The 72,089-nt window shown below is 42.3% G+C and overlaps 2 protein-coding genes across 2 annotated transcripts; one reads left to right on the top strand and one right to left on the bottom strand.

Moving 5' to 3' along the window:
• Positions 1-34,093: 34,093 nt before the first annotated feature.
• On the top strand, positions 34,094-52,606 carry RAB4A (RAB4A, member RAS oncogene family). Its single transcript, XM_083856980.1, has 8 exons — positions 34,094-34,213; positions 42,109-42,189; positions 43,338-43,452; positions 44,628-44,690; positions 46,264-46,418; positions 47,389-47,484; positions 49,016-49,176; positions 50,474-52,606. The coding sequence occupies exons 1-7, from the start codon at positions 34,183-34,185 to the stop codon at positions 49,129-49,131; spliced, it is 657 nt and encodes a 218-aa protein (XP_083713106.1). The 5' UTR covers positions 34,094-34,182; the 3' UTR covers positions 49,132-49,176; positions 50,474-52,606.
• A 282-nt stretch (positions 52,607-52,888) lies between these two features.
• CCSAP (centriole, cilia and spindle associated protein) lies at positions 52,889-67,977 on the bottom strand. Its single transcript, XM_083856979.1, has 3 exons — positions 67,645-67,977; positions 59,276-59,565; positions 52,889-57,483 (listed from the first exon to the last, which is right to left on the bottom strand). Exons 1-3 carry the CDS (start codon positions 67,934-67,936, stop codon positions 57,310-57,312), a joined length of 756 nt encoding a protein of 251 aa, XP_083713105.1. The 5' UTR covers positions 67,937-67,977; the 3' UTR covers positions 52,889-57,309.
• Positions 67,978-72,089: the final 4,112 nt, after the last annotated feature.

Below are 72,089 nucleotides of genomic sequence, written 5' to 3'. Positions count from 1 at the left end.
GATTCTGCACATAATTTATCTTTTTCTGTGAATAAATTTGTCAAGCCTGAGGAGGTGGAGTCCCATATGGTCCCACAATCAGAGGGCATGATATGCAGCTGTGAGATGTGTTAATATGCAGTAGAGATACAGCACAATTACATCAAGTCTTCTCAGAAGGGTTGCAAATCCAGTAAGAATGGTAAACTTCAGTCTTTTGTTAACTTAGCTTTGGTTACTGATTTCTCTGGCATTTTAAACGGAAGGGGAGAACCAGGAGCAGTGTGTGATAGAAAGCTCATTCATTCAAAACTGAATTTAACCACAAAATCCTACTGATGTTGGTGAGTTTGGAGTACAGCTCAAATGGAGGAAATTCCCAGCACCCACAAAATCAGGCTTTGGGGTGAAAACTGTAGAGCTGAAAAAAAGCAAGACAATACTTGCACTTACTCATAGGAACCTATGATCTGCCATAACTGCTACAATATTTGGGCTGTTTTTCACCACAAGTTTTGCAGGGTACAGGGACTCCAGACAAAAGTCTGTGACCTGTACCTGACCTACCCTCACATTATCCTCAGCATGCATAGAGAGCAAGTGACCTTCTCTGCTGCTCCAGTGCAAATTGTTAAAGATTATTGTTGTCTCTTGGGAAGTCTTCAGGCATGCTTTGCTATTCCTAGTGAAATATGCTGTGGCTTTACCATTGATCACCAGAGGGCAAAAAGGAAAATTTCATCCCTCTGGAAAGAACTGCTCTCCTACAATTTTCTTTTTGTATTTATAGGTGTGTGTTCTTTCATCTAATTTACTGAAATAATTCTGGTTTTCTTTGTGAAATGCTTTTATTCAATAAAATTCAGTCCTCTTTCAGCCCCTTTTCTGTTTGCTTGGCCTTGATTTTATTGCTGTGCCGGCTGGCAGCAAGGTCTGAACTCCCTTTGCAGTGAAACACTCAAATATACACTTTGAGGTATTGTGGCACAATGCTGCTTGAGCTTGACAAGGACATCCTGTGCCGAGCTGAGAGGCTGGATCAGGTATCTGTTGGATTCAGTAAGGTTACTGCACCAAAAGCATTACAGGAAAAGGAGACATCTCCTAGCTGAGCTAAGCATGGAAAGTAAATATGCTCTGAAGAGTATGAAAAATTTTAAATTTTCATTTAAAACTCTGGTTTTAAATACCAGAGCAGAGAAGAGAAGAGCAGAGCACAGAAGTCCTGGGCCAAGGCAGAGGCACAGCCAGCCCCATATCCTGGCCATGAGCTGTCCAAGTGCAGGCACCTTGGGGAGATGTGAAAGATTCACTCAATCCATGCAGGCAACATCTCCAGACTACAGTCACAGTGACTGTGGGATTTACTGTGCTGGTGGTTACATCCAAGTCATTGCACATCCAGGCCAGCTGTTGCATCCAGGCCAGCATTCTCCCAGAAAAAAATGGATGCTCATGGCTTGAAAGGGTGCACATGTTGCTGGGTAGAACTTGGTTCAATGGCTGGGCCCAGAGAGTGGTGTTGAATTTAAATCCAGCTGGTGGCTGGTCACCAGTGGTGTCCCCAGGGCTCAGTTTTGGAGCCAGGCCTTCAAAACAGAGAAAGTTCATGTCAGGCTCCTGTGTTTAAAAAAGCCTCGTGACTGAATTACATGGGAAAAAAAAATATTCAGTCACAGTAGGAAGTTGAGTTAACTTAAAAGAGAATCTGTCACATTTAAAGATGTAGAGAGTTGCAAGATAAGATTTGGCATCAGAAACCACACTATGAGGAGTGGCTGAGGGAGCTGAAGGTGTTGGAGCTGGAGAAAAGGAAAATCATAGTGGACCTTAATACTGTCTATAGCTCCTGAAAGCAGGGTGTAACCAGGTGAGGGTGATTTTCTTCTCCTAAGTTACAAATGGTAGGACAAGAGGAAATAGCCTCAAGTCACATCAGGGAGTTTTAGCCTGGGTATTAGGAAAAATTTACTCATTGAAAGATTTCTTCATTCATGTTCAAGAATTGGAACAAACTGCCCAGGGAAGCAGCAGAATCACCATCCCTGAAACTGTTTGAAAGGCTTGTGGATGTGGTTTAATGGTGGACATGCTTAATGGCTAGGCTAGGTAATCTTGAATATCTATTCCAGCCTAAATGATTCTATGATTCTCTACTTAATAAGCACAGCCTGAACATTAATCATGTTGCCCTGTTTCAGTCAGGGTGCTACATGTGGCCCTCTCACAGTTAATCTTCTTGTGCTGCTATAGGAAAGGGAACACGTGCTTGACACCAACAGTGCAGCCCTTGGGTGCAATTAAACATCAGGAACTACTCAAACGTTTGTAAGGTTTCCTTTTCATGCACATCTGTTTGTTGACCTTTGGGAGCGAGACCCTTTCGTGGCCAGTTTTCAGTGATAAGAAGCTGCTATCACAAAAAGCCACTGTCACAGCTGGCACAACACCAAAGACAGAGCAGGGACACTGAATTGTTGCTGGAAGAGGTTTGTCCCAGCCTGCATGGGGCAGTGCAGGGAAGTTTGCTCTCCCGTCACCCTTGTTTTATCTGTTCAGTCAGTAAATAAAGGGCTTCAGTCTCTGCAGCTGCAAGCTCAGCAGCTTTCTCTACCACACATCATTCACTCAAAGATAAAAACAGTTCTGGAGAGCCCCAGATCTCTAGTGCAAGCTGTTGTTTGATTTATTTATTGGCACTAGGTTCTAAAACACGGTAGGTGCTTTTCTGCAGATAGGAGGAGACACAATTCCCAGGCTTTGAAGGGCTGACAGGAAAGATGCAGCATCCATAAAGTACACTAGTACAGAAACTGAGAGACAGAAAGAAAATTTGCAACATTAGATTAAGTGATTGTTTATGGTTGTTACACAAGTTTTATTTGTTTAGACACAGAGTTGCATAGGCACACATATTCCTTATGCATGTTCCCATTTACTGAATATGCCATACATATAAACAATGAAATCAAGACTCACAGATTTATCCAAGGGAAATTAGGGAAAAACATCCAGCATTTCCTGGCCAAGGTACCAGATGTAATCATGTCTCTAAACAATTACAATGCTCAAAATACTAAAAATTACTATACTATAAATGCTGCAATACAGTCTCTGTAGAAAGTAATTGGGGTGCAAGGGACTGAACAGCTATTGCTCTAAATAACAAGAATGTCTTCCATTCTCCCATGAGCAGTGTCTGCAAGTGAAAGAGTAGACCACTGCCCAGGGAGCAGACTCATGTGCAGGGAAGGTGTGGAAAGCACCAGCTGACTGCAGTCACTGCTTGCTGAGTTACTTCTGATGAAGCTTCTGCTCTGTAGACAGTCCCTTTTTGCAGCAATGACTTTACCATGACTGGCTCATCTGCATGATCTCAACCATCTCCTCTACTAAGTCTGGTTATGGCTTCAGTGCATTGGCTGCCTAATTTTAATCCCTGCCCAGCACAGCAAGAGCAAAGGGTGCCCTTCTTCCTCTCTCCCTGGAAGGAGTTGCCATGGTGGATGGGAACTGTTCCTAATGTTAGAGTATTTTGGCAAGGGTTTCTTCTGGCCTTTGTTTTGTGTTGGTACATTTTCAAGAACCCAGAAGAGAGTATGTATTATTTAATAATAATTTTTTAAAAAAGGCAAAAAAATAATAATATTATAGAAAGAGATGTAAAAAATTAAATGGGTACCCTGTTCCTCATCTAAGTGGATCAGTGGTTTCCAAGAGGTGTTTGAGGTTGTTTCTCAAGGGTCATGACACTAGCTGCAATCACTGAGAAGGCAGTCTGAGTTACAGGCTGTTATTTAAGATTTTGGACCATGTAATTGTTCCCTTTCTTCCTGAGGTTAAAGATAGAAAAGCAATACTGTCTTTTTAGACAGGACTAATTGACATTCAAAGCCTTTTCTAACACTTGGACAGAAAAGCCAGACTTTTAATGACTAGATCCTGTAAGTGGGTGAGAAGAGATGCTGTTCAGCCCTGTCAAAGTGCCACAGTCATGGCACTGCTTACCATTTGCAACGTATGGACTAACTGAACATGAGCTAACTATGTCAAATCCTAAGGTAAGAGTGCAGCCATACAAAGTTTTCTGAGCCATTTTTGTGGTTTGCTCAAGTGAAAGCCTCAGAGATAGCTCTGGGGTTCGAGGCCTTTGCCTGAGAGCAAATGATCATTCGTCACTTTGACTTAATATTCAAGCTGCGTTTGCTCTTTCTCCTCCACTGCCCTTCCTTCCCTGGAGGCTGAGGTCACACAGCAAGCAGTGACTCCCGGCGCCTGACACCAGGGAGCACCTTGCACTGACTCAGCCAGGAGCAGCTCCAACTGGAACTCCAGGGCAGAGGGGAAAACAGCAGGGAGGGTGAGAGACACTCCTCCAGCACTATTCAGCACTAGCATCTTTCATCAGCCAAGCACTCTGCTTCCTCCCCCTTCAAGTGAGCTCCTGGGTGCAAATGAAGTCAGAGAGAGCTGTGCCTGTGGCCTCAGTGGGGAACAGGATTTCACCTGAAGTTGTAAAACTGCCACCTGAAATTTTAACCAAAGGTAAATGTACCCAGCCCTGCAATAGCTTAGTTTCACACTAACTTATGGCATCTTCTTGCTGATACCAACTGACACCCAGCCTGGCCACCACCTGAACCTCCTCCTCACCATCTTCCCCCCTGGTCCTTTCACATCCCTTCTACAAACAGCAGAGTCTGCACTGCCTGCCCTGCCCACAGCTCAGGGCCAGCTGTGGGGCTCAGCCCTTGTGATAGCATACACATCCGTTTTCCAGACCATTTCAAGGATTTAACCTTTCCTTTTTTCTCTCATTCCCAAATTTTTCTTCAGGACTTTGTCATTTGGAGTCTAGATTACCTCTTCATCCCTGTTTCCAACAGCTGTAGCCTTTCCTGCTGCAAGTTCTCATAGAAGGTCTTTGTCCTCCCTTACCCTGCTTTGGATGTCACACCATTGTGTCACCAAAGGCTGGTGCTGTGTGTTGGTGCTCTGGTATGACTGACTTCCATCTTTGTTGCACAAATGGCCAAGTTTTCTTCCAAGCAGCTTCCCTCACATTCATCATTTTATTTCCTTTCTGGTCACCTTTTCAAGGAAGGAGAAATTAAGACAGAGGAGTGTCCATAACAAGGTGACCTTGCCCTTCTGCAGCGCTCCCTGCACTGGAGGTCCTACCTGCTGGATATGGGAAACCACAATGTGAGCAGTGTTCCACTGCTCTCAGTGCAAAGCTCAGTGTTGCCCCACTCCTTCATCTTTACACATACAACCTCTCTTTAGAGCCCATCCCAGTGCGGTTTTGCAGGGACTGTAATTTCTTTCCCCCACCACATTCATCACACCCTATAGAATGCACACTCTGGACACACTTGTGTTGCTGGGGCAGTTATACAGCAGCACAGCCCCCTTTCCCTTAACTATCCTGGCTGCTGTACTCACCTCTGGACTTGGCACAGTATTCACAGAGACTCTCAACCACTTCTGACTCTTCTCAGCACCATTTCTCACATGGCAGAGTCACCAGCTCTGCAAGAAAATCACTACAATGTGTTCACAGCATATGCTCAGGTGCCCAAGGAGTAAAATTCTCCTGGAATCATTTCCCCTTGCATTTTACCTTGTTGCCAGACATTCTCTTTATCCATCTTTATCTTCATTGGTTTCTGCACTTTGCTCTTATTGCCTCAGCTCCTTTAGCCCTTTCCATCTATCCTGTTTATGTGATGGGTATATAACAACATTACTGGAGGTTCCCTTTGGCAGATGACCAGCTGAGTCCAATTTAGGCCTGACAGTGAGGACTTGGTGAAAGCCTGGAAAAAAAGACCTGGAAGAGGAACAGGTCTTGATCAACAGTTTACTGTCAGTCCTCAGACATTTCTATGAGCTTCAATGAAGGTTAAATATCCTATGCAGATATGCTTTTCTATAGATTTCGTACAGTAAAATATTTTTAAATTTGAAAAGAAAATACTGCCCTGAAGAAAATAACCCTTCATGTGGCACAAAATACAATTCTGGGCAACAACCAGATCTGCCTACATTTGAGTCTTTTGCACAATGTCTTATGTCACCTTCCTCCCTTCTCTAGAAAATGCACAATGAAATACAAGCAAGCTTTTTTGGTCGTGAAACACTTCTTCTCATGAAAGATAAGAAGCCCAGAGAGTATTTCAAACTGTCTTTATAGTTCCTGTAGCTATAAGTAAAACACATTTTCAACATAAATCAGAGTGATATAACTATTTACACATCTTACACAGTCCCTTTTTGTTCCTTCTATGCAAAATTCTTACAGGATCCAATAGGAAATTACTCTTTTACATTCAGCTTCAAAGGCTACATTCTAATTTATAGCAAACATTCTACTTTCTTGGAAAAAAAAAAAAAAAAAAAAAAAAAAAAAAAAAAAAAAAAGGCGAGCAGATGATGGTGAAGGAAACTGGGAGACCATTTCATCACAGGGTGCCAACATAAGTGCATGTTCCAGATTTACCCAGCTGGAAGCCAGGGTGCAAATCCCCAAGTTATGCTGCAGAGACTTTGACATGTGGCTGGTGAAGCCTGGTCCCATCACTGTGATGGGAGAAAGGGTTGGCAACTCAGATGTTGCAGGGAAGGAGAAGCAGAGGAAGGAGAAGCAGAAGGAGAAAAGGAGAATCAGACATCTTTGAAGGGTCTCTTAGGTCAGCTTTTCTGCACTATCCTACCCAAGAACCCTCTTCTCTCCAGCTGAGTCACAAGGGAGGTATGTTTTGAAAAAGGTGGCTGTGATGATTCAAACATCCTCAAACATCAAACATCCAGAAAGCTGCTCCTTTCACTGCAGGGGCAAAGTCTCACTGCAGGCAGACACAGCCACCATGAGAAAGGGGAGTGCAGGGGCCACACAACCTGGGTTTGGGGCAGAGGAGCTGACTCCTGTAACAGGGACTGGGAGTGAGACTGTCCCACGAAGCTGAAGCACAGCACTGCCTGGAAATGCATGACCACAAGGTGAACTGGGAAGAGCTGTCAGCAGCAAGAATGGCAAGAGGAGGTGGGGCTGTTTGACTTGGCTCTGGGATACTGGCAAACAGAAGGAAATGTCAGCAAATGTAAAAATCTCACTCTTGTAACAGTAATGGACATTGCTGCTCCCTCTTTCATCAGAAATCCCAAACACTTGGAGGAGTGACAGGAAGAACATTGTTTAACCCATCAGGAGCAGGTGGACAATTGTGAAACAACAGCATGAGAAGTCTGGACACAGAAACACTTTGGATATCAGTGCAGAGCCCACAGGAAAACACTAGAAACACCAGTCTCACCTTCATTTTCAACAACCAGAAGCAGGAGAGTTTGAGACATGCAAAAAGGCAGAATGCAATTTTGGGTCTAGTCCAAAAGAGTCTCTTCAGAGAAAAAGGATCAGGAATTTTATTATTGGTTTCTGTGGGACAATAAGAACATAACTTTCCCTAAGCCATCCCCATTGAATGTGGAACATTATTTTGCTGTCACCAGTTGATGAAATCGCACACCAGCAGAACAACAATCAGCTGTAGTAAAGGTTTTGTTTTCTTGCTTTTTAGACCATATTGATCATTTTCCCAAAATCATACTCTCAGGCTTGTGCTGCATGTGGTGAAACTACAGCATGGAAACATCAAAAAGTCTCTGTGAAAGACCTGTTCTGAAATGATGCCCAGGCACCACTTTACCAGCAAATGCCACTCACACCCACCGAGCTGCCAGGACACCTGGGGGTGCTGAGAACCTGCTGCTCCAGCTGGAGCTCACTCAAAGGGGTCTGGGGCAGTGACAGTGGCACTGACAGGGCAGTGTGCCATGGCACAGCTGCTCCCTGTCCCCTGACCTGCAGCACATTCTGCATTTGGCTGCTGTCTGCATGGAAGCATAAACCTTCTGAGCACCCTCAGTTTGCTGTACCCAGAAGGCAAGGCTCCCTGCATTGTGCACTTCTGAAAAACAAATGCACAGCCAGGAAATTACCTACATTGTTTTTCATGTGGTTTCTTTCCCTCAGATGGGGCCTGAGGATATTTCAGGTCCAATAGATGTGACACTTTGTGACAGGCAGGACCAGAGTTGAGAGGTACAGCCAGCATGCACTTGTTAGAGATAGCCATACCTCTGGCCATGTGTATGTGCTAATATTCAGAGCTAGTATTCTGGCAGTGAGCACAGAGGCAGCTTGCACCTCTGAGACATATTCTTAGACAGCAAGGAGTTTATAGGCTGTTTACACTTGAAAGGATCTTCTTTGCAACCTCTGCAAATACAAGCCTGCATATGTATGAAGGGTTGAGAAGTAGCGATATGAATCTTCAATGATGAAAGACACTAGGCCAGCATGCTCTGAAGTTTGCCAGCTAAACTCAGTCAGGCCTTTTTCTTCCTTTGTTCCTGCTCCCCACATATCTTGCACTGCATGATTTATTTATTAAGAATATTATGTTTCATTCAGTATATACACAGAGAGTGCTGAAAAAGGGGAAGGCTGCTCCCCCCTGTTGCGTCTGCAGTTTGCTGTTAGGACAAATGCATGTAAGCAGAAAAGCTGTGTGGGCAAAGTGTCAAACAAAAAAGTTCTATTAGAGCAAAAGCAATGCCACTGTGTACATTGAAATCAATGTTAATAGCTTCCTTGGAAAGAGCTTGCAAGGTAAATGTTCCTGAGAAGTGCTTAGCAGACATCCTGACTCACAGGAGCAGGCTGTATTCTTTATGACTCCCAGGTACTTACTAATAATACTTGGATGAGACAAGCAGAGGTTTATTATTTTCTGAGCTAGAGAAAAATATTCGTTCCAAAGTTTTCACTGCTCACAATTTAGTTCTGAATCTTATAATATTCTTTTTTCTCCCTTCCTTTAAAATCCATTCACTCAAAGTCCCATAATTGTATCAGTGTCAGGGCTCTCCTTTCTTGCAAGGAGGAAGTTTGCAGTTCTCATGTTTTATGGGGGAAATCTTTAAAAAATAACCCATAAGCTAAAAATCTCCAATGAAACAAAACCCAAACAAATGCAAAAAACAAATCAAGTCAAATCCAACAATCATCTTCACCTGACAGGACTGAAGCTGTATACACACACCCTTTTGTCTGTATGAAGCAACTGATGGAGCTCTAATACGTACATTACAACCACTCTGGTTCAGAATAGCAAAAACTAACCAAATTTGTTGAAAAGATTACTCCAAACCTTTGTTTTGCTTCAGCCCATTTTCCCGTTGAACATCTATTTGAGGTTTTGTCTCCTGCAGCTCCCCTCCAGCCTGCTATGGTTTCCCTGGTGCTGACCTGCAGCAGCCTGGCTCTCCCCCTTGCTGTTCTGGTACTGCTCCCACTGCTGTCTCCCTGCTGGATGTACTGGCAGCTGTGCCCAGGGATGGTCCCCTCCAAGAGAGGGAAAGCTGAAAGAGGAGTGCCAAGCCTGGCAGAGCAACAAACGAGGACAAAATGCCAAGGGGCCCAAATTCATTCCTCTCAGAGATAGAACATCTAGAGCTCTGATTGGCATCTTTAAAAATGTCCTGCACTATTGAACTCCCAGTAACCAAAACATCTGATGGAGGGACATGAAGGATGTCACCATCAAGTGCCTTTTAACTTTTTAGGGTTCCCTAAAACATGATAGAAACATCTCTCTAAGTTCAGCAGCAAAGTTTTCTTTGGTTGTACTGTAGGATCAAAGGGAGTTCAGACTTCACAAATTTATTATCTTACTTTTATGCACTGTTAATTTTGTGTAGAATAGACATGCTGGAAAAAAGCACAAAAGGACTACTACATATTCTGAAAACATGGTTTTGTATGCTAGGAGTGGGCTTAGTACAGCAACAGTCTCTGGTACCCTTAATCATGGCTCCTGGTGCTCTGGAAATTTGGATATACTTAAAAACTGGCATTTTGACACAGTGGTCTGCACAGCCTCATCAAAAAACTTGTTCTCTGCCTAGGTCTTTCATGTCAAGGGAGGCTGTGTTTTCCTCAGGGCCCAGCTCTGTCTCCTAGTCCTTTGGGCAGGGTTCATGACAGCTTCCCAAGAACATTTGATTATTCTTCCCTGGTGGTATCATATCCCACTGCTCAGAAAGTTATTATTCCTGATGGATTAAGGCAGTTAGACATCTAAGAGCAGAGAATTGTACTCTGTAACTTTGCAGCACCAGCAGAATTTTGAGTTGTGTGTTGGAGCTATGTCTGCACTCAAGGACTGAGAAATTGTCTTAAGGACAATACAGGAATACCTGAAAAATTCTGAAGTCTGCACATAATGCAGGTCCCAGAGGCCTTAGTCTCCTCAGCAGAGTGAGGTTTGCTAAAACACACCATCTGCTGCTGGTGGACAGACAGCGATGGCAAAAAGCAGTGGAGTCCCACTCCAGCTGTTGGACTCAAAAGTTTGGGAGCAGGAATTTTAACACCCTTTAGCCACTACCTGTTGAACTGCTGACTGATACCAATGACTGTCATCCAGGGAAAAAAACCAAACCAAAACAAAACAAAAACAAACAAACAAACAAAAAAAACATAGCAGTGTATTACTCAGTTAATGTTAATGAGCCTTGAATAATTAAAATTTTCAAGTTAATTAGGCTGTCTTCATCTCTGGGCTTGTATCACAGCATCCTGCCTCTACAGAACTAAATTACAGTGTCTTGTCCTGTGTTATTGATGGGCTTCTCAGCTTATTTTGTAAAGACATCAACAGTGGGGCAGGAGAGAAAACTCTGTGGCCCATGTTTAGATAGTGCTGTGTTCCTAAATCAGGGCCATCAGGTCCATATCCAGATTAGTAAACAGAGCTCAAGGACTGCTCTCTGGCACTGAGGGCAAGGGCCCAATGCAGCCCACACTTGCCTGGCCAAACTCCCCTTTCTAGGACAGCACAAGAGCTGCCTCCAAATTTCTTCTTGGGAGTGACCTGGGACACACAGCATTTAATTATGCCTCCTTTTCTCTAACAAACCTCTTGGATCCAAATCCCCTTTCATAATGGTGTAAACTGATACCATAGAGCATGAACACAGGAAACAATGAATAAAGCCTTGTTCTCCTGTGGTACAAGCAAGTTTTTCTTCTTCAGGAAAAAGATTTTTATTTCATTTTGATTTCTTCTCAATTTTTTTCTCAGTTTTGCAATTAGCAAAAATCACTAGCATTATTAAAATGCAATGCACAGAATGCTTTCAAATGAGTGATGACCGGTTGTATATGTATCCACCCTAACAACTTGCCCTTGCTTTCTGTTACATGACAGCATAAATCAGCAAAATCACTATATAAAACCAGTGTGAGATCAGAATTGTCTATGTGTAGTGAACACTATTAAAGGAGGAAGAGTTTTAAAAAATTCTTCTTTCCCATCATATCACACAGCATCATTGCCAAACAACATGCCATGCTGCCTTCAGGCATATGATTAATGCCAATGCAGTTCCAATAAAGCTTACAAAGCGCACAGCCCGGGTCTCCCTGGAGAGTTAACAACAACAACGAGCAAAGCCTAAATGATGCTGTTCTTCATTTTCCAGTCACCAGAGACTTCCAGCCTTTTCCTCATTTTTGAGCATTAATCTTCATTTCTTTTCCAGAGTAATGATATTTCTCAGCAGTGCATAATTTTATCAGCTGGCTACATCCACAAGACATGGAGTGTTGATATCAGCTGTCTTACTGAAAGGATTTTGCCTTGAAGTGCCACTTCCATTTCCCTTTTTTCAATTTGGTTATTCTCTTATTTGCATACTGTTTTACAATTTGTTGTTGTCTGGGTTTTCTCTGCTCTTTTGCTGGGGCTAAGGGCTTTATTTTAAAGTTATCTGAAGTGTTCTGTGTGTTTTTTATGCACAGCACTTAGGTGCAAGTGCCTTTGTGATTGGGATAGTAACTAATCAGGGTTAGAACCAGCTGGAACATTAGTTTTCAATACAGAGAGGAGCAACAGTGAGCCTAAATGTCTATTGAAACATGGGTTAGATTCAAATACTTTAACAGTAGCAGAACTGAACTCCCAGGGCCCAAAGTCTCAGTGCAGTGTTTGGATGTAATTGTAATGTCTCTGAAGTCTGAAGGACAAGAAGTTAAAAAAAAAAGTCTTTTCCCTCTGAATCTTCAGGGTGTGTGTGAGGGCATTAATAGCATGCTTTGAGTCAATGAAATATGTTTCATTAACCATTGACTAAATAATGTGTGGCTATTCTTGGTTTTTTACCCATTCTCCAACATGCTTATGAGAAAACTCTCATGACCTTGCAAGAAGTGATTCTTACAAAGGCTTGTAATAAAAATCTCCTAGCTGCTGTTTCCTGGGGATTCCTGCATATACACTGGAGACCAGTAGGGAACCAGGCACTTAAATCTTTGGTGGTACAGCTCCATGGAAATTAATACAAAATCAGCATGTTTTGTATTGTCAGCAAGAACTGACTTAATGCAAGACACTAGAAGTGCAGTGAAGCTTAATGTGTTAGGGCATTAATTGAGCATGTGCAGGTGGTGAGACAAATATCCTTGTTTCACAGGATACATGAATTTTAAAGGAGCAAGTGAACTGCTGTTTTTTACTGCACTATCCACCGTCCATCCCTGGAGGCAGAAAACAAGATGTGATGAGCCAAAAGTCTGATCTGCAGTGACAGATCCATCTTTACCATGGGAAAAACAGACACTTCACTGTGAAATGACATCATCTTTAATAGCGTGGGATCTGTCACCAGCAGTTGTAAACAGAAACTGATTTACAAGTCTAACAGCCTCCTTAGCCAGCAAGACTTGATTCAAATTTGCAATCCTAGACCATTTTCGAAGAGATCTTATAGCATCCTGACTTTTTGCCCCTCCTTTACTTAAGGTTACCCAGCAAAGAACTTCTCCAGAGTCAGCATATATGCCCGTCTCACCAGGAGATTTCTACTTTAAAATAAGTTACTCAAGAAAATTTCCCTGATGCTGGGATCTTTAAAACAAAGGATCACAAGGTGAGGCCAGTCCTTCAGCACCTAAGACTCCTGCTCACTGCAAGCTATACAATATGTAGGACTCTAGCATGACTCTGTAACACGTGGTGACAAATTTTGAGCTCTGAGCACAGGCTAGAGTTCCAGCAGTCAAAGTCTGTGCTGTGGACTCCATCCTCACACCTCCCTGTGCTGGGAGCACAGCTGGCACACTCCGTGTCCTTGTGGCACAAACAGCCTGTGTCCCGCAGCTGGGCTCTGCTGCCAGCCTGTGCTGACCCAGTCTGCCAACCCCCGGTGTCCCTCCTGCACAGTCACAAAGGGAGAGACCGACAGAGATGCTGCTTTGCAATTACAAGGACTGCCCCATAAATTACCCTACGAGTCATCCTGAAAATCACCCTCCAAGCCAGCCTGCCCCAAGGGGCCATCAAGAGCTATCGGCCCCTTGAACCGCAGCTGTCTGATGTATCTCCCACTCCCATGCCCCATACACTGCTATCTCACAGAGCACCGAGGGTGATGCTCGAGACAAATGTGGTACAGCATCTCTCTGAGAATGTGGTAGTGTGCAGATATGAGAAAATTGTCATCATAAGACAAGTCGCTGATTGTATCAATGCTTTATTGTACTGGAGCCTTCCAACAGAGCAATCGTAGTGCTGTAGGAGTGGCTTTATTTGTCTTAGCTTGAGTTCCTCTAAATTTGACATGAGATAAAACAGCATAGACCTTCTCATATTAAAATACCTTAGAATTACTAGAATTAAAATTACTATGCTGCCATAAAATTACACCTGAAATTATAGCAAATATATTTACATTAAAGGAAGACTCCAAAATCAGACATTTTTAGAGACTATTCCCACAAAGAGGCTTATTAAATAGACCCTAAGGAAAACCAGAAGGCAGATGACCCTTTATAGAAGATTGCTACTGATGATCTATCTCTACCAGGTAGGAGGATACAAGTGGAGAGCTTGAGCAGTGCTGGTGCTGCAGTTGAATTTTGAAATACTGCCACCTTATGTCAGTTTAGCAAGAAGGTACAACCTAGGCCAGCTTCCCAGTGCTCTTCCCTCTGCTGTTTGCCTGGCAGCATACAGCAGAGCAGCCTCACTCCCAGAGGCACTGCTGTCCACATTATTGCTGTTATTTTTTAATTGAAAATTATGTTTTTAACACTAGGGGCAACATCAGTTTATGCTCACTTTAGGAGGTATAATTCTCTCTTCACCTTGAGTAGTCACCTGCTGGATCCACTCTCCAGGCTCTCTGAGACAGCCTGGCACCTGCAGAGCCTGTAAACGTGACGTGCAAGGAGCTCAGTGAGCCTTGAAGTGCTCCTCTGGCTCCTGTGAGCAGTCAGTGGGGACAACTCCTTCTGCTAGCTGGCCTGGAGACTGCAGCCATACCCAAGTGCCAGCCAGTTTTACATAAACGGTAAGTGGCTTGTGGGATACAGGAACAGAAAAATCCATCCAAAGAGAAACGGGCTAAGCGTCAGTAAATAAAACCTGCAGGAGCCATGAGATGGCTCTAGGGAACTGCACAGAACACAGAAAGGTCAGCAGATTAGGATGTAATTTTAAAAAACAACCTCAGGCTCTGTCCTGGACCTGACATCCTCATCTAGGCAACAAACTCAGAATAAAAGTGTACATAAACAGCCTTGGAAGTTTTGTCAACAGCCTGAAGGTGGGCATTAAGGAGAAAGCAGTATCTTAATGCTGAATAGACAGGTGTTTAAAATCTGCCTTAAATTAGGGAGATGACTACACAGTTCTCAGATCAGGTGTTGGACAGCCTCATCTACTGGAATGCAGTGTTTTCCAGTCACCACACACTTTTCAGAGGGTCCCCATGGATGGAACTCCCCCACTCTCAGACTGATGGAGACTCCTGCATGGAACAGTAAGTGTGATTGAAGGTCATTCTCTGCTGTCTTTTTTGACAGTAAATTGTCTGAAAAAGCAGAACAAGAACAAAAACCTAACTTCCAGAATGGTGTTTTGCAGATACTCATGTCTGAAATCCTATAGCTGCATATATACTTAGGTGTAGTTAATGCCTTGCCTGGATAAACAGGTTTCCCTGCTGTGAGGAGACAGGCCTCCTGTGCAGGTGTGTAGAAGTTCCTTTTGCACAATGGAAACATCTGGTAGTAAGCATATTAATTAAGTCAGAAACTGAGCTGGGAGGAGAGGAAGGAGACAAGGATAGGAAGGAAGTAAAACCAGCAGTTAGGCCCAGAGAGCTGTTATTGTGCAAGCTGAAGTAGGAGGCAAGGGAATCAAACTGTGTTTGGATTGTCACAAAGAAGAGAAAATAGAAGCCATGGCAGAGGGGGGAGGACAATACATATAGATGAGTTCAAGTAGTCTGTGTACCAGTTCTGAGATTAAAAACTCACATCAGACCATAACTTCTCTATCAACTCATCATGGTGCCATCCTTTTTTCAAAGACAAGGGAAGAGTGATAATCCCTGCTTCAAGGCCAGTCCTGGTGCTCTGAAGGCTGTGCATACACATGCATGTGCACCATGCACACACAAGGACACAACAAGCACACACAGGCACACCTTGTGATGGGAAAATGGTCAAAATTGCACCCAGCACCTCAAGGAACCAAGGAATTACAGACTGGACTGTGAAAATAAACCTGTGCAGTCTGCACTGGTATTGAAAATCTATACCCACCAGTTACTTGTTAGCCACCAGTATTTATCACTGCTTACCAGGCAGAGGTTCTATACATTTACCTGCCCAATTACAATTCTGCTCACCTTAGGTTTGGGAGAAGCAGCAAACACCATCAGAATGAGAAGCTGACATCAACAATACTATAACAATGTGGGAGGAGGAAAAGGGAAAGATAAGGCATTTCCAAAAGAGATCAAGACATGATGTTGGTGTTATCACACCACAAGATGAGGATTGAAATCATACAACTTATTTCACTTAAAAACCTTAGGTTCATTCACGTTTCCATACCCAAAGGTAAGCAGGCAATTTCCTTTCTCCACAAATAATTCAGCTTCGCTGTGTATTTACTATTGCATATATCCTCTCCACCTTAGTGTGTAACAGTTCATTTTGGGCAGTATTTTCTAAACATTCTGTAAATATCTTTTTCTTTCCTATTACAAAACATTTGCAAAAAAGTGTGGCTTTTGGTTTTTTTTAGCCAGTGGCTGTCTATCAATCAGCAGGTTGCCAAAGGTTTCTGAATGAAATGTTAGCACTGCTTGGGAGGACATCCAGGAGTTATCAAACATATCAGCAGAGAAAGAAGGAAGCAAAGAGTGACTCAAATCGAATCCAGGATTTCTTGTTTTTAGTAAGAGAGAACCAAATTTCTTCACAACTTTGCCAAAACCCCTGATTGAAGGCACATGGAAACACATGCCATAGCTTAATGTAAGCTGTCCCTGAAGTCCATGAAGACATCCTCATAAGGTGTTTGTGGTCTTTGGCTTGGACACAAAACCCATACAAAGTACTGACAGGAAAAAAGACTGTGAAAACTCAGTAGAGAAATTAAACCCTACCAGGGCAGGATAATAGGTCAATCAAGTTAAACAGGGTGCAAAGTTCTCCAAAATGTAGGTTGAAGGGAAATTTTTTATTCTTCGAGAAAAAGGCTCTGAAAACTTTGGGGTCAGGTCCAACTTACACCAACATTTGTGAGACATTTGTGTTTAGGATTCTGTCTCACATTCATCCTAAGCAGAAGTAAGGGGAGTACCAAGAGAAAGAGTCCTTTCAGTAGTCTAGTCAGGGGTGCTGAGCACAAGTTAAAGCAAACTGGAAATTTGAACCAGATACCACATTTTGTGTTCAAGCTTGAAATTAAATTTCTCCCATGCTAAGTTTTAGCATTCAGGTTTTCCAAGTGTGAAATAAACTACATTAACTGAGCCAAGAATTTCAAAAGAAGACCCCATTCTCATGCCAGGCTGTTACTGATTTGAGAAACTGGTTGCATAGGACAGGTTTGCTTTGTACTCTCTGCAGCTAATAGAATAAAGGCATAGCTATACCAGAATTTGAGGTAACAACAGAGGTAAAATTCCCAAAGCTGTAGCCAAAGGTTGTCTTTATCTTTTTATGCTAGGACTAAGCCTTGTATAGAAACCAAGCTAGAACTTGTTGGAAGATCCATCTACAACCCAGACCAAAATGCTTTTCCCCCACCCAGTTCATAGGAGTTCAGATAAGGATCTGCTATTTCTGTCTTTAAGCCTAGAGCTGGCTGCTGTCAGTCTCATTAAATGCACAACATGCTTGGGAACTCGTTCAGGGCAGAGTTTTGCCACAGGGTAAAGTCTGGACAAGGGTATAAGAGTTCCAAACAGCCAGGGCAGAGGAAAGCAGGCCTTGTGGTGAGGCATCCCTGAAAGCAGTAATGAAAAGGTAATCTTCCTTCCTTCCTTTCTTCCTTCCCATAAAATAAAGCAACAAATGGTATCTGCAGTGCTGACAGAATTTGCTGTTTGCCGAGGCTGAGATATAGCCATGGGCTGTTTATCTAACACAGATAAATAAGCAGATATCAGAGTAAAGGTCAATGAAGTATTTGTCCTCTCCCTAAATTACACAAGAGTGTGTTCTCATGCAGACCAACGTAATTACCCTGGCTTGTGTCTTAGCTCATTCCTTTCATCCCAGAAGTGAACATTCCTGCTTTTGACACGTAGGGTAGTGAACAAAGTTCAAGTGGAGCTGCACAGAGGGAGAGTTCTCTAACGTTGTCATGGGAAAAGGGCTGCTGGCCAAAACAATGGTGTCAGCAGCATGTGTGCATATTCAAAAAGTACATTTTACGAATCCATGGGTTTGTATTCAGAGAATACCAGATAGCAAACACGGAAAACGCCTCTGCAGAGTTCACCTAAATATGTGGCCCAGCACACTCCAGGAGGAGGAGAGAACTGAGACAGAGGACATTTACCTGACTGAAAGCTTTTGTTTTCAGTGTGTGGCCATACTAAATACAAAAAATCATGAGTAAGAGGCATGGGAGAATATGAAGAAATCCCTCTGGAGCAGTTAGAGGTCAAACTCTGTTTCCTTGGACATGAATCCAAATGCAGGGTGCACACTAGTGAACATGGGTGTGGATGTGGTCCACTGGCCATGCATCAGCCAGGACAAATGTGGCTGGACACAAATGCCAGTGTGTCACTCACACCTCTTTGAGAGACTCCTGGGCTACCACAGTGCATTGTTCTGTTTCTTCCTCACATCACAGGGAAGTCTTCCAGGGAAATCTCTACATTGAACAGGACATGGAAAAAAATATTCTTAGTTTTTATTTGACAAGTGCCATTGTGCTCTGAGGCCTGACTTGCAGCTGGAGCTCTGCCATGCAAAGCATCATGCCACGTGGAATAAATTCCCATTCTGGCTTTTGGCATCACTCTCTACCTCTGGGGAAGAATCCCTCCCAGACTCTCATGCTCCCCCTACTCAAGATGAGAGTCCTCAGGAGGGCTCAGGACTCCAGCACAAGCCCAGCTCCAGGACATGTGTTTATGACCCCATATTCTGCCTTTGCCTCTTCTCTGTTCTACATCTATGACTTCCCAGGCCCTCATCAAAAAATAAAAGTAGCTACTTCTTGCCTCTCTGACTGTATCCAGTGAATTTCCTCCTGCAGCTACCTCCATTCCCTGTATTAATTACATCACTAGAAGGTGGGATAATACAGGAACAGTCTGTCTTCATATGGTGTAAAGACATTTGGAACAATCATGTTTTCCAGACTTCCTCCTCTCATCTTTAGGAACTCCAAGCCTTGGAAAACCAGATGCTCAGGTGTATAATTCAGGCACAAGGCTGGTGCAGTGAATTAAAATCAGTGCAGGAAAGAATCCTGACTCTTATTACAATGAATGAGAGAAAGCTGGATACTGTGGCTCAAATCCTCAAACATTTGTGCTCTGATATAACTGAAACCTCACAGGAGATATTAGAAAAAGTCTATTATCAGGTCAAAATAGAAGAAGTAGATAATTTATGGCATTCCTAACATGTCCACATCCTCCCCCAGCACATACCTGTCATTTACAGGTAACCACATTTGTTGTGGATTTTACTCAGACAAATTCTTTTTCCTTGCAAGATACTATGAGGTTTTCTATTTCTTTGCAGGAGAAATAAGAATACACACAACAACAGAAATGTCAGATAGGAATGAATAGAAACAAAAATAGACTTCATTAGAAATAATTATGTACTCACAGCAAGAAGTTATCACAGACCAATAACTTCAGCTAGGGTAAAAAATGGTAGAGCAGTTACATGGTGCCAGCTGAACAGATGTAGTTGTTCTAAGAACCAAAATCTGCAAGACATATCAGAACTGTTAAAATAACACCTTCTAACAACCAATAGTCTTCTCCCCTAATAAAGAAGATGAGAAATCACTTGCTACTTTTTTTTCTGTAAAAGGTCCTGCTACAGAAAAACCCACATTCCAGAGGTGTGCTGGTGACCTCAAGCCAGCAGGATCTGCACGTGTCAGGTGATGTCTGTGTGGTGGATGCACTAAGGTGCTGTGTTCTCCCAGCAGGTTGCCTGCCTGGCATGTGCCGTGGTCAACAAAATACGACTTACACCAGAAAACAACTTTGTATAAGTGAGAAGCTTGCCCTTTCTGCCTGTCTGACCCACACCCAGACTTTGAAACAGTTATCTGTCAAAAGCCACAGCGCTTCTTCCTCTGCTTTGCTGTAAATCCTCTGCCCCAAGTACCTGTTTGTATTATTCAGATCCCTTCCAGGACCGAGGAGTGCCCAGTATCCCAAAGCTGGCCTTGTTGTCCTCCTGCAATATCTCTTGCAGGCACATGTGAGAGCAAGTCAGCACCCTGTCCCCAAAGAGGAAGGCTGTGCTCCTGGGCTGTCAGGAACACATCCCTCATCCAGCAGAGTAGAAAATAACACACTAGAAAAACACAGCCTTTTGTTTTACCAATTAACACTTCCCACTACAGCTGATCCAAGACAATTGCTGAGTTATTTGTGGAAGGTTTTTTTTATCTCCTGCACTATAGCAGCTGCCACTTCTTTTCTTTTTCCAAGTCTGATTCCTGGTCACCATTCATCACCTGGCCAGCCAAGGAGTGGGGACACCCTGGAGGAGCAGGTACCATGTGCTTTCCCACAGCTTCACTTCTGAGGAATTACTAACATTGACTAAATACAAACACTTTGCGGATTTCTCAGATACATGTGAGGTATATGCTTTCAAAAAGGCTAGAAAAATTTACTCCTAGGAATTTGACAACTTTCTCTTAATTAGTAAAATTGCACAAAAGAAGAGGCAGATTATAGTTCAAGGTTTTTCTCCATTTGCAGGTGAAGAAGTTACTTATTAGGTACAATCAAAAAATATCTGTACATTTCCTAAGTTTCCGTAAATCTTTCAGAAAGCAAGACCCAAAAGATTTGTGAAAGACATTCTGTTTAAGACACTTGTATTTAACAAGAGATTAAGGTAGCAGCATTTTTGTTCTTAATAAATGTAATGTCATTAGACATTTTTCAGTTCATTAGGATGCTAACGAGGGATTACTAATTTGATAATATACTTATGATTTTTCTACTTGAAAATGAAGCGTTGTTTAAAAAGATGCATAATTACATGCATCCACACAGGGAGTTCTGTATGCTTTATACACAGACAAGGCAAGCCTGGCCTTTAAAAGCAGCTTCTGGCCATAGCTGAGGCATTGTTGGAATAAAAGTTTGGGAGCATTTCTAGGGGTATTTGAAGAACTTTTCTGTATGGGTGACAATAATGATTCCTGATTCCAGCCATAGTGGCCAGATGTCTGAAACTACTAGAAGCCCAGTGTAAATTACTTGTTTTCCATGAACCCTATTTTTCAGAAGGATGGATCAAATTAATCATGTTATTCAAACAATGGTGAGGAAACCAATGACTGCAAGCACAGGGTATTGGTCCAGGGAGAGTGAGATAATTAATTGCAGTTGCTATAATCTGACTTGAGCACACCTGCTAAACCCGAGAAGCCAAAGCAATATTTATTTTGACACATTTTTGTGGGAGAATGCTTGGAAAGCTAGGGATTTGTAATGTTTCCAGTTTATGTAGTTTGAAGTATGAAATGTCCACAAATGATTGAATTTCACTGAGTTGTTGATACATGAGACTTACATGAATCCAATTAGGGCTATTAAAAGCAAGCATTATGGATACAGTTTCCAGCGTTAATTAATTGAAATAGTATCAGTTGGAGAATGCCCCTTTCAGAAGCTGCCTCAGCCAGCCCAGCCCCTATGCACTATGATTTATAGCCACTTGGCCTGGAGGTGTGGAAATTTTGAAGAGTGAATTACTGCTGCAAACGTATTCTTTAGCGTTGAAATTAGACTATAATTCTATACAATTTGCTAGGAATGAAATAAAGAAATATTTTTCTTTTAATAATGATGTTGGTTTAGGATGTTGTAAGGAGTTGCAAGTTGAAGCCCAAAGGATTTCTGCGATGGTTACTTGAATCAATCAGTGGGTAGCCTAAGTTTATTTAATTTCATTGAGTCGCAGAATAGCTTGGGTTGGAAGGGACTTTTGAATATCATCGAGTCCAACTCCCTTGTTCAATGGTTGCTGTGAAGATCAAAGTCACCAAGGGGGGGAAAAAAGGAATCTAGACTTTGGAATGTACATGTTCAGCATGAGCTGGGGCAAGGGATGGGCTTCCTACATTTTGCCAAATACAAAGAACACATATTAAGAGCCTACACGTTGTGAAGTATTTGAAAGAGCCTGAAACCGGAAAAAGATGCTCATTATGGGAAACCTGAGGGGCAGGTTTTCTTTTAACCCTACAAAAGGTTTGAGGCACAAATCACCAAGACATCCAGTAGGTGCTCTTTGAACAAAATTCTCATTTTAGATTGGTTTTGAGTTATCAAATAGGTTTATTATAAAACATTTTTAGATAGGAGAAGCCCTTGTATGAATTTCTGTTTAAGAAGAACATTTCCTGAAAATTATTCAGCAAAGTTTTTTGTGTTAAATACATCAGTCACAAAAGAAAAAGTTGTGATGGATTCAGTTTATAATACATCATCTAAATAATGAAAGGGGATTAGAATAATTATTCAGCCAAATATAAATGGACAGGGAAATAAAAAAATTTACTTGATAATAGCTAAGATAATATACTAAAGTTTTACAACTTAAAAATGAAAGATGGCTTTCTAATTTTATTACTTGTTTAAATAATTTAAAATATAATGGCACTCACAGAGTTATATTCTCTGCCATGTTGTTGCAGCTCATAATTTAAGAATTATTTGCGTTTTGACAACCCTTCTACTTCGTACAAACATGATTCTTGCTGTTGGGACACAACCCTGTCTGTGACATTCTGGAGTTTCTACCTGTTCATGAGATGTTGACATTTATGCATAATCATCCATTTATGATCATTTTGAAACCAGTGTATTTCAGACCAAGGACTAATTCAATGCCTTTCTTTTAAGTGAATAGCAAGAAGATGCAAGCATTGCTCTCCAGCTTGAATTTTACATAAATGTACAGGGTTTAGAGGAGCAACTAAAAGGCAAGCTGTGCAAGCTAAGAGAAAACAATAATAAGAAAACTTAAGTAGAAAAGTTCTGGTCAATGGTGTATGATATACAACACCCCCAACACCCCCCCCCCCCCCCCCCAAAAAAAAAAAAATCAAAAAAAACCACCCTCAAGTAAAGGTACCATTGGTATATTTGTTTAAAATATTAAAATACAACAAAGCCCAACAGAAAGGTTCAGCAATACTATAAGTTTTCACTGAAATTCTTAATAACCCCTAAGTGTATTGTGGCAGAAGCTATGATTTAAATTGGAATATTAACAACAGGTTGAATAGAAATACTTTGACAACAGAAATTAACAGTGATATGCCAGTAGAAAATCTGATTACTATTACAGGACTGAAGTTGTTATCAACAGTATCAAACACTGAATAGGTACTAAAATTTAATTCCAGATAAAAGCTGCCTATCAGTGTGTAACCTTATCATCAGCCCAGCCAGGACTCTCCCAACCCTGAAGGAATATTCTAATTTTTCAGAAATACAGGTTGATAATATTTAGAGTTGAGACATTCACCTAATCTCAGTGAATTATAGTGCACAGTGTGCAAGTATGTTAGTCAGAAAAGTCAAAAGAAATCATTTCCCTGGCTAAGAAGGAAAATAAATATGTGCTGGTCTTAAAAATTTATTAGAATTCCTTTTGGTTAGTCCCAAAGACAAGATAATATGAAAATACAGTCATGATTTATATTTTGTGGAAACCATTTGTAGAGCAACAAGACATTAATCACCTTGACTGATGTTAATTTGAAAGGGACAATGTAAAATCAAGAAAGCAGGGCCTAAACAGCATATTTAGGAGCAAGGGTTTTTTAAACCCTCCTAACAATGACTCTTCTGAACTGCTCAGCACTGCCTGGCTGTGTTGGAGTAGCCCGGGCAAACAACCACTTTGCTGATAGCAATAAAGTATATAAAAAAACTCTATATTTAGATTTTAATGAATCCTGGAGGTTTTCAATTTTCAATTTTTCAATGATGAATCAGAAATGAAGCTGGAAAAGGCAAGAGGTGTTAATTGGCTGGGGTTTTAATCTGAATATTTCCAGAGAAAATTTTGCCAAGGTCTCCAATAGAGAAAGCTGCAGTATCCTGGCTCTGGATTTCTTCCTGATTTGTGTCTGGAATTTTTAAAGTATCTACAAATTGTTTATTCAGATGCAGAACCTTTTCCTATCACTATGGACCATGAGCATGATTTGAGTTATCCTATTAGATCACAGCTGGAAGTCCAGACTAAAAACTTAAATCTTGTTAGAAGCCTTTCAATATAATTTTAGTATTGACAGGGTATAGGCAAATCTCCCAAAATCTCCTTCTACAATATCAGATGGAGTGACACCACTACTAACTACTACTAACAAATATATTCTGAGCCCTTCTGCAGAAGAAAGGTGCCCAGTCATGCACAAGATGCAGAAGGTGAAAGAAGACCACAATATAAAGCATCCCAGGAGTTTTCTCCCCTGAGGAACAAGGGCAGGCTTGTACTATGTACCCTTATCCCATCATGCAGACTGTCTTCTTACATGTATGCAGCAGAACCCACCTAGGAGATCATCCAAAACAACTTTGCATTGATCTCCAAAGAAGGGATTGAAATCAGTCTTCTGTCTTAATCGGTGTGAATCTTCTTGATGTACAGGGTTCTTAAACACTGATGTAAAAAACACATTACAAAATATAGAGTCAGGTATGCTGGATCAATCGTAGTTTTTGCACAACTAACCCTTGTTACTGCTTCAGGAAATAAATCCACTGGATTTATACATTTATAGGATTTCCATTAAGTCCTCCACTGTTTACATTAGCTTTATATCTAAAGACCTTTTGCAGACCTAAATCTGATTTCTGGAACTGCGAGAGGGATTGCAAGTCTCAGCAGCAGTAAAATTTAATCCTCAGACAAAACATTATGCAAAATCAGTGGTGTGTAGAGCATGGGCATTCCCCCATCAGCAAAGTGATGTCAGAAAATTATCCTCTTTGGTCTCCCAGAAGAAGCTAACCACCCTACTTCTGTTACATTGAATTGTTTTAATTGATTTTGTCCATCTGGACACTGTTGAAATCAACACACAGAACTTTCATGGCTTAATAGACAGAACTCTGCAAATATGTATTTGTATAGCTTTAAAGGATGATGTTCTTGTAGATAGTCAATTGCAATTGGTATTTTCAGGTGTGACTAAAATTTTGTTCCATTCCATTTCTTTTTCACTTTACTTTCCAGTACAGAAAACCTTTTCTGTTCTTTTGCTTATGGACAAGAACATCTATATTCTCAGGCAACAATTCATCCACACAGCAATCAAAGAGTTCCATTTGTGCTTTGAACTCAGCAAAATCACTTTAAACTCTGTGATTTTCTCCTTTTGTTTTTTAAAAACATTGTTTTCCTATTGCTATGGACTGACAGTGGCATGACCTGCCTTGGAAAGGCCCAAGACCTTTACTGGCAAATGCTACGTGTCTCTTAAAAGGTGAAGGGATGTGAGAGTTTTCAAACTGCAGTCCATGTATCTGGCAAATGGCCCATCAGTCCTCACTGCAGGGGAAGTCAGGGAAAGTGAAAAGTGAAAAGACATTGTTCAGGTAGGTATGTGAGAGCTGTTTGAGGAGTCCCTTGCCTGGTTACAGAGGTCAGGTACCAAATACCACGTCTGGCACAGCAGCAGCGCCTATGAAGAGGATCCAACTGCTCTGGGCTCCCTGTCATCCTGACAGATGGGCACATGTACAGGTATCCAAGTAGATGTAGGCAGGTATCTGTTTTGGGATGCTTTAGTGGGAATCTGCTCTGAATGTCTTTGCCCATGACTGAATGAAAGCACCATTCCCGATCCCACATGGTATACAGCTGCAGAAAAGCTACAAGCTCAACCCTGGACTCTGAGTCTTCCACCTATAACTGCTTCCAGGATAATTAGATTTCCAGAGAGATCCAAAGGAATCTTAATACAAAAGAATCAGGCTTAAACATATTTTAAGCAAAAGGAGGGACTGCAGAATATAGCTGTCCTCATGGCTGAGAAAGGTATTTGCTCTTCTCATGGTTTAGTCCCAGCCAACCACCAAGAGCCACACAGCCACCCATTCAGTCCCCAATATTGAGACTGGGAAGAGAACAGGAGGGGTGAAAGCCAGAAAACTCATGGGTTGAGATAAAGACAGTTTAACAGCAAAAGCAAAAAGCACACAAGCAAAACAAAAGAAGGAATTAATTCCCTGCTTCTCATGGGCAGGCAGGTGTTCAGCCATCCCCAGGAGAGCAGGGCCCCATCACACATAATGGTTACATGGGAGGGCAAATGTCATGAATCCAAACATCCCTCCACCTTCCTCTTCTTCCCCTCACTTTACATATTGAGCAGGATACCATATGGTCTGGAATATCACTTTGGTCATTTGGAGTCACCTGCCCTGGACGTGTCTCCTCTCAGGCACTCCCCAACTCCCTCACCAGTGTCCCAGTATGAAAAGTAGAAAACTTGGCTCTGTGTAAGCCCTGCTCAGCAATAACAAAAGCCATCTCTATATTATCAACCCTGTGTTCAGCACTAATCCAAAACACAGTCCCGTACACCATACCAGCCACAGTGAAGAAAATTAATTCTACCCCAGCAAAAACTAGTACAGCTCTTCTGGGGCACTTGTAACAGCAAGAGTCATTTGTGAAGAGCTGGTGCCTCTGATGTACCCATTTGTAGGCATTGCTGTAGATAAAATGCACTTGAAAGACTACAGGGAACAAAAACATTGAGCTGACTTTGAAAGTGAAACACAGTGAGGGTCAAGTCTCAAGACAGACTTACAAATTCTGTAACATTTGCTGAAAAATATATCTTTCTCATTTGTCTTCAAGCTCTCCTCTAACTGGTGATAACAGATCTCTGTGGGTTTTGTGTGACAGTGACAACCTGGAAGCTAGATAAGATTATGAAACACGTTTTATATAAGCCATCTATAGCAATATTCAGCCACTAGCACTGTAGGCTGGTGAAAATACATGCCCATTCATTTCAGTCAACATGTCAGAATTTCTTTTTTATAAAAAGAAGAAATCAAGGAAGTTTGTTCATAAGCCACAAGTATATTCAAATGTTCATTTTCAAAAAAATACTATGGAAAAGAATAGCTACAAGGCAAAACTAGCTACAAGGTTATCTACAAGTGAAAGAGAACCAGGCAGAAACACAGTCATGAAAAATGACATGCATTACCAGAGACAGAACTGCATTTTGGGAACTGAGACTCAGTTCTGACACAGGTATCATTATATTTAGGCACAAATTCTTCCTTAAGATACTCGTGAACATGTGTGATGGTCCTTTTTGTAGCACAAGGGAGTTTGCACACCTCGTGCATACAGAGCAGATCAATTACCTCAGTCCTAGAAAATGAAAGGTAAATACATTTATTTTATGCAAAAATTGTTGCGTATAAAAAAATCCACTTTAAACCTCAGGTATTCTGAATTTTATGTGTGCCTAAAGAAGAAATAACCCAAAGTCTGATCCAGTAAAATGTATCAGTTACTAAGAGATTTTCTTTTGTGGAATGCTTTGTAAGTATATAATAGCATCTTGGAAAATTCTGATCTTACAGCTTTTAGAACAGAAATATTCTGTGGCTTTGGAGAAATTTATCAAACATTTAGCAATGAAAGCCTTAACACTGCACTGCAGACTTAGTCTTCTCAAATTGCCTTGGGACAGATCACATCTCCAGGCTCAGGAAAGAACACAACAAGATTTTAGCCATAGGGACATCCCCTCACACATGACTGCCTTCTCTTCTCCCAGCCCTCTTCCAGCTGCTGAGCTCTCCTTTACATCCATGACAGATGTGCAGTGTGACATTCTTCGGCCTTTTTACATGGAAGTTGGCCTGTCCCAGGATGCATGGCTGCTTTCATGGCTGCATAACACTAGGGAGGGAGAGCAGTATCAGGAAAGCATTACATGCAGTTGCAACTTATTTTAACAACACTGAGGCTGAAAAGCACAAAAAATTTGTGACCAAAAAACTCTTTTTGCTGGTCAGAGAACTCTCTTCACTGAGCACAACTTAGCACTGCCAGCCTGTGTCCCATCAGGTCTCCCTCGAATCACAAAACAAATATATTCCAGGAGTTTCACAGTCTGTTTAGATGGTTTAATGAATCTTTCACAGGCAAGGACACCACTACAGCCTGCATGTACCATGGAATGTAACAGTTTAGAGAGGAAGATAAGCACATTGAAATTTGCCTCTACTCACCAAACCTGAACAAAAGGTTGCCCATTTTAATTCCAATGGAATGATGAACTGCCAGTAGCAAGCCTAAAAGCTGCAAAATAATGTAACATCAGCTGAATAAACACACTTCCTGGCTGCTTCTAAAACCAGGTGCAAGCAGAAGATGCTGAGAGCATGCTGGCAGCAATGGGCCAATGGGGAGGCAGAAAGGCAGGGGACAGACAAAGGGCGCAGGCTCTGGGATTCCGTGGGTTTTCCCCACCAGTCTTGTGCTCCATCATTGGGCTTTCTCCATCAGCACAATCAAGGCCTGGAGAAAGGAAGATGAAATCAAACCCCCCAGGGTACGGTTTGATTGCTCCTACTTTTAGGTGTCTGTGTTAGTTTTTCAAAGCTTGCATTGGTCTCCCACTTAAAAGAGAGCCAGTGGAGAGAAGATAATCCACTCTGTCCTCAGACAGACAATGGTGATCGATGGGCTGAAGGCTGAACACCAATCCAGAGGTGCTTCCTGTTCTGCACTGGTACAGACTGTGCCCAGAAAGCATTGATTGCTTCCTGGTGCTGCAGGAATCCCATGAAGCCAAACTGTCAGAATTGAATCCAGACCACTGTATTGTGTCTTCAAGGATATTCACTTGACAAACAGGACCCAAATGAGAGCTCTTTTCCTTATATATGAGTTCTTTTGAACAGGGAGAACCAATTTGAGCATGAAAGGGAGAACATGGACATGACCTCGTGTCCCTGAGAAATCTGCTAACAAATCTTGTAGTTCAAGTGTATGGTATTAAAAGTATCAAACCACTCAACCATTTCCTATTGCTAAAAGTGAACATATGCAGCCAATTACATGCTATTATCATCATTTCATCAACAGAGAAGTTAATTGGTGACACCATGAGGCTAACTTCATAAAACATGGGTGTCAAATCAATGTGCCTGTATTCTAGACACTGGCAATGACTTATGTACGCTAATAATATGTCCCAAATTTCTGTTGTCTTCATTTTCCTGCGCATCCCTTGACATGCTGAAATAAGTATTTAGGCCCCTTCACTCTATTTACATGATTCCTGAAAAATTAAATCACTAACTCTTTTTAAAAGCTGTGGGCTATAGTCTGATTTGCTTTAATTTTCTTTTTCCTATTCTGTGCATTCCTTTTCTAAATATAGTATATCTATATAGCTTTATGTTGGTAAAAGTGCCTCCCTGGACAAAATACCTAAAGCAGGGTTCTGGACAAAAAAAAAAAAAAAAAATACATAGTATTCATTCCAATATCAGGGGAAATTTGAATCTCTCTGCTATAGCATAAAGCTATTCTAAAACGAGCTTATGCCATCTGGTGGTAATTTTTCACAATATCAGGTTGCGCAGTGTGGCTCCTACTACCTACATCTACTGGTGAAGAGGACACGGTGAAAGAATAAAGCAGATGTTTAGCACACAGCATGGCATTCTACAGCTGTCAACAGCTTCCAGTAGCATATCTTGTGGTCTTCATATTTATTTTTGGAAAAGTTCACCATGAGGCAAGATAAAGGAGTTCAGTTACAGCACCAATGTACCTTTGCAGCCTCCTTCATCAGCTCTCATCACTCTGCCCTAGCAGTGGAGGGAAGAGCTCATTTTAGATTTTAGAAGCATCCAACCCATAAATTTCCATACATAACTACAATTATATACCATATTTCTATATGTTATACCATATAACTACATTATATGCCGTATACCGTATTTCTCTGGCTGTGATATTTTTAGTGGTGTAACACACAGTGCATATAGGTCTTTAAAGACTGCCCTGGTAACCCCAGCAGGGTGATACCCTGCTATTGGACTGGTTTGATTGTTCCCTTGCTTTGCCTCAGGATGGCCATGAGCAGGTGACAACCTTGGTACAATGGGAGGTTGTACCTCTCCCTGGTGTGGTGCCATGCCCTCAGCACTGCTGTGGCAAGTGGGAGTGAACCAGTTCACATCTTTAGGTGCTTGGTCCCTTGAGGATCCTCAGATTCTCCTGAGATCCCTGAGGATCAGGAATTCAGACTACCTGTGCACCATATGAGGAGGGTTGAGGTCCATCTAAAAGCAAGGCCCTAACCTAATTAGAAGGGCTACTAAATTTCTTGTTATTTAAAATATATGGACATCACTTTTGTACTTGAAAGAGAGTGATGCAATGTCTGCCTAATGCTGATTTCAGTGCTAGTAGCTCTTAGGTGCGAGCTGCACATGCTCACATTGACAAACGTGTTCAGAGATTGAGGGCGGTTCCCGTGGAAGCTGAAGATGACAATGTTCAGGTGATCCCAGTTGTTTTCAGATGAAGTCAGCTGGCCAACAGCACTGTGTACAAGGAGGTCACAGCAATCTCAGAGGCTCCTCAGAGTATCAATGACTTGCCTTCAGGTTTCATTTGGGTTGCTGCAGTCACGTTCATCGCTGCTTCAGATCAAGATGATTCCAGCGGCTTCCACATATGCTGGGTTGTTTTCTGTATTCCGCATGCAAGGAACGGGGAAGAGCAGCAGAATACATCTTTCCCCATTTCACCTGAGCCTGCCAGGTTGGGCTGCGTGCCACACAGGCACAGCGAACAGAGACAACAGCAGCCTCCAGCTACTGCAGTGCCTTCCACACACAGCCTTGCAGTGCCACCTTCAGACCAGACCGAGGCATCCCTACCACACCCTCAAGAAAAGCCCATCCCACCTGCAGCTGCTTTCCAAACCCAGACAGCAGCAGCCCACGGTGACGGCGAGCCAAAAACACCGCCCAGCTTCAGTGACAAACTTTGTTCCCTTACATAAAAAAAAGGAAAGGAAAGGCAAAAGAAAACAAAAGGATCTGACCCTTTGCAGTGCTAGGTCATCCATCAAAAGCTGTGTCCAAATCTGCAAAGTCCTGGGTCTTGTTATTTTATCTTGGCAGAGATTTCACGGAATACCCCACCCTGAGTCTGGCTCCTCTTCCATTCCTATTATGGTACACTGATCAGTAAAAACTAGTGAAAACTAGTAAAAAATGAGATTAGCACTTTTTGAGAAACATTAACACGATCTCCTGAGTAGCAATTTTACAACCACAGAAACTGTGGTGAAAGTAATATAGGAAGTGCATGATGTGTGGACCCAATATGACATAATACATCTCTTTTTACGTAAGCCAAAAGTTCCTAGCAGATGTAAGCAACAGAAATCATAAATCGAGTTAATGAAACATTTGGCTTTGGGATTTTTTTTCCACTTTTATACTTAAGATAAGCACTGACAAGGGTCAGCTAGAATTAGCTACTTATTGTTTGTTACTTCGAAAGAATGATTTTATCAACATACAGGCCAAACATTCTCAAATTACTGAGGTATCAGCATATATTTTCTAGCCTAGTGCAGTCTTTATTATTTCTGAATTTCACTATTTGTTCTAATTCATTCTTCAAGGCAAAATTTCTAAAGCACCAAATCCCATTCATCTTTCATGTTCTCCTGTCTTTGTTTTAGCATTCTTCCAACCCCCACCTTCCTCTGCAGTATTAAACTAATAGCTTTTATGGAAACCTTTACAGTTATAATGTGCTTTATTGGTAGGTGCTAATGTAAACTTATCAGGAGTGATTGAAAGCAAAGGAATGTGATATTAACACATTTATCAAATATAAACTCTATAAAACAAAGTCACCTTGTGAGATACGTAGAACAAAAAAAAAACTAATTTACCCCTTAACCTAAAGTTTATACAGTGCAAGAGGTCTATTGTTCTCACATATAACATGGATACAACATGACATATTTTTAGTACTCTAGAAATACCTGTTCACTTCAGTATCTTTGGGGATTTTTTGGTTAAGACATTCAGTTTGTTTTCTGGGTTTGGTGGGGGGGGGTTTTGATTCATTGGGTTTGCTTTTTGGCTGGGGATAAGGGGAGTTGAGTTGAGCAAAAACAACCAACATCTATCAAGAATTTGGTGATGTTAGACCAAACTTCTTTAAAGCCCAGCCTGAGCCTCAGAATGTACCATTTTGGGGAACAGCTTTCAGACACAAAGCTCATATCTGTGATATGCTGGGGTCCATGCAGCTCATGTGAAGGCTCTTCAGATTTCCACAGCATTTTGGAGAGCAGATGCCTCAGAGAAACATTCACATCTGACATTTTAGGTATCAATATCCTCTGTGTATTAGGGCTGTGTTAACTTTGGGGGCATGTTTATACAACCTCCAATTACTGTTAACAGTATGAACTCATGAAGGAGTTGTTTTTTTGAAAGCTGTGGCAAGTTTCTTTGTTGTGTGTACCCACAACAAGAGCAATCAGCAGATTCTCTGAGGGGTTCTTGGTGCTGGCTCAGCGCATGTTGTTCCACTGATTAGAGATGGAAACTTCAAAGCTGACCTCTGACCAGCTAAGGACTTGGCAAGGAGGTGGCTGGGACAGGCAGAGGCAGTTTTTCCTACAGCTTGGGAGATGAAGAAGTGGAAAGGATGTGAAGCTGTGAGCAATGAGATAAAAAAAGTCAGAAATAACAGAAGAGGAAATTTTTTAAGGACTGGAAGAAAGGAGAATGTGGAGGATACACAGGAATTATCATTTAAGAATGGCATAGATAGAAAGGCTGTTGTGGTGGGAGCTGTAGTGCCCTTTGCTGTCAGACTAACCAGGGTTGGCAGGGGAGTTAAGACATCCAGTAAAGAATAATACAGGCCAGCCACTGTTGATACTCAGCCCCTGAAGATTTGAACCAAACTTTGCAACTTTTTTTGTTGTTATCAGCAGCTATAGCTGCCTAGTTACAATTAAGCAATTGCACTTTGAACGTTGTACATTCTGCTAATCTTTTTTAATAAGGAAAAGGGAAGACGATCCCAGGATGAAGAGGCTGTCTGGATGACACTGCCAGGAGTGAGGTCAGGAGCACCGAGTAGTCCCTGGGGAACGGTGGTTCGGCAGCGGGAGGTCACGACCACCGCCTCACTGACCCCCTGCTCACTGACTCCCTGCTCACTGACCCCCTGCTCACTGACCCCCTGCTCACTGACCCCCTGCTCACTGACCACTGCCTCCCTGACCCTCTGCTCACTGACCCCCTGCTCACTGACCACCACTTCACTGACTCCCTGCTCACTGCCCCCCTGCTCACTGACCACCGCCTCACTGACCCCCTGCTCACTGACCCCCTGCTCAATGACCATCGCCTCACTGACCACCGCCTCACTGACCCCCTGCTCACTGACCACCGCCTCACTGACCAGCACCTCACTGACCCTCTGCTCACTGACTCCCTGCTCACTGACCCTCTGCTCACTGACCACCACCTCACTGACCCTCTGCTCACTGACCCCCACCTCACTGACCACTGCCTCACTGACCCCCTGCTCACTGACCCCCACCTCACTAACCACTGCCTCACTGACCACCGCCTCACTGACCCCCTGCTCACTGACCACCACCTCCCTGACCCCCTGCTCACTGATCCCTACTCACTGACCCCCTACTCACTGACCCCCTACTCACTGACCCTCTGCTCACTGCCCCCTGCTCACTGACCTCTGCTCACTGACCACCGCCTCACTGACCCCCTGCTCACTGACCACCACCTCCCTGACCCCCTGCTCACTGATCCCTACTCACTGACCCCCTGCTCACTGCCCCCTGCTCACTGACCCTCTGCTCACTGACCACTGCCTCACTGACCCCCCCGCCTCACTGACCCCCTGCTCAGCACGGGCCCCAGACCCAGAGAGCGGAACTGCGCCTGTGGGATAAGTACCGTGAGAAAGGAGAGGAATGACGAGCAAATAGGGGTTTGAGTAGTAATTAAAATAAAAGTTATATAATTTATAACCAAGGAACGCTGGTGCCTTTGCTTGTTAAAATGTATAAATAGCGAAACGTTCTGGTGACCGGGGAGCCAGCCTTTCCCGGCCCCTGCCTGGCTTTGGGATAGAGCCACGGGAACAGCGCCTCGGTGTGTGAGTTGGCGCAGCGCTCGCTCGGGTGACGGGCCCGTGTGGTGACCCCCTCCCCCGGGAGCCCGTTCCACCCGCCGCCTTCCCTGAGGGGAACCGGGGCGGGGCCGTCCCGGGCACGTGCGCCTTGTTTTGGGGGCGGGGCCTCCGGGGGCGGGGCCGCGGCCTCGAGCCGCCGCGCCTGCGCGGAGAGGCGGGGTGCGCGTGGGGTCCGGGCGCGCCTGCGCGGCGGCAGCGGCGCGGGGCGGGGCGGGGCGGGGCTGGGCCGAGCCGAGGCGGGCGCGGGCGGCGGGGCCTGTTGGGTTCCCTCCGCCGACAGCGCCGAGCCCGGGCGGGGCAGGCAGCGAGCAGCCGCGGCGGGGGCCAGCCCTCCCGGGATGTCGCAGAGTGCCATGTCCGAGACCTACGGTAGGAGCCGGGGGCGCGGTGAGGGGATCCCCCTCTCCTCCTCCTCTCCGGGGGAGCGGGCCCGGGGCCGGGCAGTGCCCCCTGAGGAGCGGGAAGGAGCCGGGGTGACGGGAGGGCTCCCCGCGCCGGGCGGGGCCTCTGCCCGCCGCTGCCCTGAGCCTCCCCGCCTGCCCCGCCCGGGGCTGCCCGGCCAGAGTCCTCCGAGTACTCCTTCAGGGTAAACAGGGACCGGCTCGGGCGCTGCTTGTTGCGGTCGGGGGAGTCCAGAAGGAAACTTGCAGTGCGTGTCCGCTGGGAGAAACTGCCCGTTCCTCCACTCGGGGATGGCGGGGCTTCTGCGGGTCAACTTAAGGTGTCGATCCTGTTGTCTTAGACGTGCAGGCGGCAAAAGGAATTGTTTGTGAGAGCGCGTTGTGAGGAAAAATATCAGTGGGTCTGTTGGTATGTTCCTGTGTTGGTATGTCCCATGGTTGTGTGAGTGCTCCTGTAGGAAAACATCCCATGGAGTAAGTCGGAGTGCAGACACTGACAGGGTGTGTCCAGTGCATCGCTGGGAAGCATCAAAGAGAAGTGAGGAGTCAAAGAGGCAGGCAGAGCCCGTATTGCTGGCTAGGTGAAGGAGATGAGAAACAACTGAATAGTATTAATTTATTTTCTGTATAATTTTACCTGAAACTCTGCTTTGAATAGATTTCTTTTCTACCCTTTCCATGCCATACAATTCTGTAATATTTTCCAGTATAAATATGCTGTTTTGCATATAAACATGTTCTAAAGCCGTGTAATGGGTTCATGGTCCGTGAGAGTAGAATCGGATTTGAATATGGAATAATTGAATAATCAAAGCAAAATTGGACACGACTCTGGAAACTGTTTTGGAGGTTGGGATGTCCATCAGGAGTAAGCCTGACCCTAACCCTGCCATGATTGTTTCTACTGTGTAACTCATTTTATTTTCAATACTGTAACCATCAGTGCTTGATGTTCTGTCCTGCTGGTCAGTGCTTCAGCGTACAGCAAATGCACAGAACCAAGGGGCAAAACAAGGCAAGAGTGTGGGGCAACCCTTGAAGTGCCAACATTAGGATACTCAAACCCTGCCTATTTTGTCCATCTGTTCTAGAAACATGTAAAACTTACATGTAGAAACCAGAGGGGTGTGCTTTGTCCATCTAGATTTGGGTTTAAACAAGTTCTGCATGCTCTGTACTCCTGTGATCTAGAACTGGGATCACTTTGGCTGTGCTTATGGTGGTCTCTGAACAAAAGAGTTGGTAGAAAACCAGAGATTACAGCATTTCAGTGGTGCTCCCCCTTTGATGCTGTAATACTGGGTAAGACAAACAGGTGATTGGTATCTTAAACCAGAACAATTAAACATTTTTTGCATTGTTCCAGTGATGCAGGATAGGGATAGTAAGCCCACTGGAGCTGTTGATACTTTCTGATTATTTTGGTATCCTAGAAAACAAGCCCTTGAAATGGAAGCTTTGTAGCTGTGGGTTGTTCCTGTTGTTTGTTTAATTCTTGTCTGATATATTACCTTGGAGTTTCCGTGTTTGTCCTGTGCACACACAGGCTACAAAAAATTCAGAGCTCGAATGCTTGAGAGTTCAAGTTCTAGAGAACACAGAAGAATAAAAGCTGTTACAGCATAAAATTTAACTAATGGCTCTACAATCTCTGACCATAACAGTAGTCACTAAATAATTTTGCACGTATGTAGGAGCCCCACTGACAGATCAAAGTTTGCAGTACCATGTGATTAAATTATGGATCTTGTGTGCTTGATGAACTCTCCGGATTTAATGTGCTCACTGTCCTAACAAAGAGGGGTTTGTTGCTGGCCAGCTGTCACAATGACTGTGGAGGATGGGAGAAGTATTAGGCCAGTTTCCCCCTGGTGGCTGAGACTAGGGGGCACTGGATCTCCCTCCTGGAATCCGTATAGTTTGTAAGTGCTTAGTCATGAATTAGATTTTGCCTGTCACCTGAATTGTGACCCATTCTAATTATGTAACCTCAGGTTTATATCCTTTACAGATAGGCTCAGAAAACTGGTTGGTGGTTGTGTTGGTGTTTTTCTTCCCGAAGTTATTTTGCTGTCTGACTGTTATATGACTTTAGTTTTGCTGTGAGGTTTCAACTTCTCTTTCTGTTGCAAGGTGGGTTATTTTTTTCAATATTGTTTCTCAATCCATAGGGAATAAAGAGCCTTTCCTCTGGCCACCACTGTTAATTTCATGTCTCCTGGTTTTTTTTCTTCCCTTAGTTTCTTCCTCTGTGTCAAATTCTGTTTTCTTTGAAGGCTTTCTGTTCACTCACTTTTCACAACTCATTCTGTCCATTGTTGAGATTCTTGTCTCTTCCCTCTTCTCAAATAAAGTTCTGCAGCTTCTCAGTCTTGACACTAAATTCTGCTTACAATTCATTTTTTCACTCCTGCAGATCTATTGCATCAGTTGTGTATCTTTTGTTCTTAGCTTTCTTATCTGTTCAATCATTTATGTGTCCGGTTCAATATCTATTCAATTCTTATGTGTTCAATTTATTTCCCATACAAAGTGCCAAAACCAAACCAAACATGAATACAAGATAACTCCATAAATTTTGGGATTGGGTTTAGAAAGAACATTTTCCTGCTGCTTTTGGGAGAAAAGGGTCATTCTTTTAGAAGTTTGACATTTAACATTGGAAACAGATCTCTTATTCATAGGAAAACTCTTTTCACTCAAGTTTTCTGAGCTGTAATGGCCTTTCTGTACATAATTGCCATATAACAACACACGCATGTTTTAGTTTTGCTTCCCAGTGCAAAATACACGTTTTTGTAGTAAATACAGACTGACAGAAAGTCACTTGTCCTTAATAAGTAAATGCAAAGCAACCTTTGGATTTTAAATGGTAGAAGGATGGAAGTTGTACGAGCATTGAATAAATGCAATGTGTAAAATTCAAGTTTCATCTCTTCACTGCTTAGTTCCTTGTGTTTTTTTCCACCAGCATCTACAAATCCCAATCTAGTCACATAAGTTTACCATTGGCAGGGGTTGTATAGTCTTTCCATCTATTTGAAAATAATTTTTTTTTGGTGTGGACAGTTTGATTCATCCTTTTCTCGCCATCCCATCCCCTGCCATTTACCTGATGGTATTTGTATTTATCACCCTGGTCTTCAGTTGGTTTCAAATCTGATTTTATTTCTTAGAGTGCATAGCTCTTTCACTTGTAAGGAAACAGAACTTGCCCTTTTGAAGCATTCTTTTTGCAGATTGGAATAGAGCCAGGTTGATCTGTTGCACCTGCTTATCTTGTTAACTTTCTGCTGGAGAAAGGAGTAAGCATTGGGAATAGCTCCTCCTTTCATTTAGAGGCAGCGTGTGCCAGTAGGAATGCTTCAGAGCACTCTTTCCTCCTGCCCTATGCCGTGAATGAGAGAGTTTCCAAAGGGTCAGCATTTGTGAATATAAATTCTACTCTATAGCAAGGAGTTGGGAGGATTTCAAACTGAGATTGGGGATATCATTTCGTCTCCCCCCTACCCTACTGTATTAGCAGTGTAAAGGAAACTGTTTAATTCTCATTGCATTTTAAAGACTAAGATACAGCATCTCAGAAGCTGCTTGACTATTTCTTCTGCTGGAGCAGACTTCAGTCAAAGGAGGAGGTTGCATGTCTGGGGGTGGTTGCCACATCAACCATCTGTTTTTGCTGGTGCTTGAGTCAAAGCCCACAATTGTCTCTCTTCTCCTTTCCCCTCAGCTCACACTGAACCACCACCCCCAAAAGAAAAGAAACAAACACAAAAGACATGATGTAATTTATGTAGTTTAACAGCTTGTGGTGCTGGTGCATTTTTAGGGTAAAGCCATAGTTTTATTCCTTTTTGCCTGTGCTAGAAAGTAAGTTTTATTTCCTGCACCCCCTACCCAGTTTGGGATCAGGTGATGCATGTAGCTCTCAGAGGGGAATAAGCTGATTCTTTACAATGCCTTATTTCCTTAAACAGCCATCCTGTGCTGCCTTTGATCTCCTTATAATTTCTGTAGTGCTTATTTTGTAACCTTTGTTCCCTTTAGCACAGAGTTCAGTTTTGATCCTAAATCCCTTCTGTATAAAGACGATCTTATTTAAAGGCAAAGTGCTTTAACTTTTCTAGACCTTTTCAGTAGCCAGCATGGCAGCAAGCATTTGTAACATCTGAATGATGTTTTCAGATTTTCTGTGAAGAAGGAACAACAGAATTCAAAAGAAAAGTTTCTCTAGGGTGACAGCGTTGGCAGCTGACTGGAATGCTGAAGCTCTGAGCTGCTTTGTCAATTGGAAAAAAAAAAGGAGATTAATAAAAAGCAATGAAATGAAGTGAACTCCTCTGGGAAGAGGACACCAAAAAGAAAAACTAGAGCAATTAAGCAGTAGTGCAAACACTAGAATGTGAGTTGCATTTGCTGAAGTTGCTGAGAATGAATATATAGTCTGAGTCCACAGTGATGGTCTAAAAGAAGCTGTCTGCCCAATCCCATTTGATATCTGTGCTTCCAAACTGTGCTAAATTTTACATACATCTGTACACTTCAAAGAGAAAACTTTTCATGTCCTAAATCATGTGCTAAAATAAGTAATGAAAATGTAGTTGATGTGGTACCAGTTGTCATACAGAAAGACATTATAAGAAAGAAGTTGCAGAATAACAAGATGAAAAATGTTCTCCCTGTTCTTACCTGGTATTACCTTATTTGTCAATATGCTATGAACTTAAAAGTTTGTTAAATCTTGATTTTTTTAACATTTGATATTTGCAAAGACTTTTTCCTTCCTTGCAGTTGATTAAATGTGTAGAGTATTCCATATTTCCTGAACCATGTTATCCAGTGCTCATGGATAAACTAATAATATAAGCCTAAAAGCTTTTTGGCAGTTCAAACAATTTACATAAAATTAGAGTTTGAAATGGTAGAAGCATGGTTATATTTGTGAGTGTAACAGTGTCTTTGGCTTTACCTGTGTTTGGAAACATTACAACCTTTGGTGCAGAAAGATTGAATTTTTTTTGTTTGCTTTTGTTAGAAGACTAACATTTTCATTTTTTGTGGGATAAAAGACATTTCTCTTAGTTTTGTGGAATAAAACACATTTCTCTTACTTTCATACTGTGGAAGAAGTGAATTGTAACTAGTTTCAAGTTTCATCTTAAAAAGCCCATTTGCTATTTTGTCAGATGGAAATTTATTTTTTGTCTACTAAGTAAGCAAGCATTGAACTGGCATCCAAGTGATTTATTTGTAGGAGAGATTCCCTCTTAAATTTGTCTGGCACAATAGAATCTTGAAGGAATTAGGAGCCTATTATGAAGCTCTGCTAAAATATATTATCAATTTAAAGACACGAATATAAGATCCTCAAATAGCACTGTTGCTTTCAGAGCAAAATATAAAGCACCTCAATTAAAAACACCTCAGGCAAAAATACAGTTCTGTTCTGATGCTCTTCCAGAGCAGTCCCTGGCAGTGACTTGGTTGTCCCAAGGCCTGAGTGTCCTGCAGCCTGTCTGTGCAGAGGGGAGGGTGTGTTAAATGTGCTGCTCACTGTGGGTTTGTGCTTTGCACAGATACACCTCCCTGAGCCACATTTGACAGGCAGGGCTTGCAGTTACAGTGCAGATTAGTGGGGGAATATTTGGTTTTAGTCTTTCCCTGGTTTAGGTTCGCAGTAGCTGTTGTATTATTGGCAATAACACGAGTCTTCTGTGGGGAAAAAAAAGGAAGGTGAACTTGAATTTTAGAATTGTTTTTAAGGAGAAAATCTGACAAACAGCATTCACCAGTTACAAAGTAGAAGGAGTTTTAATTGGATTCAGATTTGTGTTTGGAAAAATGACAGAATCAGAAACAGATTATTTTAATTGTGTCTGTGTCTCAGAATATCTTGAGGTACTCTGAAAGTGGTAAAACCAGTGAGACTGTGCACACACACTCACAAAGTAGTTTAATATACAAAATGGTGTAAAAGGCAGCTAACCAGTGATATTTGATCCATAAAAATTGAAACTTGGCTTTCTTGGAGATGAATTTTTTCTTAACTTAATGCTTTGGGCTGTTTATGATATCTGCATTTCACACAGACAGTGAAGACTTGATAGAGTGAAGGGTTCTCAGCTTCAGCGTGTTTTGCAGTTGAGATGACATGAAGGGCCCTTCTTTAGAGGGTTTACACAAAATTTTCACAACCTGAAGGAAAATCCTTTTTGTAACTTTTTTTTTTTAATCGAGAAAGCATGAGCAGCTGGGTGGGGGCGTGACAAATGAGAGGCTTTTGGAACAGAAAGCCTTGAGCATGTAAATGGTCATATTTGTGAGCAAGAAACAACCACCTTCTGAGGAGGGTAGAATTCAGAATCTAGTCCGAGCCTGTTACAGCATTCGAAACAAGAAGAGCAAAATGTAAAAAAGCAAAAACCCTTAGTAAAACATTATCTGATTTTAAATATAAATAAAATCCAGACGACAGGTGAAGATGAAGAATGTTAGACATTTCCAGGACTCATAGCCCTGTATTTTTAACAGTGGGAATCTTTGAGAAACTTGCTTGTTCCTTTATGCCATTGCTAGGGAGTGTTTATGATTTACCAAAACAAGTAACTCCTTCATGGAATGGAATGCACACATAGATTTGTGTGCATCTTAAATTAGATTTTTGAAACTAAGTACTCAAATGAGGTCTTGGTAGAGGATTTTGTCAGTTCTTTGTCTTACTTAGCATAATGTAGTTTTCTTTTTATTCTGCCGTCCCCTGGGCCAATACCCACATAGCCCACTTGACAGCTTTGAACGCTCTTAACAAAATTAGTGTTTTTATTTTTGTTGATATTGCAAACTTTATCATTTTCCTTGCATGCTTACTAGATGTCTTCTGGAGACCTGCTCTGCTTCTTAGAGAAACTGTGCAATACTGAGTAAAAAATCTGCTGCTGATAGAAAAATAAATAGGGAATCTTGCATGAGCTGTAAAGGTTGCCTTGGTGGCAGTGTGTTAGGGGAAGCAGTTGTAAAATTTCTAATCAGTTTATCGTTTTTAAGAGCAGTAAGACAGGGAAGATTTCTTTGGTCTTTAGCAAAACTGAAAGCAGATTTGTGGTGGTAGCATTAAAGCATTTTATGTAACTGTTAAAACAATAGAAATGGGCTGTAAATCTTGGATACATGTATTACCAATGAACATTGATATAAATGGCTCATAAATAGGTAACAGAAATACATGTATATTAATTCAACATGTGGAAGAAATGTCAAACTAGGCATCCCAGAATAAAAATTACTTCTGCCCTCTAAATTTTGCAGTGAAATACTGTGGTTGTCCCAGCTGTACAAGGATTAAAAACAAAGTATGAGCATTAAACTGTTAATACAGAAATTCAAATTAATGTAAATATTAAAAAAAAAAAAAAAAAAAAAAAAAAAAAAAAAAAAAAAAAACCAAAACTGAACAACCACCCCTCTCTGGAATTGCAGATTTTGAGGAATGATATCATTATACATTTGTGTTGACTCTAGTTAATAGCTTACACACTCTTCAAACACATTACTGGAATACAAGCCAACCATTTACCTGTGATTCAGCCTATTTTAACTGAACTCAGATCCAGCTATTTCTGTTTTGTTTTATCTTTCTTCTCTCTCCATAAAGAAGAATTCTTAATTCTTGCTGTGTAACGTCACTGTCACAGACATGGATAATTCTTCAGATTTATTGCTATTTTGCTGATTTCGTCATCTATTCCCTTCTGTTTGAAATAACAGCTACAAGAGAATAGCTGGCTTGTGAGCTTGGTCTTGTAACAAAAATGTAAATCCATACTAAAATTTAACATTTTTTTCTCTTTTTCTTTCAATCTTCAGATTTCCTGTTTAAGTTCTTGGTGATAGGAAATGCTGGAACTGGAAAATCCTGTTTGCTACACCAATTTATTGAAAAGAAATGTAAGTACATGTGAAGGACAGTAAGAGTTCTCCACTGCCCTGTACCACAGGTAAAAGCTCTGCCTGCATGAGTTGCTGGTATTGGTATGGAGGCTCCCCTAATTCTCTTATGTATGTAGGTGAGGACTTCAGTGAAGAATTATGTTCAGAACCATGCTGTAAATTCTTATTGCAAACTGTTTGTCTTTAATCTAAGGCCTAATATGGAGAATTATTCTCTGTTACTCTCAAATAAATATAGTAAGATGTTGGTGAAAATACAGACTTACTTTCTGTGAGAGTAAAATTTGCAGCTACAAGATTCCCTAGATATATAGTAGAGACTTGGATCTTTTAGAAAAAATAATGAAAGAAAAGTTGAATTGCGTGAGTAGATTTAGAAAGCCTGTAGCATCTTTCAAAATAAATAGTAACTCTGTTTTCTTTACTAAGGACTGTGCTCTGTGATAAATAGTGATAGAGATTCAATTGTGAATATTATTCAGAGATGAGCAGATAACATGAAAGGAAAATTTCTGTTGGATTGTACATTTGGCATCAAGATTAAACAAAAATAATAAAAGCAATATGCATTTAGAAACCTTTATAAATCTAAGGTGACTGTTGTCTTTCTCAACCCAACAGTAATTCACCTTATCTCTTGAGGAATACTTAAGGATGATGATGTGTAAGCACTAAGGAACATGGCTTGACTCTGAGTGAACTTGAAACAAGCCCTTGCTTCTAGTAAGAGCAGCTGTAAATTGCTGAGATTCTGTGATATCAACAGCATACATAAAGCAAATATCTTAACTCTGTGCAATAAAGAAGAATTGACTGTGTGTATTCCTATGAATTTTAATTTTAAATGGCATCAAAGTATTAGAAGACACAGTTGGAAAAAAGTGTACAAAAAGTATCTTGCTACTTATTAAAGTGAACTGGAAATGATTTAAAGCAGGCCTCTCTAGTAGTAAGTTTAAACTGATTAAACAACATTCATTTCTGTGTGGTGGCAGTGAGTTTATGAGCAGCCCTGATTTTGATGGTTCAGGAAGTTTGTAATTTGAACACTGAGGAGTTTTGATAATACCTAAATTATTTTATGTAAAAATGATTCACTCTAAATGTTCTTCAAATAAGTTTTGTTTTCTTTCTTTTTTTTGTAGTCAAAGATGACTCCAATCATACTATAGGAGTGGAATTCGGTTCAAAGATCATAAATGTTGGTGGTAAATATGTGAAACTGCAGATATGGGATACAGCAGGGCAAGAACGGTTCAGGTACATTTTTCAGCCATTTTATTAAGTGTTACTATAATTGCTGCTCTGAGTGGTGGATATTGTTAATCTCTGCTTGTAAGCAGGCAAAGCTATTTGGTCAGTAGAATTGTTTGTCTGCTTTCATGTTAACCTTCCAACCTGGACACAGTGACACAGTGACATCAATTTTGGTAGAGCAATGCTGCCTTGCAGGATCTGAGTTTCTACCCCTTCTTTCACTGGGTATTTTCTGTTAAGGTATATGAGTGGAATAGATGACCAAAATCTTGCTCACCAGCCGAATTCATAGTTGTTTTTTAACTAAGAATATGCACATAATTCTATGTTTAAGAGACCTTCTATTGGTTGGAATAAGTAAGTGTCAGGAAGCTGTAAGCTGTTCAAAATCTGCATGAAAGCAATTGCACAGTATAATTATATACAGTTTTATTAGAGAAGAAAGAAATCAGTCAAATTCATTTGGGTAAATACATTTCTAGAAATACTGAGATATCCTAAGTTTCTTAGAGAAAAAATCAATCAATTGTCAGCTTATAAAAACTAGTGTGCTTTTAATGCTGTATTTTAACAGTGTTCTACATCTGAGGCATTGATCAAACTTCATAAAAATATAATGGATTCCTGGGTACATTCACCATCAAATAGGACATTCATTTTTTTAATATGTTTTGGGGGAGCGTGGAGTGTGTGTCTGAGGTCTCTTTGTTTTGGGAGAGGGCTTGGTTAACAAAGGTGATGGTAGAAGTCTGAGTAATGGGCAGCAATCCAGGTAAATGTCTTCTATCAGACAAGTCCTTTGGCTATGCTTCTGACTGAATAAAGCTGGGCTGTGATTTGTAGTCTTCATTAATGAGGTCTCTTCAGCGTGTTGGCCAGTTATCAGCCTCCAGTTCTGTATCTGGTCATGTATTATGATGATTTGTATACCTTCAGCACCACAGGGGTCATAATGGACTTTGAGAATCCTTGTACAGCTATATTTAATCAAAGTGCTTCATCAGAATCCTAGTTGTAATTAGTCTGCTGCTGCACAGCTGATAATGTTGTCTAAAAAACATGTTTTGTTTCAAATATCTAAATAAGAATTCTGTTTCATAATACTGATTGTGTTATATTAACCCAGATTTTAAACAGTGAAGGCACTACAGAAATAAATATTTGTAATTCTATTTCAGGTCTGTAACGAGGAGTTACTACAGAGGGGCTGCAGGTGCTTTGCTTGTCTATGATATAACCAGGTAAGAAAACCAGCAGCTCTTTTGCTCATAGACTGCCAGATCCAATTAATGCACAATGATTCCTCCCCAAGTACCCAATGCTCTACTTGAGATGGGGCAGGAAGAAAAGAAAGTAAGTAAAAGAAGTATTTCTGTTTCAGTGCATATTTAAGCTTTGGAACTTGCTTACATGAGATATTGTGAATGTCAAATGTGAACAGTCCTAAAGGGTTACACAAATCTGTGGGGATCAGGCAGCTGATCTAATAATGGTGGACTACATGCAGCCACTGGCTCAGCAAGCCTTTCCACAGAAACAAGAGCATACTTCAGCCACCCTTAAGCAAGGTGGTGCACCCTTTCTTGTGGAAACTGCTGATTAGTGTGCTGGGATAGAAGTCATCCTCTGGAGAATCTAGCTCTGCCTACACATTCTTTAACTATAGGCCAGAATTCTGTTCATCTCTGCATCTTTCTATATTTTAATATTATAGGCAGCCAGTAAAACACCTTACCATTACACATGTTCACATTTTTCCTGCCACCATTGACTGATATTTGTCAGATGAGTTTTGGGTTGGTCAGTGGTGGTTCACTAGGTTGTTACTTGTTGTTCTGTGAGTGAAGGGTTCTCTCAGCAGGCTTTGAAATCTGTTCTGTGCTTAAGATCAGCTGGAGTCATCTGTCAGTCTTACTGCTTGAAAGCTTTCTCCCTCAGCACTGCTACAATGGCAAGTGATGTGTGCAGGGAGATCAGGACTTCTGCACAACTAACCAATATGATTAAGCAGAAGCCATTTATTGTTTACCTTAAGCTATATTTACACATTCTAAAACTAATGTTCACACGATCACGGATCACTTGGTTGGTGCCTTTATCTTGTCCACATGTTTAGTCTGCACCTTTCAGGAAATATGACTGGTTACAGTCCAGTGCTTCATGACCCTCCTTTATCTAGTTTTTGCAGTCTTGGTATTCTGTTCCTTAGCCTCTTCTTTCTTATTTTAGAACAGTTTATGTCTTAGTAACCTTGGCGAATTCCAGAGGGTTCTGATAAGATGACTAAAGACAGTTTGGCTGGGGCACACTGTGGCCTGAGCTGTTCAAATACATTGCTGCACAGGGTGACTGCCTGCAGTGTAGGTCCTGACACTGGTGTGAAATTTCAGGCACACACATCTACACAAGCCTTGTAAATTCTTACAATTCTACTGCTAATTCAAGTATCAGTTGAATTCCATGTGGAACAATATCTCGTTCTGTTATCCCAAAATGTCATGCACAAAAGTTGAAACTAGATAAGAACTTAAAATCTTAGCTTTTCACATTAACACAGTATTTTATAGTGGTGTGTTTAGTGTTTATATATTGTGATTAATTTAATTTTGATTTTTCAATGCTCAAGCTCTTAAATAGTTTCATGAAGGAATTTGATAATCTTCCCTGTTCATCACTGGCATACTGAGATGTGTAGGTGCCTTGCCTGACTACCAGCAGTTTGTTTGCCACAAACACAGATTTGCTGTCTGAGTTTTGGTGATCTGTTCACGAGAAAGGGGTGTGTCTTAATAAAGGATTTCATTTCCTGCACAGCCGGGAAACCTACAATGCACTTACTAATTGGTTGACGGATGCAAGAATGTTAGCAAGTCAAAATATTGTGATAATACTGTGTGGAAACAAAAAGGATCTTGATGCAGATCGTGAAGTCACTTTTTTAGAAGCATCCCGGTTTGCACAGGAAAATGGTGAGTAGTACAAAACCTTCTTGTAGCATTCAAAGACTCATAATGCTTCAAATCATTTACATTTTTGTGCAGTTAGGCTGTACTTTGTACCTTGTCTACAGAAAAGAGTTCTGTCAGTACCTGAGGCCTAGAGAGGCAGTGCCTGCAGTGAAAACTACATGTACTACCTAAGTCTCATTACCTGTGGTTCTTCTACTCACAGCTGCTCCTTTAAGAATACCCTCTATGTGGAGATATATTCTGTAGGAAATATAATACAACTTCAGGTATTGCCTTGCCTCCAAACAGCTGAGGAGTAAATGAAGGACATGAATTCCCATTTTTCAGCATCCTAAAGACTGTAGATAATAGACAAAGTTGTATGGGGTGTGCTGCAGTTTGAAGCAATGAATTTCACTCATTGAAAACTGAGTTCAGTTTCAGTTCAGCAGGGCACAGATCCAGACAACCATTACCTGGTCTGTAGTATTCAGAATTTCCAGCCTGAGGACATGATTCTATGTCAGCTAAAGCCAGTCTTGATCTGAGCTTCTGTGCTGCTGTCCTGCCATCAGCAAAATCTAGTTTTGCTCTTATAAATCAATTGAAGTCTTTTCTACCAACTCTGGTTACTGGCTTTGCTTTTGCATATAACCTCTACTGAATGGGAAATTGTATGAAGTTTGGTTCCAAGCTCAGTTTTGCATGCACAGCCCAGGTTATCTTTGGATTCCAGCTTTCCAGGGTGCTTGAGTAAATTTTAGAGGATGTTTTCTGTGGGTTTGCCATCAAAAGATTGTTTTTCTGGACCATGCTTTTTGACTGTAAAAATATTTTTATTGCTCCTAGCTTTCATGCTTTGAACTACTATACCTGGTATTCCAGACTTGTTTTGAGGAGATATATATATATATATATATAGATATAGATATAGATATAGATATAGATATAGATATTTTTTTTTTAATTTATTTTTGTGTGTCAAATGCAGAGCTGATGTTCTTGGAAACAAGTGCTCTAACAGGGGAAAATGTTGAAGAGGCCTTTGTACAGTGTGCAAGAAAAATACTCAATAAAATTGAATCAGGTAAATTAAGCTTTATATTTGTAAAATCCTTTCTTTTATCTGAAGGTTAGTAAAAGTGCACATGGAAATATCACCATTCAACATCCTCTAATAGAATTAAAGCAACAAACCCCCAAATTTCATTCTGGTAAAAAACCCTATTTGCTTTATAGCTGCTTCTCATATGCTTTAATAGGGATGGATGTCTAAGTGGGAGCTGTATATCCAGAAAAAGGTGGTGAATTGTGTGTGATGTTTACCTTAACAGTCAGGTCTGAGCGTAGGTTCTGTGTTCTGTGGGTTGCTGCATCCCTGCAAATACCAAGCCTGACATTAGACAGTTTTTGTAGTCCAGAATAAAAACCTAATATCAGGGCAGTCATAACTTTAAATTCTGCTTCTCATATGTAACAGGAAATGCAGTCAAAAGAGTATGAACAGTAATACTAAAAATTTCAAGGATGTTTCCTAGCAACCGTTTCTCTGAAGTGACCTTCCTGCCTCTCAGTTGAAATCATTTTTACTTTTGCAGATCTAGAAATATACCAGAAGCTTCTCAACACAAGTGGGCAGGTTTCTGCTGGAGACAGGCTTCTGTGTGTTAGGTGTCATTACAGCTAATTTGCATTCCAATTTTTCTCTTTCCTAGCTGCTTGATATCTTTAAAGTTTTAAGTAGTGGCCATACTGAAAAGTCTGTATCGGATCCTAATCACGTTTGCAGTGCCAAATAGAAATTTTTAGATGAAAATAACATTATATTTTAATAGGAATTATCTGATTAGTGCATCAAATCAGTGCAAAACAGCTTTCATTTTAAACAAACAAACAAAACAAACCTAAACAAACCCAAAACCCAAATGAAAAAGCAATGTATAGCTAGTTTCTCATGAAACTGTAGTTTGATGAGTGCTTTAAAGAGGTATTGCCACCACAGAATTACATCTTATATTCTGTGAACTGCTCCTGGCTTTTTTGTGCCACATCCACTGAACCATGTGAAAATGGAGACTGTATGGAACTTATGGAGGTGTCTCTTGGCCAGACCACTACACAGCTGTAAGAAGTTCAGTTCTGAAGGCACAGGGTATGAAGTAGGCAGAAATGGATACCAGAAGTTGGAAAGGTTGATGATTTTCCCTGGGGGGCAGTTCTTTTTGGAATCCTTCTATCAGATTAATCCGTTTTTGTTTGGCTTGGTATCTACAGGACTATTTTCTTTGCTTATGAGCATCTGAAAGCAGGATGTTTTTAACTATATTCACAGAAAACATTTTGGACATTTCTGTTGGAGGTAGTGCAAATGCATTTCTTGCTTGCAGCCTACCTCTGGGACTTATTGCTTTGTCATCATGATCAAGGGCATATGGTTGAATTAGAGGAGAAAATGATTCAGGTTTGAAATGCCTAAAAGTAGACAGAATTGAGATAATCTCTCCATAAATAGATGAGAATATAATTATTAATTTTTCAAAATCTACTGTTAACGAGTTATTTGGACTATATTATTTGCACATGATCTATGTTCTTGTGACCATTTTGTTTCTCATCAGGAGAATTGGATCCAGAAAGAATGGGCTCAGGTATTCAGTATGGAGATGCTGCCTTGAGACAGCTGAGATCACCACGCAGAGCACAAGCACAAAGTGCTCAAGAATGCGGGTGTTAGAGAAACAAAACACAAAATCCCGAATACTTACTTTAGATACAGAAGGTAAGGCTGCAAAATCTTGGGATGGTGGGCAAATTAGCATATTTGATAAATGTGCTGTATTGGGTGCTTGGCTTTTTTCACAGTTAGCCTGTAAAGTTACAGAGAGTCTCTTGAAATAATGCACAGTGGAACGGATTGGTGGTTTTATACTTGAGGTTTTCTTCTGTCATCTGCTGGGAATACTAGTGCTCTGACTGAAGTATTTCTCAATCTGAGTAATGCTGTGGAATACATGTTCAAATTCTCTATTCCTGAATTTCATTATAGGCCTAATAGCCACCTAATGCACTGTAGAGAAAGTGAATCAGTTCTGTTTCATTGGGAACAAACAATAGTAGAAGTAAGCATTCACAAAATGTATGGTACAGTATCTTGTCCTAAACTATTATGCAGTCTTTTCTGAAAATGAGGCTTAAACACTGAGACTGAAAAATAAAAGATAACACTAAATTTCAAACTTCCACTGACTTTCTTGCCCCTACCTAAAAGCAGCCTGAAGTTATTCTAATTCCTGTCTGCTATTAGCAGAAATGCAAACAAGAGAATACTAGTATTTGCTGCTTAAGCAGTATTGTCATCTAAAGTAGTTCTTCTTGGGCTGTTGCAGCATAGGAAACAAGTGTGCAGTGTTCTATAGTTCTTCCAAAGATGATGTGCAGAGAAAGTGAGGAAAGAATTTTTCCCTTTAGCAGTTGTAGGGGAAGAGACATACAAGTCACATAAACTCCTGAGAACAGCTCTGTGGTTAGTCTTTCTTATAAACACTTGTCCTTAAGACACTTCTCAATAGTCACTGGATTTTACATAACTCCTTGCAGCATACAGTGGCTCTTAGGACAGTCCTTTCTCCCTGTGTAGTTAATTATTCTGCTATAATTAATCCTTATTTCTCTAATACAAGGACAGTGATATCAAATAAGTACTGCAGGCATAGCTACTGCATCACTTTTACTCTATTCATTCATCAGCTTGAGCAGTGCACATAGCAGAAGCTTTATGGAAAATTAAATAAAGCAGCACATAATTCTACATTCTCATTATTTTTTTTTCTCCTGTGTTCTGGGAGCTTAGCTCCCAATTAAAGCCCAGAATTTTAAATAATGGATAGGAATCCTTGAACTGCTTTCCTCCTCTAAAATGTCATTTTTCAACTAAGAGACTGCTAGAAAAGGGCTTTAATTTTGTTCAGCTCTGGTATGGCTCTACAGAAATGAATATTTATTGATCTTCTTTCAAGAGCTGAGTTTTCAGATTGAGCAGATACGGGTAATTAATGAAGTTCTTACGTATTTTACAGCTGTCCTTGCAAATGGTGTTTGAAGAAACAGAAAAGCTTGAAGGCTATGCAGTTTTTAAAAACATCTTTCCACTATCTACAGTCAAAGCAGAGCACTGCTGACAGAAAGGTGTCCTGTGGTAGGGGGGCAGGAATGTGCACAACACACAAGTCTGCAAAGCAAACTGGATAGTTTGGTGGACAATATTAAGGCTCATACCTGTATGTAAATGTTTTCCATTACCTGTTTTTGTTCTTTCACCTCTAGTTTAAAGCATTGCAATGTACTGTAAATAATGTAACAGTAAATTTACAAAGCATGGTATACTTATGTATGCTATTAGAATGTTGCACTATAAGCAGTTTAATATTTTATTTTTTTATCATATAAACAAATTTAACTGAGGTAGGCTTTGTCACGTTTGTTTGTTGCACAATAGTTTGTATTTACAACCTGAATTATAAAACCACTGGCAACTGTCAGTGAGAGGTTGTTGGTTTATTTTTTCCTACTCAGTTTGCCACATTCTAACAAGCTGTTGACAGGATCAATTCTTCATGTGTGGTTATGACCTGTACTTCTGGGATCCTGATATGTGAAGTTGGAAAAGGCAAGTTAAAGCACAAGAACAGAGCAAGAATACTACACTGAGCTATACCATCTTTCATAAAATTAGAGTTCTGTTTATTCCCTTTGTCCTCACATTTTTGGTTCAAATGGATGCTTATCTGAAAAGTATGCACCTTAGGTTGTCTCTGAATTAAATGGAATTAAGCATGCTTTGTACTTGAAAAGCCTGGGTTTAGGTTTATAAAGGCTGTTGGGTCCAAAATCTTTCATGTTAAGTCACTCCTCTGATTGTTGTATTTAGGATTGGATTTGTTACAGAACTGGTAACAATTATTCCCAATGATATTCTCTTCCTGGTAAGAGTGTGGAGTGTTTTTTTGAAGCAGCACAACTGTCAAGAACATCAAAGAACTCCAAAGAAACTTACCTGTCTTTAATCCTCGCTCAGTTCAGTTTGGCTTTCAGAACTGCAAATACTTAACAAAAGCAAGTCCTCTGGAGTAGGATGTGGGATGGAGCTGTCTCCTCCACCAGTCCAAATATCCAGTTATTAATTGGGATGTGTTGTCCACCAGAGCTGAGGAGGGTACTAGTCCCCAAACCAGTTCTGGAACGCTGGGAAAAGACAAGGTATTGGGTAGTCTGTTCCACCACACACCATTCCGTAACCCAATCAGGTTTCTTGGCGCACTGACAAAAGCTGAGCACAAGCAGAGCTGAAGGTTGTTCTCGTGTCACTGTTAGAGTGGTGGAAGGGGTGTTGGCTACTGATCAAAACCTCTTTCCCTTATTAGAGTAGCAGTTGAAAGGAGCAGAGGACTGTTGCTTATAAATAGAAATTTCAGGGGTTTCTCACAGGGATTTTCTTCTACTTCTTTCTGTCCCTTTTACATACAAGGCCTCTTTTATACTTGGTTCTTAGGATCATTTTGGTTAACTGTCTCTGGTTTAAAAAGCAGTAAGCAGTTTTGTTATTTCAGTAACTGTCTTAAAGATGTCCCTTCCTCCCTGGAAGGAAAGTATAGTGTCATTATAATGAGTTTGGACATGTTTTTACCATTTTTTAATGTATACTCTCACTGTATACACATTAACCTGGTTAATGTGCATGTTTTATAGTATCTCAACCTTTTATGCTGCATATCTTGCTGACATTCTAAAAAGAAATTTTCTAAAATTGCAGCTCCTTAGAGAAATACTGTTGGAAGCAATAGCTCTCAGCAGTTCAAACTCTATTGTTTACTGTTTACTCTGAGGGTCTTTTATTTCTAAAAATAAACATCATGCCAGTATCAGCCCTGGAGTAGATTTCAAGCTTTAGCATTATAGTTGACACAGCAAACCAAACCTAGCTCACATGAACAGTAAGTCATAAATAGGCTATGTATGTTTTTAGGGTAAAATTCTTACTTTACCAAAGCAAGAGGGGTGGGAGTTTTACATGAAATACCACCAGGTACCTATATCTGAGGTTTCATTGGATGTGGAGCTTCAGCTGACCAGCCCATTAAGAGATTTAAATGTCTTATTAAAGCCTATGTCTTGCCTTTTAATGAGTCTGTTGGCCTATGCTATTTCATTTAATGCTTGTATCTAGCACCAAATAAAGAATCTTCCTTGATTTTCTTCCAGCAAATCCTGTTTACTTGTACCAGCTTTGTCTGTTAAGTGAAGTCAATAACATGACTGTTTGGCAACTCACATAGAATTCGCAGTTGCTTCATCTTATCCATTCTTTGTATTCAAATAGGTCTGCAGTATAGCTCAAGAGTTCCCTTAAGACCTATAAAAAGTGAATGCCACAATAAAACCCGATTAGTCTCTGCTTCTCATTCCCATTATATTTTATATGCTGGAAGAATTAATGCTGTAAGAATCTCAAGAAATACATTGTAAATCCACAGAGTAAAAATAATCTCATTCATTTACTGAAGAACCCATGGCATAGAGAACTTCAGTATAGCCAGTTTTTAAAAGCTTAATTTTTCCTGTTTGCATGAGTATGCCTGTTCTTAATGATACAGCTTCCTGTTTTTTCTCTGTTACCCTTTTTCCTACAAAGCTTTACATTTATATTCTCAAAGGCATAGCATTTCAGATAGCTAGTACAGCTGGGTTTTGTCTTATCATAGTAGGGGAAAAAAGTTATTCAAGTTGGGAAAGGATATTAAGAAGCTCTGGGAGAGTTACAGGAGGAACATTGGAGGCTGGAATGGTAACTATAATCTAACTTCATACCCAACCTTTGTCATTACAGAAGCCTGTCACATTCCAGGTGAGAATATCTGGGAGTAGCAGAAGCCACAGTTTGCATGCAGGGACTAAAGTACCCTGTAAGGGGAAAAAAAACACTGCAATCCCAAAAAGCACAGTACAAGCAGTCCAGGCACTTTGTGTCACTCATTTTATTCACATGTACAAGTTGACACTACACTATTAATAATAGACAATACAGAAGCATTAAAAACAAATACTGTTTAAAAACTTTAAAAAACACATATTGCTTCAAGCTTAGATGGTATTTCCCTATTGTTTTTAAAGTGAATTCAGTGCTAACAACAGCTGAGGCAGCTTCCCATCCACTTGTACCCCTAATTTCATGGGGCTACTTGTCAAGGTGTTGAGTCAGGCTCCATTTATGGCTTTGCTGCTGAGTGCACTAATTGAGCTGGAAAAGAAACTGGAACATCCAGATTACCATACATTAGGCTCTCAGATTGCTAGCATTTGGTCCCTATCACAGTAAAAAAAAAGTCAGAGAGGCCTTTATAGTTCAGTGGCACTACATGATACCATAAAAAATGAGAACAGATATATTTCCATGTGTTAAAAATTCAATTTAAATTTGCATGTGCTACTTGGATAAGACTCGTACCAGAAACTGTCCCTTGGTTTTGTTAAGGTTGGCTCTATGTTTAGCTATCACCTTGACTACTATCTCAGCTTCCTGTGAAAAAGTCTGTATTTCATAGTTGCAAAGAGTGACAGCAGTGACTGAACAGGCATGCTACTGTATTTTACAGGACATTCTTATGCAGTTTTCATGGTAACATTTTACACTGTAAACACTAGTCTTCACAACACTATAGTTAAACTGCAGCATTACACATTGTAAAACTCTTGCTTCACTTAGCTAAGTACTTCCAGAAACAAAGGAATAAACAGTCATTTTAATGAAGATTTTGGACAATTCAGTATTTACTGTGTTCTTACCAAAAAGTTTTACTTCTAAAACAGGAGTGAGAAGTGTTCACCACTTGGCTAAATTCAAGAGTCCATGCAAGACAGAGTTTAGAAATTCCTTAATTGCTAGGAAGACATTCACTAGGTTTTCTACTTTTCAGTGAGTCCAATTTGAAGCATATGGCCACCTCCTGTAGGAATCTATGGAATACACTTAAAGCTTTTACATCTGGAAAGTTCTGCTTTACAGTTCAGTTGGCTTTTCATTTGTTAACATCAAAACACCAGCAGTTTTCCAGACCAACTACTTCAGACATAGAGCTTGCAGTGATCAGAACAATACTATTTCATATACTCTAAGCAAAATAGTAGCTTTTTAGTCAAATAATGCCCAAATGCAGGAAGGCTACCTGATTTGCAGAATAATTTACCCCTCACTTCAGGCATTGTACTACTTAAACCCAGATAGTACCAACATAGCACCCAGATTGTTTTGGCTACAGACCATTTGAAAAAGCACAACAATAACTCACAAGACCTTATTAGTGTCTCTGCTGTCTTCTAGTAAGTGGTCTTTGTGGGGAACAACTCTTAACCAGACAAGGATTAGGACTAGACAATTTCCTCAGTGTACAGCAGCCTCGATGCTGTTGAAAATTCTCATTTGAACACCTGAACAGGCCTGTTGGAGATGTTTTAAGTTTGGTTCCCAGTATCCAAGGCAGAAGACACTTAGGCCTCCTATAATTTTTGAAAACACCAACACTTAATGGGAGATACATCTTATGCAAACATGGGTAACTTAAGGCAGGCACATAGTCATCCTGGCTCCTCCACTCCCTGTGGGAAGAGAGAATTGTAGAAGCTCTTCAAAAGTGTGGCAAGATGAGTCCTGCCCTACACAGTCAAGGAAACTGTTGAACGCGACAAAATGCACTGAGGGCACAATCCATCTGCTGTGGTTACATAAAGCCTACAAAGCCTGTGGGCAACAGGAACAGGCAAGTTTTTATTGAGTAAGGCTGTTAAACACTACTGAGTTGGTGCTTTGACACTGTTGTGCAAAGCTTGGGTGGCTTCTGGAATTGCTATAGCATCAGAAGCAAGCTAAGCATATTTACAGCAGTTATTTTAAGAGGAAAACACAGCATAAAAGGAAATCAAAAGAATCTCATATGGAGTAAAGGCATTCTCTGGAGCAGCTTTCCCCAGTTTTGAGCACTGTTCTAAAGTTTCAGGAAGTTCTAGGCTGCAGTTCACTTAGCAGTTGAAATACGGGGATTTTGCTGCATATAAAACATTCTTAATCATGCTGTGCTTTCCCAGACTTAAAAGCTGTAAGATCTTAAATAGGTAGCCTTCAGCAAGAGTTGTCTGTATTTTTATAGCCTTATGCTTAAAAGGCAGGTTAAAAAAACCCAACAGATTGTAATTTCATGGATTCTAGAACATTTTAACAAAATTAAAATTGTGAGTAATGAAACCTTTAGTGATGTAATAGACACCAGGAGGCAGCAGTGCTTGGACCCTTTGCACAATGACTTTCTTCAAGAACACAATCAGACTTTTCACTAAGCATGTGTACTCTGTTGCAATAGTAATTTTAGAGTCCTTCCTCACTGAGATTGTGGAATGAAGCTAAAACTAGTGCAGGTTTCTGCTGCAGAAGTGCAATTACGCTTCCTGTGGGAATGTGTCCAGCCTGTAAAGCACAAGCTTCAAAACAATTAAACCGAGATAACCAACATGTGTAACTAACACACAACATATCTGAACAAAACTTCAAAGCTCACAACTACAGCAATCATCTGCCTAAAGCGTAGTTAGCAAACTGAAAAAAAGGTAATTTACAGCCACCTGAGGGAAACAAAACCACCAAGGATATCACAATGACTGTCTTACTATGTAGAAGTAGGACCTACAAAACAAAAATGTTCAAACTTCATTACATCTTCTTGTTTACTAAAGGATACATCCCTCCTTTCCCTAGCCCTTACCCCCTATCCATCCCCTCATAAGTGAGGGGTTCTGCACCAATTTTGAGAGGCAGCAAGTTTCTCAGGACATCATCTCCAAGTTTTATCAACAGAATTTTCAAGTCTAAACCCTTTAACAATATACTTGTACAATACCTCCAAGTGGAATGCATATTGCACTCTGACGCCCACTGAGCATAATAGATACTCTGAAGTGTTAAAAATAGACCTCACCAGAAAGGAGCCAGCCCTCTCCTTCAATAAATGCATTTACATGATTAAGTACAGACTAAGTGTGACCACAAGGTTAGTACAGTGGTACAGCTCTATATTTGTAGAACAAGTAACTGCTTATTGAGCTGCAGCTATCAGATAGTGATTGTCTACATTAGTTATTTGGTACAACAGGAACAGCTACAGCAAAAACGATCCTGTAGCTGTTTCTTGCCTTGAAAATGAGTGGTTAATTCTAATGACCTTAGAAACAGTGATAAAAGTTAGCATCAGCAGATTCACTAATCAAACAAGGTTGGTTTTGTTTGGGGTTTTTTGTTGTTGTTTTTAAAGTTTCTGCGTACAGACAATGCTTGGTATTTGCCTGCCTAAAGCATCTACATTGATTAGTGCTAATTACACCAGACACACTGGCTTCCTGTTGCCTGTCTTCATATGCTTATTTTCATAAAAGTGTTAAATAGTTTTATAAATACAAAGGCACCTCCATCACTCTTTTAAAGTCTTTCCCCAATACCATCTCCCCATTACTTGTACTTTAAATAAGGGAAAACAGATTATTTGTAACCATGATCAGAAAGGTGTTTGCTTTGACTCCCTGTATGTTAAGGTTCCCCCACCCACCCTCAAAACAAATTAAATGAAGCATTAGAAAAATTCCCAAAAAGGGGAATTGTTTAAAAGTTTGGGTAGTTATATCTAAAAGCCTCTTCAAATGTTATGGCTCCAAGGATACACCCCACTGTGAGGTAGGTAGCCAAGATAAAAACATCGTAACAAATATTTCAACAGCTGGAAACTCCCTATAAAAACCTTGCATAAGTGGTTTGGTTCCTTGCACCAGTGTCCTGATATGCATTACTTCTTCTGAGGATGCCTAAGGGAATCCAGGTTCAGAGAGCTCTTGCTGAGTAGCATCTCATGTACTCTGTCATCCAGGGGTTGTCTGGTGGGGAGGGCTTCGTTCGCCAGGTGTTTTCTGCCTCTGCTGAGCGCACTCGCCTCTGAGAGAGCTTCCTTTTCTCCACTTGTCTCCTGTTCTTTGCTCGTAGAGCAGATTCGTGAATCTAAAAGACCAGAGTTAGTATTACAGAACAGCTTAGGAACCCCTCAGGAATGACAAGGATCACTTTTCATTTGTCCCAGTCCCCATCCTGAAGGAGCTGGGATTGTAAGCAAGGTTATATTTTCCTCTCTAATTTGTACCACTAACTGAACACAGATTTCTTTTTTTTCATGAAAAGTGCTTCAAATTCTGTTCTGCATTATCTTTCACCCTTCCAGCTACTAAATGATTGCAAAAATCTTGAATGTTTCATAGTCTTACTCAGATGTATTCTAAAAACTTCAATTCTCTATTTCTATCATTTTGAATCTTAAACACCCCTCAACATGCCCAAGCATCCCTTAAAACCTAAGCCATATTAGTAAGACCAAACCCTAGAGGATTATTTAAGATCTTAATTTTGAACAATGTGCTGAATACACAATTAAATTTTTATATTAATAAATTATTATATTTCCTCTAAAATGTAATATGAAGAGCCAGTTTCTCTATTTGCTTGCTTCTATCTCCCATCGCAATCAGGGGAAAGTAACACCTTTCAAACATGCAAGAAAAAGTAACCTCAGCAGGCAGTAAGTAGTTGGTTCCTATATAAAGAAACATCCTCGGTGATGAAAGAGTGTTTCAGAAATATTCTGCCTGTTCAGTCCAGCCTCAAGACCCAGGCCAAGGTGTTTCATTACTGTTTCTAGTGTAAAAAATGTTAGAAGTCAAAGATAAAGTATAAATATATCTGCTCTGGTCAGGTTTCAGCCTCTTCTAGGCTTCCAAATAATGCACCAGTCAAATGTTTTGAGCACTGACCAAAGCTTATCAATGTAGCATTACTGTCCATTATCAGGAAGGGCAGCTTTTTTCCAAAGTTGTAAGGCCCAAGTTCCTCTTTTTGCTCAAAGGTTTAAGCTGTCTAGGAAGGAAAAGCCTGGCCTTCAAACCACTTCCAGAACAGCCCATCAAAGACCAGCTCCATCTTGCACACCACTACCACCCCCCACCTCAGTCCTCACGTATCTTGTGTCACAGATTCAGACTCTACATTAGTAGTAAGACTACAAGACACTGGCAGGGATGCATTAATGATTATGTTTTACCAGCCTAGGAGAATTATAGAGAAGAAAGAAATGGATCTGTTATAACACTCCTTTGCTGTTTCTAAGCTAGGAAACAGAGCCCCAGTACAGCAGAATCCTAGGGCTGTCCGTGACCACATGAATTTAATTTGTGCTATTTTGGTAATATTTACACCAGCCCTGTAATCCATCAGCAATCTGATAGACCATTCTGCTGTGAGCAACATTTCCTACTGGCAACCCACCAAAACAGGCTGCTAGACAAGACATCTTAGCAGAAAAGCACTTGTACCATCTCAGTGAGGCTCCCAGTCTAGGAAGTGTCCCAGCAAAAGCACTTCCCCAGTGTTTATACACCTGCCTGCTGTGGGGTGCCTAGTGCTAACTGCCTGCTTTTCTCTTGTTCTCATGGAGTTCAGAATGCAGAAATACTTTTCTAACAGCCAGTTTTGCTGGTAACACTGTAACAGCCAGAAACACAACATCCAGGGTTTAATTAGAACTTGCAAGTATTAATCAAACCTGGGAAGTTTCCAAACCAACAGTAAAGAGCTCTTATTTGGACATCTCAAGGCTCCTCAGGTTTATTGTTAGAATCTATTGCTAGAATCTCCATACATTCAAATAAAGGGACCCCTGAGACCTTTTACTTAGATATTATGACATCTATAGGCACCAAGTGGTCAGTCACTGCCTTTAAATCAAACAGAAGCTCTTACTTACTTCATTCACTGAAGCAGAAGCACAGACATTGTGAGTTTTCTGGCTCCCAGTATCCGTCTGTCTTTCTCCCCACCCATACAGAGCAAATGGATGTTTATTCTCCTTTGGTGCATCTGTCCTTTGGGGACTTTTGGCTGATTTTCGATCATTACGACTGGACAAGGCACTTCGACTTGGACGTCGTCCTGTACGGCTGGTTTTGTCTGCTTCCTTCACAGAAGCATGTTCTGCAGTTTTCTCTTGCTCTTCCTTCTCCTGCTTTTCTTGATCTTCTTTTTCTTTTTCTTTCTCTAAAGAAAAAAAAAGTTATGCTTTAAGCTCCCGATGACAACATATTAATATCTGATTTGCACAGCCTCTCAGTACATCATTGAAGCTGTGCTTTTTTTAGAAATTCGAGAAGTCACTGCTTCCTTAGCAACAGACATATACCTTGCTTAAATGTCTTCATTCTTTTAGTGACTAAAATACAGCTTTCACATACTTAAAAACACCTTTCAGTGGTGAGGTTACAGATAACCAACAGCCCCAGGCAGAACTTAAAGATCCAATGATCTTCTGTCTTCACTATTTCATCCTTGCATCTCTCAGACAGCAAACAGATGGAGCACTGAATGCCACACAGATGCTGCCAGCCAGTCAGAGATGAAGTCTGATAAGACTGTGTGCAATATTAAATCCCTCATATTATCATCTGCTGAAAAAGGTGATTAATTTTCAAGCTCCCTGTTTCTACATATATCTCTGTTACAGTTTTCTGCTTATGAAGGAGAGTGTGAAGCAAAAAGCCACAAAGTGGTAGACATCACCTTTGCTACCTGACCAGTGAATTATGTTGTATGCTTAAAGTATCACACTCAGCAGGCATTGCTCTCCAAGGCTCATTTATCCCACACACTTAAGCCTTCCATAGCAAGGAGCCAGCAGTAGACCTCCAGGCACTTGGTGTGGAGAGTAGGGTTTGTCAGAGAGAATTTAAAGGCTGAATCACTGCAGTTCTAGATCATCACTGAAGGCTGAATCAGCATTATATAAAATATAAATTAATAAAAACACAGAGAAAAAAGTGTCCCATAAGAGCCAATTTTCTTGCCCTACAGTACAAGGGAGAAACTAGTTTTCCTTTGTTTGTGGCACCAGTGATGCCACACCTCGAATCCTTTGTTCAGTTCTGGGCCTCCCACTACAAGAAAGATGTTGAGGTGCTGGAGCATGTCCAGAGAAGGGCAACAGAGCTGGTGAAGGGTTTGGAGCATAAGTCCTGTGAGGAGCAGCTAAGGGAGCTGGGGTTGTATTGCCTGGAGAAAAGGAGGCTCAGGGGACACCTTGTCACTCTCTACAGCTGCCTGAAGGGAGATTGTAGCACAGTGGGAGTCTCTTCTTCCAGGTAAGAAGTGACAGGACAAGTGACAAAAGTGACAAAATGGCCCCAAGTTGCATCAGGGGAAGTTAATACTAGATACGAGGAAAAATGTCTGCACTAAAAGCATTGTCAGGCACTGGAACAGGCTGTCCAGGGAAGTGGTTGAGTCCCCATGCATGGAGATATTTAAAGATACGTAAATGAGTCACTTTTGAGACATGGCTGAGTGGTGGGTTTGGCAGCACTGGGTTAATGGCTGGATTCAATTTTAAAGGTCTTTTCCAACCAAAACAATTTCATTACTCTATAATAAGCAAGTAAATCAAATACACTGCTTGCATACATAAGTAAAATATGACTATGGAAAAAGTACATACAAAGAACCCTGTTTTCATTCTCCATCCAGCAAGTCTTCAGCAGCAGTGTGGACAAGCTGGAAGTGTATGCTAGACATTGAACATGGCCCCTGAACATTGTGGGCAGGCACAGGCACACATTGTGATCTGACATCTCTGTGACTTTTAGGCCAACCATGCCTTTTATGCATAAGGCAACTAAAGCCTTTTATTCACCTAAGAGGATAGGATTCCTCTAGTAACCAATTCCTTTCAAGGCTGATCATTAGATGCTGTCTTCTGCTAGTCTCACACAGTGATCACTCAAACTCTGCTGACATAAACACACCAAACTTGCAACTTTTCTACCACACCATCTCTTTCTGCTTCTGGTGGGGACCAGCTTCAAGCCACCTCTGTTCCAAGTGTCAGCACATTCAGCCACCACCAGCATACACTGGTATGGACAGAAGGAATTCCTTCACTGTCATAGGGAGTTCTCCTGGTTTAGGGCTTGTTTATGTGTTGACAGGTTGACCATGGACAAGTAGTGCAGTTTTTACCCAGGTGTCTTCATCATTAAAAGCAGGAGGGCTTGCCAATCCTATGACAAAATAGCAAGCATTCCTGATAATTGCTGTGATTTCAAGCATGTACATGCCCAATCCAACACTGCTTTAATCTCAGTTCCACATCCATCCAGTTCTGATGAAACACAAGTTACCTGCATAGCACACTGGTTAAGATTCCATTTACTCTAGCACTCACTTCATGTTTGCAAGGTAAACAGATTAAAGCTTGTTCCATGCCCCAGAATTCCCCTAGGGCAGTCTTTATGCTCTCTTGCTAGCTGTTAGCCTGGCCAGCACCATTTCCATTCCCTGGTGCTGTCCAGGCTTGCCCATACCCATCTTCCAAGATGTGCAGGTGCAGCATTCATTGACAGGTGATACTACAGTACAGCTGAGCATTTGGTAAAGAGTGGCCAGCAATGTTAAAGTACTTAGAGCTGTGTTTGATAAGAATTCAGTTGAATGACACCACAAAACAACCAAAAAAAAAATTAGTCAATACCAAAGTAGTGGCATATTGAGAGTAAAAATGGCTAGATGAATTTCACATACCTAAATATTGGCTGGATGTACTTTCAGTTATTATAGAAAAGGCTGGTAAAAGCAGCAGTGAGCTCAGTGTGGTATTAGACTTGTTTTGCTTATTTTCCCTGGGCTCTGGGACACAGCTTCATCTCTGAAACAAGGCAGCTCATTCATCATGGCTGCAAACAGGCAGCACAGAGTTATCCCCTTACAAAATATTATCTGAGCATCTCCCTACGCAGCCACTCCAAGGGAGGGACTGCCTAGGTCCATTATCAGAAGGAAGCACTGTTTTGAAAAAATTAAACTCTGAAAGGGAACATATTGCTGTCAATTCTGCAACAAGAGCACTTTCATTTTGGAAAGCTGTTCCATCCTACATTCAAGGGAAAATGGCATCTTCCTTCTCTGCAAAGGGGGATGGAGCAACACTGACTTCATAAACAGCAGAAGTGGCATTTAGAGACTTAAAAATACAGGAAAGTGGGGGCTCTGCAATTACATGGATAGTTCAGCTTTAAAAAACAAGGCAACAGCCATGCCTGGGGATGCTGCTCACCAGGATACAGCTCCAGCTGGTCCAGAAATGATCGAGCCAGCGTGTCCCAAAATAGCAATAAAAGCATATGGGTAAATGGCACACAGAGTCCTGTGCACAGCCTTACAGTAAACGCTGTATCCCAGAGTGTACTGTAATAATTATGAGCACCTGCTATTAGAGCAGGTATTTCCATGAACCCACTGCTACAGTGCATTTACACGGAACTCAGCTGGTGAAGGCACAAGCTCTCTAACACTTATTTAAGCCTTTGATTTAAAACTACAGTTTATATCCAAGCCATTTTTGTAGGCAACACTTTTCACACAAAGTCAGAAGAGCAGCAGTTGAGAGCAGGACTTAGAGCCAGCTGCTCAGGAGGAAGTCCAGGCACCAGGAACTCCTAACCCATCTTCTCATTCCTGTGCAGAGCACCAGCTCCAGCAGACACAGGAAACTCAGAACTGACCAGCTTGCAGCATTACAGGGATTAGACAGGAGAGGGGGAAAGCTAGAAACGTTCAAAACTGCATCATGGATACTAAACAGAGCATGCTGGATGGACAGGAGGGGATTAAGTGCTTAACAGGCAGAACAAGTCTGTCAGGCCCACCCAATAGGGCTGCTGAAAGCTCCTGCTCAGAAGAGGTCACTTAAACCCTGCTGCATCTCCACGCTTGCATAACAGCTCCTGGCTCAGGAGGGAAGAGCTCCAGGGGAGCTGCTCTCTCCCACAGCACTGCACCCCCAGGGGGCAGACAGGACTCCCCATTTCAAAAGGCCCTGATGACTTACTGCAGACATCAACAGCCTTCTGATTAGACCCACTGGCCAGGTCACAGGGGCCAGCAGTATTATCTCTATATAGAGATGCTGGCTCCTTACAGCACTGCCTCAGCATCAGGAGAAGCACTTTGTGCATGCATTGCTGCAGGCAGAACTGGAAGTTTCCTGCTTTTGTACCTCCACCTCCCCAAATGGGGCAGGTCCCCACCTCTTGAAGGGGCTATATAACCAGTTGTGTCTCTCAACAAACTACAGCTGGGCAGAAAGTAAGTTACCACAGATGAAACAGATTGCAACACCGTTTCTTCAAGGCAGATCTTGCGTGAGGCAATACTGGGGCTAGCAGCCACACAGCAGCTCAGCTGATTAGATTCACACAAGCTTCATCTGCAGCAGAGTTTAGAAAGTAATTACTGGATAGGCTTGGTAGCAAAGCTTGTTTCCCAAGGGAAAAAAAAATAGGAGCAACTTTAAATTAAAGTACTATAAACCCCTGAACTGACCCTTGCCTTCTTCCCCCACCACAAGCTGCTCCTTCCCATGCACATGGGCCAGCAAATGCACCTGCAGCACCATGACAGACAAGATCAGGGAACAAGTTTGAAATTGGATCTTCTGTTTAGTTCCACTAATCCAGATCAGTCACTTTCCAAATACTGTTGAGGCAACTCCCTCAATGGCAGCTTGGCACTGCTGTCAGTTAAGACCACTACACAAAAATGCTGAAGGCAAAATTGCAATAAGGATTGAAAGATGGCTTCATCCTCCATGTGTGTGCAGCAGTGTCATTTCACAAGCAACAGGTCTGACAGCAGCATTGCTGCCAAGAGCTTCTGTCTTCTACTTACCAGCCCACTGGGTTCTGTTGACAGCTTTGAGGATGTGTCTACCCCACAACTACACCACTTGATTGTGGTCAAGATTTTGTGGGATTATGTTTAAATCACATCTGTGCCTGGGCACATTCTACAGAACAATCCCACAAACAGCTGCCGCAAGGGGAGGGCCAGAAGGAATTAACCCAAAGTTGCCTCTGAGCACACCTTGGTATCACTCAGCCATGGCTCCAGGGCCAAACACAGTGACAAAGCACCTTTGTCCCACGTGCTGCCCCAAGAGCTCACACTGGCAGTGCTTTAGACCAGCACCAGTGAACATTAAAGCCAAGCTGCCCACATCCACTTCCTCTTCACACACCAGAAGCATTCACAGCTTTTACAAACACACATGGGCTCATTTCAATGAAATAAAGAGGAAACCAGGGCAGCACATTCCATTATGAACCGTGTTTACCTCAGATACTAAACAACATTAGCGCTGACCAGCCATGACCAGTGCAACAAGCACTGTCAATACTGCTCAGGCAGAAAGCAGATTCCCCATAAACAGCAGGAAGCAGCAGTAGCCAGGTAACAGCTAGGATGTTCCAGCATGTGGGTGGATGTCAGATTCAGAAGATAAAAGATGTCATCAACATGAGCACTCAGCTACCCCCACAGCACTTCAGTGTAATTAAGTTTTCAGAATAAAAAAATAAAAAAAAAAAAAAAAAAAAAAAAAAAAAAAAAAAAGGCAGTTTAATAGTAGAAGCTTCAGAGTGGTAGTTTCTATGTTATCTCCTCCACATGCTTTAATTAGCCAGACACTAAGCAGAAGAAAAATACATCCTTATGATTGTCCAATACTAAATGAGTCACCTCCTTATATATTATATGTGCATTAAATATCCATACAATAAATATCCACTAAATCCAGCTGCTGAAGCACAGTTGTTTTCAGTCCTTTTGCTAAAGGCCTAACAAAGCTCTTAAACATTTGCAGAAGTTTAAAAATGTTGATCCTAAGCCACTGGGCAAAGAAGTGAATGTGGAGCACAGATTTTTCTCCCACTGTAAGTATAAAATAGCAAGGAGCTAGCGGAACTTTAGGCATTCCCTTACAGCACCCATGGCAAAGGTGTATCAGCTACAGAAGCACAAAATCCTGCAGCCTGGCTGGCCACTGGTGCTCACAGTCCCTTTGTCACTGCTGCAGGACTGAGGACACAACTGGATGCACTGGACAATCACAGACACCACCACTGACCACAGACAGTACCTGCACAGCCAGCAAGCTGTTCTTCCCTGCCAAACACCAGTCAGGATCAGACTACCAAGTAACTCCAGCTGGATCTTTCCCTAGAGAAGATTCAGGGAGCAGGCTAATGAGTGAGCAGAGCACCCTGGCCAGCACTCTCTAGCCTTGGAAACTGCCAGTGCCATTAGATTGTAGCAGGTTTATGTGCTCCATCCATAGGCTCAATAAGAAGAATGAGAAGAAATTCAGGTCCCTACCACAACTGCGCCAGGCTTGTATGTATTCAAAGTGCATCAGAAAAGTTGGGAATGCCAGGTTCTGAGTGCAGCTTCAACAGCTTCCACCTCCTCTCTCTAAAAGCCAAGCCTTTAGAGAGCATTCCCTTTTCCCATGCAACCACTCCCTGATCTTTTGCAATTCTTTAGTTCTTCTCACTGGGATACTATATAGTTCTTCCACACATGATCCCCAGTCCAACTTCCTCGAGCCCTGACTGAGGAAAGCAAAACTAGGCCCACTAATGCTCTGTCACACTCACTGGTGAGCTGGGGTGCTTCCATCCCTGCACAGCTGTTGTGGTTTAACCTCAGGCAGCAACAAAGTCTCTCTCACACAGCCACACACTCCCTTCTGCAGTGGGATGGGAACGAGAATCAGAAAAACTCACAGGTTGAGATAAGAACAGCTCAGTAATTGAAATCAAGTAAAATATAATAATAGCAATGAAAAGGGAAGAATGAAACCCAAGAGAAACCAGTGATGCACAGTTGGTGGCTCCTGGGCAACTCTGCCCATTTTATACACTGGGCATGACGTTCTGGCTATGGAATATCCCTTTGGCCTGTTTGGGTCAGCCAGCTGGCTGTGCTTCCTCACAGCTTCTGTGCTTCTGTGCAGCTTTCTGAGCATGGAAATCTGAAAAGTCCTTGATTTAGGGTAAATAAAAACATCAGTGTATTATCCACATTATTCTGATACTGAATAGCATAGCACTGTACCAGCTACCTGGCACAAAATGATCCCAGCTGGAATCAGAACAGCTTTGGGGAGGGGGAGTGCATTACCCCAGCAGCTCTGTGCACCCCATGTGAGACCTGGGGACCACAGGCCCACCCAGCTGACTGCAGAACCCCACATCACTAAAATGCTCTGAAACTCCAAACCTCTGGAACACACAACAGCATAGCTAAAGCTTGTGTGTAATGTGGTATTCCTGAAGTCACTGAGTGTAGTTTAGGCTTGAATATCAGAGTACAGATCATTCTGGAAAGCTCAGGCCCCAGAGGGCATTGGATCAGATTAGTTTACCCACTCCAAACAAGCACATCTAACACCAGGAAGAAAAAAAAAAAAAAAAGCCCAACAAACAGGCACCATGAGGCTTAACAGTTCTCAAGGATTTTCCTGCTCCTGTACAACAGAGAGACAGCTGATTCAAAACATCAATGGCTGCCAGATACATTATTCTTTCACTGCAGGTAAGAAACTAGAAACTACATCATATGAGATAAAAAAATAGGAGCTTGGGAAGCTTGACCGTGCTATTGTCTGCCTAACCACTCTCTTAGAGCCTGAGATATGAAAAGGGAATTACTCTGTGCTAGAAGAGAACAAAATGTTACCGGATCAGCACCTGTTTAGACTACGAATTTGACCACACTCAGACCAAACCTCAGGTGGCCTCAGGAGCCAAGTGCTCGGCCGAGGCAGATCACACGTGCGGATCCAGGAAAGCGATCGCGTTAAGGGCCGGCCACCGCCGCACGGTCCCACTTGCCGCTGCTTTTGCCGGAGAACCTGCTTATATAATTGCAGAGATGCTCGGCTCCCATGGCAACAGTTTACATAAGCGGCTGTGACTCAGGATGAGAGTTCCCACCACTTGGCTCTTTAAAGAGACACCTCGGATGCCGCAGCCATGGATTCCCCGCGGGCCCGGCCGGGACCCGGCTGGAGATGGGCCCTTCCAGCCCCGGGCCGTGTCCTGGCGGGGGATAAGGCGGGCCGGGCCCCCGGCGGCCCCGGGATCGGGGATGGGCCCCAGGCCGGGCCGGGGAAGGACAGAGCCATCCATGCCGATCCCGCGGGGAAGGGCAGGGCAGGGCAGGGCCGGGAGAGGGGGCTCAGGGCCCCGGACACGCGTGTCCCCCCCTCCCCGCCACCGCCGCTCCTACCGGGGCTGGCCCGTCCCGGCTCTCCGGGCGCCGCCGCCTCCTCCTGCTCGTCCCGCGGGCCCGGGGGGCTCCCGGCGCCCGGCGGTGAAGGGGACCCGGCGGTGCTGCCGCCGCCGCTGCCGCTGTCCTGCTCCCAGCCGTCCCAGAGCCAGGGCCGGTGCGCCTGCTCCAGGAGGCGGCGGCTGAGGCGGTAGTGCAGCAGCTCCAGGTAACAGGCGCCGCACGACTCCCACTTGGGCTCCTTGAAGCGCTTCATGTACTCCGTCTTCACCCGCCGCGCCGGCACCACCATGGCGGAGCCGGGATCCACAGCCGGGAGCGCAGCCTGGAGCCGGCCGGGATCCGCCGGCCGAGCCCGCCCCTCCCGCTGCTACGTTTAAATCCAAACAGCGGCGTCCGGCCCCGCCCCGAGCGGGGAGCGCCGCCTGGAGCCGGGAACGGGCGAGCCGGATGAGAGAGAATGGAAATTAAACCAAATATAGCATAAATCATAGATACACCAGAGCCCCGCAGCCCTGGCCCAGCGGTGGGGGTGCTGGGGTGATCCCTGCACCAGGTGGGGCTCCGGGAAAGCCCGGCCGAGGGGCAGCCTGGCTCTGCCTGTCGGGGCGCACTGAGACCCAGCCAGTCCCTGCAGGAAATCAGAATTGAGGCGGCGGCAGCGCCTTCTGCCTGCGGCATCCCGGGAAAGGCGCGGGGAGCTGCTGCCCCCGGTCTGTCCTGCGGGAGCAAAGCACGGGCAGCAGCCGGGGCCGGCCGGAGGGAGGAGAACGCCTCTGCATCAGCAGAGAGCTCTCTCAATTTTGCACTAATCTGCTTTAAAAACCCGTCCCCGGAACAGGATGGCCTAACCCGGCCCTGCGCTGGAGGCCGCCGTCTCTGGGGGCACGAAACGCTTTAGAGACAAATGCAAAAAGCCTCTGCAGCGCCCTCCGCCCTCTGCCCGCCCGCACTGGGACGCGCACCCTCGGCTTTCAGACATTTCTGGCTATTTCTTTCTCTCGCGCACCGTATTTAGGGCAGCGCCCCTGTGGGACACCACTGTCCTTGAGAGTGGTTTGCTGCAGAGCCTTTGCCACAGCCCCCTCTGGGAGGGGATGGAGATCCCCCCGCCCGGCCCCACCCGCTGCGGGCGCCCTGGTTTGGAATTTTGGACACCCGCAAACCTGAGCGCCCCTGCCATGCGCAGGCTCTGCACAGAGACTCCCCGGCCTCCTCGCCAGCCCCCGCTCCGACACACGGGGGCACTGCGGATTTTCAGAAACAGTCCTAGGAAACAGTTCCTTTTTTTTTTTTTTTTTTTTTTTTTTTTTTTTTTTTTTTTTTTTTTTAAACTAACAAGGAAGCAAACAGTATTTTTTTCCTTGCCTTGCCCTGCGCTTCCCCTGACCGACACAAATGATAAAAACACACAGGAAACCCTCGCCCGGACTCTTCCAGTGGAACAAAAGTGCTGGTGGCTTTAAGGTGAGGGGGCGGGTGTTACACACAGCACCTCTGCCTGCTCGGCAGTGATGCAATCCTCGATACAGCCGACAAAACCAAATTGACTTGGTTTAATCGATGCCCAGATCGAGCGGTGTTTAGCCCTGGTTTTGCTCAGTCTTTCCAAACTCGTGGTGCCCAGGCGTGAGTGAGGGGGACAGAGATGTTGCCTGATATCTCTGGATATCTCAGCACCTGGATATCTCCCCCCAGCCCCCCAGCCCTAGCAGTTACGTCAAGAGCCCCGTGACAGCAGCATGTTGGAGAAATCCAGTGGTTCCCCCTGCGATTCAGGAAAATGCAGTCAGGAGAGGCCAATTGCAGTGACACACAGTGCCTGATGCTGCAGATCTGCATCCATAAACCTGTTAAGTTCCATTTTAAAATCCATCCTGACTTCCCCAGCTCCCTTCAGCCCTGCTGCTCTCAGGGGTGGGGGGGTAATAGGGCTACTAAGGAAGAGAGTCTGAGCAGTGTGTTTACTGGGAAGAGAGGCACAGAAATAGCAGGTCACTCACCTCCACTCAACAGCCTCCAAAATGAGAGAGGAGCCCCTGAGAGCTCCCTGTCTCCATGCCATGACAATCACAGTGCCCTGCCCAAGGCAGACATTCGGGAGCCTTGCCTGCATATTTCACTGGAATAAAACCAGCCAGATGCAGCAGTTTTCTCCCCCCACCCGGTGCTATCCTGAGGATTATATTTGGGAGCTGCCTGGCTCATTTATTTTCCCCACTAAGGGCTCCAGTGGCATCTGGGTTGTCCCTGATGGCTTCTCCTTTTGCCCTTAGTGGTCCCACTGGGGTCCAACCATGCACCCAGCACCACCTGCTGTAACAGAGACTATTCCTTGGAAAATAACAGGGAACAATAGATTTTAAAACACCTGAAATTGAAGACAGCACTGGAGAAAGCAGCTGTAGCAGTGCTGTCTACAGAGGAGAGCAGATTGCTCCCCAATTAACCTGGACCCTGGTTTCTTACTCTGATACTGTGCTCAGTCTACATGAGCAGATGACATAAGTGGATTTCACATAAACAGGCAAGGTCTGGGAGTTGCAGAATTTCCTTTCCTTTTATAAAATGTTATTTCGTGCAAAATATCATTTTGAACCAACCTGCACAGTTTTAGCTGGTCACTTGTGGTTATGAAAATACTGCTGTTCTTTCCACATATTTTATAGTATCAGTCTTTCCTCTGCCAAAGGACTTCTGTTCCCTGTTGTCCTGGTTTCAGCTGAGATAATTTTCTTCTTAGTAACTGGTACAGTGCTGTGTATTGGATTCAGTATGACAATAATGTTGGTAATACCCTGGTTACTCTAAATCAAGGACTTTTCAGTTTCCCATGCTCTGCCAGGGAGCAGGTGCACCAGAAGCTGAGAGGCAACATGGTCAGGACAGCTGACCCAAGTTGGCCAAAGGGATATTCCAGACCACAGAGCATTATGCCCAGTAAATAAACTAGGGGGAGTTTCCCAGGAGCCACTGGTCACTGCTTGTGGGTAGGCTGAGGATCAGTGAGTGGATAATAAGCAATTGCACTGTGCAGCATTTCAATTTCTCTTCAGTTTTATCTCTCTTCCTCTCATTTTTATTGCTATCATTATATGTTATTATTATTATTATAATTGGTATTATTATATTTTAATTTATTTCAATTATTGAGCTGTTCTTATCTCAACCCACAAGTTTTACCTGTTCTTTTCTCCTATTTCTCCTCCCCATCCTACCAAGGAGTGAGGGGATTGAGCAAGGACTTCACTGTACCAAGTTGCCAGCTGGGGCTGAACCATGACACCAGTTTAGAAAGACACAGTTGCATCAGAGGTATATGGATGCTCTCTGATGGCTTCTCTGTCAGAAAGGGATTGCCTTTTGCAGAACCAAACTTCTCCTGGGGTGCTCATAAACCTACTGCCCAGTCATTAATCCATGTCTCATCCATCACACAGGAAATGCCAGTATGACGGGCTCCAGATCCTGGCACACAGTTGGTGAGTTCCCACTTTCTGCAGTTTTTTTCCCCATAAACTCTGCACTCTTCAGAGGAGGCACCTAATCTTCACAGCAGCCTGCAAAGGATCGATGTTTCATGATTAACAGTGTTGTTGGCAGCTGCCTCCACCCATCCTCTCCATTGTTAGAACAGGCTCAGTACTCCTGCTGACGTGACAAGGAGCACTCACTGCCCTTGTGGTATGGGCTAAGCTGCACCTTCACACTCCTGCTCAAGTTTCTCCTTCACAGTGCAACCCTCCCAATCCACCAGTTTGCATGTACATCCCATAACGCCAGGGAAGGGGCAGCTGCAAGGCTTGGAAACCGACTGGGGGCCACTTGTGTATGATGACTTGTGACACAAGTGTGCAGAGACACCCAGCAGAGCTGATATTGTACCTCACACATTACCTGAGGCTGATACAAGCAAAAGCCTGGATGAGGCAGCCAGGCACCTTCCCTGTGCCCTGCCACAATCTAATCTTGACATGTAGAGTGCAGCAAGTGCCAGGAAACAGGGCCCAGCATCCCAAACCTGCTCCAGAGACATTCGGCAGCTGCAGGGCGGGATGCTGAGACCATCCCGGGTGAAGAGCAACTCCTCCCTCATCCCTCCAGCTACAGCCAAGCAGCTCTGGATGTGCCAGACAAGAATCATTCCCCGTCCTCGACATGGCAGCTCTGGGTATTCTCAGTGTAGCTGTATAAACATTATTATTAATTTAATCCTAATGAGTTTTGGCTTCAATACCTCGTGGCAGAGACTTCCATGTACTGAGAATAGCCAGTTATTAAATGATTCCTAAATGAGGAAGTACAACATTTATGAGGCTGATACTAACATTAGAATTTCCTCCCTTGCATACTTTGCTGCATTTTTGCCTTCATTTAAAAATGAAATAAAGACACCACTTGAATCATAACACTGAAATTCTAAACACACTTTTTCCTTTTAAAGC

This window comes from Zosterops lateralis (assembly GCF_965231275.1).
Source record: "Zosterops lateralis genome assembly, chromosome: 3".
Classification (NCBI taxonomy): domain Eukaryota; kingdom Metazoa; phylum Chordata; class Aves; order Passeriformes; family Zosteropidae; genus Zosterops; species Zosterops lateralis.
The sequence above is the reverse complement of the archived record's forward strand: the minus strand, read 5'-3'. Positions and strand labels throughout refer to the sequence as shown.

Bases quoted from the DNA above. Each gene is read 5' to 3' on its own strand.
- RAB4A (XM_083856980.1), top strand. From the start codon at position 34,183: ATGTCGCAGAGTGCCATGTCCGAGACCTACG. The intron at 42,190-43,337 runs GTAAGTACATGT...TTTTTTTTGTAG, and splicing joins CCAATTTATTGAAAAGAAAT to TCAAAGATGACTCCAATCAT. The intron at 46,419-47,388 runs GTGAGTAGTACA...TGTCAAATGCAG, and splicing joins CCGGTTTGCACAGGAAAATG to AGCTGATGTTCTTGGAAACA.
- CCSAP (XM_083856979.1), bottom strand. From the start codon at position 67,936: ATGGTGGTGCCGGCGCGGCGGGTGAAGACGGAGTACATGAAGCGCTTC. The intron at 59,566-67,644 runs GTAGGAGCGGCG...TTTTTTCTTTAG, and splicing joins GCCGGGACGGGCCAGCCCCG to AGAAAGAAAAAGAAAAAGAA. The intron at 57,484-59,275 runs GTAAGTAAGAGC...CTGGTCTTTTAG, and splicing joins CTTCTGCTTCAGTGAATGAA to ATTCACGAATCTGCTCTACG.